The 72,089-nt window shown below is 37.7% G+C and overlaps 1 protein-coding gene and 3 non-coding genes across 4 annotated transcripts; 1 reads left to right on the top strand and 3 right to left on the bottom strand.

Moving 5' to 3' along the window:
- Nucleotides 1–21,742: 21,742 nt before the first annotated feature.
- On the bottom strand, nucleotides 21,743–21,849 carry LOC148576564 (small nucleolar RNA R71). Its single transcript, XR_015902852.1, has one exon. It is a non-coding gene; the product is annotated as a small nucleolar RNA R71 (small nucleolar RNA).
- A 4,276-nt stretch (nucleotides 21,850–26,125) lies between these two features.
- On the top strand, nucleotides 26,126–65,168 carry LOC148576561 (uncharacterized). The gene is made up of 5 exons (XM_088502754.1): nucleotides 26,126–26,432; nucleotides 35,153–36,840; nucleotides 64,484–64,582; nucleotides 64,683–64,775; nucleotides 65,061–65,168. The coding sequence occupies exons 1-5, from the start codon at nucleotides 26,126–26,128 to the stop codon at nucleotides 65,166–65,168; spliced, it is 2,295 nt and encodes a 764-aa protein (XP_088358880.1).
- LOC148576563 (small nucleolar RNA R71) lies at nucleotides 35,305–35,412 on the bottom strand. Its single transcript, XR_015904049.1, has one exon. It is a non-coding gene; the product is annotated as a small nucleolar RNA R71 (small nucleolar RNA).
- On the bottom strand, nucleotides 44,511–44,614 carry LOC148576562 (small nucleolar RNA R71). Its single transcript, XR_015902800.1, has one exon. It is a non-coding gene; the product is annotated as a small nucleolar RNA R71 (small nucleolar RNA).
- Nucleotides 65,169–72,089: the final 6,921 nt, after the last annotated feature.

The raw sequence follows: 72,089 nt of genomic DNA, 5'->3' as shown, positions 1-72,089 counted from the left end.
CTCAAGCACACTAGAATGAGTGAAGTGTATGCTTTCTTTTGTGTAAATGTGACATAGCTTTTTATACTAGCGTGTGTGTGTGTGTTCTAAACCGCGTGCAATTTTAGAACCCACACACCTATTTTTCATCGATGTCACACTAATTCACTCGCTCAATTCGAGTGATTCACCTCATTCCAACAATTCACGCTTCCTAGATTTTGTATGTTTTCATCTTACGGTGTCTATTTTGTTTTTCATGATTGATGCACCATAAGCAAAAATGGAAGCGGAAGGAAGAACACGCAGCACCGGTTGACCTACCAGCTGAAGGTAGCAACTCGGAAAGTCGCCGTATCCCCTTGCTCATCTTTGGATGCACCGAGGACGGTGCAAACTTTTAAGTGTGGGGAGGTCATCCGACCGCTCGGCATTTTTGGGTGACAAGTTTCTAATCCCAACACTTTTGCATTTCATTTTTAGGTCTTTTAGGACTTTTGGTTGTATTGCATATGTATATATTAAGCTTAGTCAAAATCATGATATTTTCCAACGATTTTATCTATAGGGCACCCCAATTGAAAAAAAAAATTTAGAACTTGCTTGAATTATATACTTTGTGGATCATGTTTTGAGCTAAGAATATAAGCATGTGAGATTTGAGCCTAATTGTGTGGTTACATCATATATAACCACTTATTTTCATTCTTGTGTGCATTATTCTCTTCCTATGATTGTAATCTTTGATTTGTTTGATTCTTTATATCCATTATTTTGTGTATGCATGTATTTATATGATTGAGGCCATTATTCAAATAGCTCACTTACCCAAATAAGCCTACCTTTTATCTTCCATTGATAACCAATTTGAGCCTATGCTTAATCCATTTGTTCTTAATTGTAGCACATTACAAGCCTAAGTGAAAAACAATAAATATCCCTTAATTTGGATCTTTTATTAGCTTAGGCTAGTGAGAGTGTTCATCATTTGATTTTGGGAGAGTTGAGAACATTGGGTAGAGATAAAAGTGTGTTTTTTGTATTTGTGTTGAGAATCTTGAGAATTGGGTAGATACTCATGTATTAATCATGTGTAAACCATATGCATTGATGTTCTTGTATATATATTTTAGTTTGAAAAAAAATTAATGAAAAAAAAAGAAAAAAATAATAATAATAATAAAATGAAATGAAAAAATAATAGAAATAGAAAAAAGAAAGACAAAGAATTGCAATAAAAAGGGGACAAAATGCCCCAAAGCAAGGTTCAATAAAAGTCAATGCATATGGGTGGTGATCAAAAAGAGAATGCATGAGTGTGTGAAAAAGTGAAGAATGGGTAGTTAGGCTTGTTTAGAATTGTATAGGTTGTCATAGGTTAGGTGGGAAGTTTAAGTTAATCAAAGATTCAAATCTCAAGCCCACTTGACCATATGCATCCTACCTTGACCCTAACCCCATTACAACCTATGGGAAGTCCTCATGATATTTGTATGCATGAATGAAATAATTGTTGATTGTTAGATGAAAAACAAATCTTGGAAAACATGATTAGGGGAGAATTGAGTGAATCAACCCCATACACTTGAGCGACTAGAGCGGATACACAACCGGTGAGGGTTCGATTGCTCAATTACATGTTTCCACCCATGATCATCTCTTTTCTTGCAAGTTTGTAAAATCTTTTTAATAATTCAATTCAATTGCGGGTTGAGTGATTGCTATTGCCTTAGCCCTTGTGTTTGTATATGTATTCTTGGAAATTGATTTATTTTGACTAAGTGGATGCATTCATGTAGATAGATTGCATATAGATAGGTTGCATGTAGTTAGTTTGCATTGAATAAATGTTGATGTCCCTTTGCTTCTTTCTTGGTTTTAGCATGAGGACATGCTTAGTTTAAGTGTGGGGAGATTTGATAAACCCCAATTTTGTGATTTATCTTGTGCTTATTTTGGGAGATTTTACCACCTTTTTCCACATTTATTCAATAAAATAGCATGGTTTTGTAATTCTCCCTTGAATTTTGCTTAAGTGTAAAAACATACTTTTTAGGCCCTAATTTGGTGATTTTAATTCACTTTAATTCCATTTGATGCCTTGATGTGTGCATTGAGTGATTTTAGGTTTATAAGGCAAGTATTAGATGGAAGAAATGAGTAGAAAAGCATACAAAGGGGAGAATGCATGAAGAAATAAAGATTGGGAATGCATCAAAGGACGCGCACGCGCACAAGGCGCGCACGCACAAATGGTCTCGCTAATAGACGCGCACGGTCACATGGCGCGCACGCGCCAATACTCTTACATGGCCTACTTAAAGGCAAAATGCTGGGGGCAATTTCTGAGCTGCCCAGGCCCAAATCCAACTTGTTTCTGAGTGTATTTCATGCAGAATTGAAGTCCAAGCAAGAGGGAGCAATTGTTTGAAGTGTTAGCATCATGTAGTTTAGTTTCTAGAGAGAGAAGCTCCCTCTTCTCTCTAGAATTAGGATTAGAATTTCTTAGATCTAGGTTTAATTCATGTTTTGATTTACTTTTTCTTTACAATTTCTTGTTCCTCTACTCTTCCTCTCTCTAATTTTGTATTTCATTCTTGTAATTGCTTACTTTGTTGTTGATGCATTTTTGTTCTTCTAGTTTCAATTCAATGCAATTTATGATTTATGTTCCTTTATTGTTGATTTGGTTTTGTTGTTGTTTAATTCCTTGCAATTGAGTAGTGTAGATTTACATTCCTTGCAATTTACTATGTCTTCTTTTTATGCCTTCCAAGTGTTTGATAAAATGCTTGGTTGGATTTTAGTGTAGATTTTAGTGTTCTTGGCTTTGGTAGAGTAATTAGTGACGCTTGAGTTATCTAATTCCCGTGTTGATTGATAATTAGATGTTGCTAATTGATTTGGATATCACTAAAGCTAGTCTTTCCCTTGGGAGTTGGCTAGGACTTGTGGAATCAAATTAATTCATCCACTTGACTTTCCTCCATGGTTAGAGGTTAACTAAGTGGTAGCAATGGATAATTGTGGTCACAATTGAGAAGGATAACTAGGATAGGATTTCTAATTCTCATTCCTTCTCAAGAGCTTTCTAGTTGTTAGTTTATTTTCATTGCCATTTACCTTTCATACCTCTTATCAAAAACCCCAAAACATACTCCATAACCAATAACAAGGCACTTTATTGCAATTCCTAAGGAGAACGACCCGAGGTTTAAATACTTTGGTTTATAAAATTTAGGGGTTTGTACTTGTGACAAACAAATTTTTGTATGAAAGGACTATTGTTTGGTTTAGAAACTATACTTTACAACCAGAATTCATTAGTAGAATTCTAGACCACACAAAAGTTCATTCATCACTACCTGAAATCAACCAAATTGTACACGACTCAAAGTAGCATTCATAGTGGCTCAAAATTACTTAAATCTTTATTAAACTTAACAAATTAAAAATGCAAATGACTAGAAAAAGATAGGAAAGATGCTCACGCATCATTAACACCCTGACTTGTAGAGGAACAACTAATCCTACTAAAGCAGACAACTAGTTTCAAGCCATGGAGCGTTCCTTGTAAGCTCACCATATTTTGAACAATCAGTTTGTAGTGTTTGCGACTTATCAACTAATGGGCGAAGCTTAGCACTAGTGGCAAGGAGAGTGCCGATTGCGGCAACTATAGAATGTGGACATTCTGTGGGAGCTATTTCGAAATTCCTTCTACAAGAAGTATTTTCCTAAGTCAGTGAGGGAGGCTAGGGATTTAGAACTCATGTAGCTAAAGCAAGGGTTCATGTTAGTGGCTGAGTACAATAGCAAGTTCGAGGAGCTCTGTAGTTTCTTGAGGGTTTGTCAGGGTGTCCCTAAGTCCTATAAGAGCTGAAAATGCATTAAGTACCAAGGAGCACTCAAAGAGAACATCATGAGTGCCATGGCTCCGTTGGAGATCGGAGGTTTTCTGAACTGGTGAACAAGTCTAAAATTATTGAAGATTGTGCCTAGAAGACGGCTTTGGCGAGGGATACTCGTGGAAGTAACAACACTTGAGGTCATGGAAAGTATTTTCACCTAGATGCCAGAACTTCAAATGGGACTGGCATGCTCCTCATCATCCCAAGGTCAAGAAAACTTCAGAAAGATCAACTATGACCAGTATCACCAGGCGAAAGAAAGAGGTAAACAGAGTAAGACTTCTCCAGATTTAACTTGAGACTATTGCGGACATTTTCATCGTTATGATTCATGCAAGCTGGGTATAGGTGGATGCTTTACTTGTGGATTACTTGGACACATTGTCAAGAATTGTCCTCGTGGGAGAAATTAGAATGCAGGTCAAAATTAGCATCAAGGCAGTGTGTTTGTTGTGAATGCTAATGATGTGACTAGGTCGGATCCTCTGATGAGAGGTAAGTGTAAAATTAGTGACAAACATTAATTGCATTGTATGACACGTGCACTTCACATTCATTTATTGCATTTGATATAGCTGCCGAGCTGGGGTTGAAAATCTCAGACTTAACCTTCGATTTGTCGTTGGTTGGGTTGGAGATGATTCTGGGATTTGATTGGTTGTCAAAGAACCAAGTGTTATTGGATTGCTTTGAACTCTGTAGTAGTGAATTGTAGTGGAGAAGAATGTCAAGGTTATATAATTTTAGCTGCGAATGCTTCGGCGATGAGCAGAGGTTAGACCAAATTCCCGTAGTCAAGGAGTTTCTCAAAGTGTTTCCTGAAGATATTCCTGAATTTCGGCCTCAAAGGGAGATTGAATTTGCGATAGACTTAGTGTCGGGAGTAGGTCCAGTTTTAATTGCGCCGTATAGAATGACTCTGATAGAGCTGGCTGAACTTAATACTCAGTCGGAAGAGCTTCTGAATAAGAGGTTCATTTGACTGAGTGTGTCTCCATGGAGAGCGCCAAATTTATTGATGAAAAAGAAAGATGGAGGGATTGCGACTTTATGTGGACTACCGACAGCTGAATAAGGTGACGGTGAAGAATAAGAACCCATTGCCGAGAATCGATGACTTAATGGATCAGTTGCAAGGAGCTAGAGTGTTCTCGAAGATTGATTTGAGGTCAGGTTATCACCAAATAAGGGTGAAAGAGGAGGATATTCCAAAGACTACTTTCAGAGCACGTTATGGCCACTATGAATACGCGGTTATGTCTTTTGGGTTGACGAATGCACCTGCTGTGTTCATGGATTACCTGAATAAAGTATTTTGTCCCTTTTTGGATAAATTTGTGGTGGTGTTCATAGATAACATCTTGGTCTATTTAAAGACGAGAAAGGAGCATGAGGAGCATTTTAGGATAGTGTTGCAAATTCTGAACGAGAGAAAACTTTATGCAAAGTTGTCGAAGTGTGAATTTTGGAAGGAAGAGTTAAATTTTTTAGGTCATGTTGTGAGCAAAGGAGGAATAGCAATGGATCCTTCGAAGATTGAAGCGGTGATGGAATGGGGAAGACCGACGTCAGTGACTAAGATTAGGAGTTTCTTGGGATTAGCTGGATACTACCGAAGGTTCATTCAAGGATTTTCACAAATGACATTGCCAATAACAAATCTAACTTGGAAAGATGCACCATTTGTGTGGATGTCCGAATGTGAGGAAAGTTTTTCAGACTTTGAAGGAGAAGTTAACTTCAGCGCCAGTTTTAATCTTACCCAAACCACATAAACCGTTTGAAGTATATTGCGATGCCTCGTTGAAAGGCTTGGGTTGTGTGTTATTGCAACACAAAAATGTGGTGGCTTATGCCTTGCGTCAACTAAGGCCACATGAAGTGAATTATCCAACTCATGACTTAGAATTGGCGGCAGTTGTGTTTATGTTGAAGATTTGGAGGCATTATTTATACAGAGTGAAGTTCAGAGTCTTTTTTTATTACAAGAGTCTCAAGTACATCTTTGATCAGAAAGAGCTTAATATGCACCAAAGGAGTTGGATGGAGTTACTAAAGGATTACGACTTTGAACTGAGTTATCACTCCGGGAAGGCTAATGTTGTAGCAGATGCCTTAAGTTGGAAGTCATTGACAGTGGCGTAGATGAGGATCAAAGAGTAAGAGTTGGTAAATGAATTTTCAGAACTTAAGTTACGTATTAGGGAAGTAGACAGGAAGGTGATGCCAGGGCATTTTGGCCAGTTTCACTGACCTTTTTCTTTACTCTTTTAGGATAGTTTCATGCAATTTCTTAGTAAATAAGCAAGTTTTGGATAAATATACACTGACATCTTGATTCAAGTAAACATTGTGAACTTTATATGATTTCATGAGAATTATGCATGAATTGAATGATAATATGGATGATGCATGATCTCATGACTTGAAACAAAGCTTTGATGCACCTTGTTTGTTTGATTTCAGGACAAAGAGAGCAAAGAAGAGCCACGTTAGGAGCCACGTTAGTCTCACTAACGTGACCACTAACGAGGAAAGGGAGCAAGCTGGCAACGTTAGTGGAAAAAGTTACCACCAATAACATCCTAGAATGCCATCATAGCCAACAATAGTTGCCACATTAGTTACACTAACGTGGGAACTAACGTGGAAGGAAGGGAAGCTCCAATGTTAGTGGTGAAAGTGATCACCACTAACGCCACACTAAACCACATTAAGAGCCACGTTAATCCAATTAACGTGGACTCTAACGTGGAGTAAAGAGGGATCGCAAGCGTTAGTGACACTCACCTTTGTCACTAACGCTAGGCCAAGGTTAGATTACCTACGTTAGTGGTCACGTTAAGACCACTAACGTGAAGGGTAACGTGGAGTAATGAATGATAGGCCAATGTTAGTGACACTCACATTTGTCACTAACATTGGAGATGGCAAGTATACCCACGTTAGTTACACTAACGTGGAGAACTAACGTGGGAAAGAGGGGCACTTTGAAATGTTAGTGACAAAGGTGATTGTCACTAACGTTCTCGAAGCTTGGGCATGCCCACGTTAAGGGCCACGTTAGTTACACTAACGTGGACCATTAACGTGGAAGAAATGGATAAGAAGCAACGTTATTGGTAAAGGTGAGTGCCAATAACGTTTGCGAAGGGCTAAGAGGCCACGTTAGTGGTCACGTTATTGCCACTAACGTTGAAGTTAACGTGGATCATTTAGTTTGGAACGTTAGTGACAAAGTTATCATCACTAACGCTCTCGAACCCAAATTTACACTTAACGTTAACGCCACTAACGTCCTAACTAACTTCCCATCATGCCTAACTCACGCTTTCTTTACAAGCAAAACTGAGCCCACTAGAGACTGTAACTGCTACAACTGAAGAACAAAGGCCCATATCCAAGACTTGAAGAGCTAACTAGAAGATCTGAAGAGTAGTATATATAGGGTTAGTTTTGAATTGAAAAGGGGATCTGAAACTTGAGAACTATACTCTACATATTTTACTTTCTCTGCAACTTCTAGTTATTTTTCAGAATGTACTTTTCATTTTTACTTTCAATTTCCAGAGCTATGAACAACTAAACCCTTTTTTATTGGGTTAGGGAGCTCTATTGTAATTTGATGGATCAATAATAGTTTTCATTCTTCTTTCTCTTTCTTTTCTCTTGATTTTACTAGAAAGCTTTCGTTCTTCATCCAATTGGTTACCTATCTTGGAAGAGAAGCTCTCCATAATTGGATCTCCTCAGAACCTTGGAAGAGGAATGAGGAGATCATACTAGAATTGCTTTCTCATGCTGGACCAAATTGGGGTTGGATGGATATAGTGACATATAATCCTACCAATACTTTGGTTTGGGAATGCATGTGGTATAATAAGTGACCATACTTTATCTCTTCCTATGAGCAATTAAATCAAGAAATTGGGCAATTGTTCAAGCTTAGAGAGATTGGGTTGCCAAGGAATTGGAATCCAATCACTTAAGATTGCCAAGGAGATCAATGAATGCATTGATTGAGGAAGAGATGAGAATAAACTTGATCCGGAGAATGCAACATCTCCTAAGCCCAATGAATCCCCCATTTCTGATCTTACCTATTCTCTTTATTTTCTGTCATTTACTTTTCTGCTCATCTTCCCAAATCTCCATTTAAGATTCTGCAATTTACTTTATGCCATTTACATTCTGCCATTTACTTCCAGCATTTATATTTTCTGTTATTTACTTTCCCGCCATTTAATTTTCTGCAATTCCTCAATTCAATTTCTGCTTAGCTCAACTAGAACATTCCTCTAATTAAAGTTGCTTGACCAATCAATCGCTGTGGGATTCGACCTCACTCTATTGTGAGTTTTTACTTGACGACAATTCGGTATACTTGCCGAGGGAAATTTGTTGAGAGACAAGTTTCCGTGCATCAAGTTTATGGCGCCGTTGCCGCGGATTGATTTTGTATCAACAATGATTAAGTTGGAGGATAACTAGATTGAGCATTTTTCTTTTGTTTTATTTAATTCCATTTGAGTGATTTTGGTGCACGAATTGTGAATCACACTTTCCACAACTCGTACCACTAACCAGCAAGTGCACTGGGTCATCCAAGTAATACCTTACGTGAGTAAGGGTCGAATCCCACGGAGATTGTTGGTTTGAAGCAATCTATGGTTACCTTGTAACTCTTAGCCAGGATATCAATTATATTTATCAGTTTAAATTGCGAAAAATAAAAGAGCATGAAATAAATACTTGTTCTGCAGTAATGGAGAATATGTTGGAGTTTTGGAGATGCTTTGTCTTCTGAATCTCTGCTTTCCCCCTGTCTTCTTCTTCACGCACGCAAGGTTCCTCCTATGGCAAGCTATGTGTTGGTGGATCACCGTTGTCAATGGCTACCATCCGTCCTCTCAGTGAAAATGGTCCAGGTGCGCTGTTACCGCACGGCTAATCATCTGTTGGTTCTCACTCATGCTGGAATAGGATCCATTGATCCTTTTGCGTCTGTCACTACGCCCAACCCTTGTGAGTTTGAAGCTCATCACAGTCATTCAATCCCTGAATCCTACTTGGAATACCACAGACAAGGTTTTGACTTTCCGGATTCTCAAGAATGCCGCCAATAGATTCTAGCTTATACCACGAAGATTCTGATTAAGGAATCCAAGAGATATTCATTCAATCGAAGGTAGAACGGAGGTGGTTGTCAGGCATGCGTTCATAGGTTGAGGATGATGATGAGTGTCACGAATCATCACATCCATCATATTGAAGTGCGAATGAACATCTTAGGTAGAAATAAGCGTGTTTGAATAGAAAACAGAAATAATTGCATTAATTCATCGATACACAGCAGAGCTCCTCACCCCCAACAATGGAGTCTAGAGACTCATGCCATCAAAGAGTACAAAGTTTAGATCAAAAAATGTCATGAGGTACAAAGTAAACCTCTAAAAGTTGTTTAAATACTAAACTAGTAACCTAGGTTTACAGAAAATGAATAAACTAAGATAGATGGTGCAGAAATCCACTTCTGGGGCCCACTTGGTGTGTGTTGGGGCTGAGACTTAAGCTTTACACGTGCCTAGGCTATTTTTGGAGTTAAACGCCAGGTTGTAACCTGTTTCTGGCGTTTAACTCCAATTTGTAACCTGTTTCTGGTGTTTAACGCCAGACTGCAACATGGAACTGGCGTTAAACGCCAGTTTACATTGTCTATCCTTGAGCAAATTATAAACTATTATATATTTCTGGAAAGCCCTAGATGTCTACTTTCCAACGCAATTGAGAGCGCACCAATTGGACTTCTGTAGCTCCAGAAAATCCATTTCGAGTGTAGAGAGGTCAGAATCCAACAACATCAGCAGTCCTTTTTCAGCCTGAATCAGATTTTTGCTCAGCTCCCTCAATTTCAGCCAGAAAATACCTGAAATTACAGAAAAATACACAAACTCATAGTAAAGTCCAGAAATATGAATTTTTCCTAGAAACTAATGAAAATATACTAAAAACTAACTAAAGCATACTAAAAACTACATCAAATTAACCCCAAAAAGCGTATAAAATATTCGCTCATCACAACACCAAACCTAAACTGTTGCTTGTCCCCAAGTAACTAGACAAATAAAATAGAATACAAATAAGTCAAGAAGCAATAATATCTCAGAGTTTTTTGAGTGAAGCTCAGATTCTAATTAGATGAGCGGGACTAGTAGCTTTTTGCTTCCGAACAGTTTTGGCATCTCACTTTATTCATTGAAGCTCAGAAGGATTGGCATCTATAGGAACTTAGAATTTAGATGGTGTTATTGATTCTCCTAGTTCAGTATGTTGATTCTTGAACACAGCTACTTTATGAGTCTTGGCCGTGGCCCTAAGTACTTTGTTTTCCAGTATTACCACCGGATACATAAATGCCACAGACACATAATTGGATGAACCTTTTCAGATTGTGACTCAGCTTTGCTAAAGTCCCCAATTAGAGGTATCCAGGGTTCTTAATCACACTCTTCTTTTTGCTTTGGACCTTGACTTTAACCGCTCAGTCTCAAGTTTTCACTTGACACCTTCACGCCACAAGCACATGGTTAGGGACAGCTTGGTTTAGCCGCTTAGGCCAGGATTTGATTCCTTTGGGCCCTCCTATCCACTGATGCTCAAAGTCTTGGATCCTTTTTATTATCCTTGCCTTTTGGTTTTAAGGGCTATTGGCTTTTTCTGCTTGCTTTTTCTTTTTTTTTTTTTTTTGCCATTTTTTTTTTGCAAGCTTTTGTATTCATTGCTTTTTCTTGCTTCAAGAATCATTTTTTTATGATTTTTCAGATTATCAAATAACATTTCTCCTTTTTTATCATTCTTTCAAGAGCCAACATATTTAACATTCATAAACATCAAATTCAAAAGATATATGCACTGTTCAAGCATTCATTCAAAAACAAAAAACATTGCCACCACATGTAAATAATTAGAATTTTTCTTATTAAAAACTCGAGAAATATTGCCTCTTTATTCTAAAGAAAATCTACTATTTTATTCATGTTTAATGATGATGAGAAAAATAAATTATAGCTTAATTGGAGATAAAATCAAAATATAGATACTAATTACTACTACTCATATATAACTTCTAAGGTAAAACTCAAATAAGAACAATTATCACAGAGTTAAGGCTAAGATTAGAACTCAACAACCTTGAATTTGGGAGGTGGATGCCTCTTTAGTCTGTGGAGTGCTTGGCCCTTCAAGAGATAGTTTCTGACGCTTTAATTCCTTCAGTTCACGCCCTTGCTCTTCTTGTTCTCTAAGCAATTTGCAGAGCATGCTGTTTTGATTTTGCTGTTCTTCCTTCAGTTGATCTACAGCTTCTTGCAACTTGGTGACAGATGCTTCTAGGCGCTCCCAGTATTCAATTTGAGGGATTTCCGGGAGGAACTCCTTTGCTTTTCTCTTGATGGGGTCGTCCTGCACTTGTTGTCCTTCCATAGATTTTTTGGTGATTGGTTGCTCAATTGAGATATACTTATCTACTCCCATCTTTATCCCAGCATCTTTACATAACAGAGAAACTAAGATTGGATAGGCCAATTTGGCATCTTTGGAGTTCTTGTTTGCAATTTTGTAAAGCTCACAAGCAATCAGCTGATGAACTTCCACTTCTTTTTCCAGCATAATGCAATGAATCATCACTGCTCTTCTGATGGTGACTTCAGAGCGGTTGCTAGTGGGCAGTATAGAGCGCCCAATAAAGTCCAACCAGCCTCTGGCGACTGGTTTGAGATCTCCTCTCTTGAGTTGGTTCGGGGCACCCTTTGTGTTAGTTGTCCACTTGGCTCCAGAGAGGCATATGTCCTCTAGGATTTTATCCAAGCCCAGGTTTGATCTCATCATTCTCCTATTAAAGGAGTCTGGGTCATCTTGCAGTTGAGGCAGCTTGAAGATCTCCCTTATTTTATTAGGGTGGGTGTGAACAACCTTCCCTCTGACCAAAGTTCTATAGTCATAGAATGCGGTTCCAGCTATCCTCTGCCTGTCCGTCTGCCATAGATTAGCATAGAATTCCTGAACCATGTTTCTTCCCACCTTTGTTTCAGGATTAGCTAGGACTTTCCAGCTCCTGTTTCGAATTTGCTCTTGGATCTCCGGATATTCATCTTCTTTCAGATCAAATTTAACTTCCGGGATCACTAACCTTAGACTCATCATTTTGTAAAAATGGTCTGAATGTTCTTTGGTTATGAACTTCCCTTGATTCCAAAGTGGTTTTGGAATGTTCTCTTTCTTGCCTCTTGAGTCGGTTTGTTTTCCCTTAGGAACCATGATCTTAGTGGGTATTGGTTTAGTGATCATGGATAAACACACCAAATTTAGAGGTTTGCTTATCCTCAAGCAAAAGAAAGGAAAGGAGAGGGAAAGAAGGAGAGCCAAGCGCAACTTGTGGAGGAGAGTGGGAGAGGCCGAACCAATATTTAAGGGGAAGGGGGGTGGGTTTCGAAAATTATTTAACAAAAGATATGACAGAAAAAGTGATTTGGAAAAGATAAGTATGATAGGAAAAGATGTGATCTAAAATTGAAAAGATATGAAAGATATTTGAAAAAGATGAATTTGGATTTTGAAAAAGATAATGTGAAGATTTGAAAAAGATATTGATGAGTTGAAAAGATTTTAGAAGGAAAAAAGATAGATTTGTTTTGAAAAGGATTTGAAAATAATTTGAAGAGGATTAAGAAAAAGGGTTTATGAATTAAGATACATTTGATATCTTTTGAAAAAGGATTTGAAAAATTAGGATTTGTAACATGTTTGTGCAAGAAATCATGAATTGAAACATAAAAAATGGAAAAAAATTTGAATTGAAAACGAAATTGCCTACTCCCCACAATCTTGGCGTTAAATGCCCAACTGCTGCATGTTTTGGGCGTTTAACGCCTAGTTGGTGCTTGTTTTGGGCGTTTAACGCCCAGCTGTTGCTTCTAGCTGGCGTTAACCGCCAGAAACCCCTTTGTTACTGGGTGTTTTTTCTGAACGCCTAGGATGCTGTAAATCTGGCGTTTAACACCCAGATGGCTATCTTTACTGGCTTTAAACGCCCAGTAGATGCTCCTTTTGAGCGTTTAACGCCCAGTTGTGCCTCTTACTGGTGTTTTCTTGCCAGTGAGCTCCTTTTTCCTGTTTTGTGCTCTGAATTCTTCTGTAACCCTGTGGACTTATGCAATTGATTCTTTACCTTGTTAATATTAAGCTCATATATTTTAAAAATAAACAAAATGAAAAATAACATAAAAAGTTTTGCTAATGGCTGGGTTGCCTCCCAGCAAGCGCTTCTTTATTGTCTTTAGCTGGACTTTGCTGAGCTTTTAATCTAGCCTCAGCCTTGAGCACTCTTGCTCAACATTGCCTTCAAGATAGTGCTTGATTCTCTGTCCATTAACAATGAACTTCTTATCAGAATCAATGTCTTGAAGCTCCACAAAACCATATGGTGATACACTTGTAATCACATATGGTCCCCTCCACCGGGATTTTAGTTTCCCGGGGAATAGCCTGAGCCTAGAGTTAAACAACAGAACCTTTTTTCTTGGTTCAAAGACTCTAGATGACAGCTTTCTATCATGCCACCTCTTTGATTTCTCTTTATAAAGCTTGGCATTTTCGAAAGCAGTAAGTCTGAATTCCTCTAGCTCATTCAGCTGGAGCAATCTTTTTTCTCCAGCTAATTTGGCATCAAAGTTTAGGAATCTGGTTGCCCAGTAGGCCTTATGTTCCAGTTCCACAGGCAGATGACAGGCCTTACCATACACAAGTTGGTATGGAGAGGTCCCTATAGGAGTCTTGAATGCTGTTCTGTAAGCCCACAGAGCATCATCCAAGCTTCTTGCCCAGTCCTTTCTACGGGTACTTACAGTCCGTTCCAGGATTTTTTTTAGTTCTCTGTTAGAAACTTCAGCTTGCCCATTTGTCTGTGGATGATATGGAGTCGCCACCTTGTGGCAAATCCCATACCGGACCATGGCAGAGTAAAGTTGTTTGTTGCAGAAGTGAGTGCCCCCATCACTGATTAGTACTCTAGGGACCCCAAACCTGCTGAAGATATGTTTCTGGAGGAACTTCAGCACTATTTTAGTATCATTGGTGGGTGTGGCAACGGCCTCTACCCATTTTGATACATAGTCGACTGCCACCAGAATATAAGTGTTTGAGTATGATGGTGGGAAAGGTCCCATGAAGTCAATTCCCCATACATCAAATAACTCAATCTCCAAGATTCTCTGTTGAGGCATGGCGTAATCATGAGGCAGATTACCAGCTCTTTGGCAACTGTCACAGTTACGTACAAACTCTCGGGAATCCTTATAGAGTGTAGGCCAGTAAAAGCCATATTGGAGGACCTTGGTGGCTGTTCGCTCACCTCTGAAATGGCCTCCATATTGTGATCCATGGCAATACCATAAGATCCTCTGTGCTTCTTCTCTAGGCACACACCTACGGATTATTCCGTCTGCACATCTCTTAAAGAAATAGGGTTCATCCGACAAGTAGCACTTTGCATCAGTAATTAATTTTTTCTTTTGTTGCCTGCTGTACTCCTTGGGTATGAACCTTGCAGCTTTATAGTTTGCAATATCTGCAAACCATGGTGTTTCCTGAATGGCAAACAAATGCTCATCCGGAAAGGTCTCAGAGATCTCAATAGAGGGGGGAAACTCTCCTTCTACTGGTTCTATCCGGGACAGATGATCAGCCACTCGGTTCTCTGTCCCTTTTCTATCTCTTATTTCTATATCAAACTCTTGCAGAAGCAACACCCATCTTATGAGCCTGGGTTTTGAATCCTGCTTTGTGAGTAGATATTTAAGAGCAGCATGGTCAGTATACACAATCACTTTTGATCCTACTAAGTATGATCTAAACTTGTCAATGGCATAAACCACTGCAAGCAATTCTTTTTCTGTGGTTGTGTAATTTTTCTGGGCATCATTTAAAACACGGCTAGCATAATAAATGACATGCAGAAGCTTGTCATGCCTCTGCCCCAGTACTGCACCAATGGCATGGTCACTGGCATCACACATTAGTTCAAACGATAATGTCCAGTCTGGTGCGAAAATAACTGGTGCTGTGACCAGCTTAGCTTTCAGTGTCTCAAACGCCTGCAGACACTCTGTGTCAAACACAAATGGCGTGTCAGCAGCTAGCAGATTACTCAGGGATTTTGCAATTTTTGAAAAATCCATTATAAACCTCCTGTAGAATCCTGCATGCCCCAGGAAGCTTCTGATTGCCTTAACATTAGCAGGTGGTGGTAATTTTTCAATTACTTCCACTTTAGCTTGATCCACCTCTATCCCCTTGTTTGAAATTTTATGCCCAAGGACAATTCCTTCAGTCACCATAAAGTGACATTTTTCCCAGTTTAAAACTAGGTTGGTCTCTTGGCATCTTTTCAGAACAAGTGCTAAATGGTCAAGGCAGGAGCTGAATGAGTCTCCAAATACTGAAAAGTCATCCATGAAGACTTCCAGAAATTTCTATACCATATCAGAGAAGATAGAGAGCATGCACCTCTGAAAGGTTGCAGGTGCATTACACAGACCAAAAGGCATTCTTTTGTAAGCAAACACTCCAGAAGGACATGTGAATGCTGTTTTCTCTTGGTCCTGAGGATCTACTGCAATTTGGTTGTAACCTGAATAGCCATCCAAAAAGCAGTAATATTCATGACCTGCTAGTCTCTCTAGCATCTGGTCTATGAATGGTAAAGAAAAATGATCCTTTCTGGTGGTTGTGTTGAGCCTTTTGCATTCAATACACATGCGCCACCCTGTAACTGTTCTTGTAGGAACCAGTTCATTTTTTTCATTATGAACCACTGTCAGGCCTCCCTTCTTGGGTACAACTTGAACAGGGCTCACCCAGGGGCTATCAGAAATAGGATAAATAATCCCAGCCTCCAGTAATTTTGTGACCTCTTTCTGCACTACTTCCTTCATGGCTAGATTTAGCCGCCTCTGTGGTTGAACCACTGGCTTAGCATCATCCTCCAATAGGATTTTGTGCATGCATCTAGCTAGGCTTATGCCCTTAAGGTCACTTATGGACCACCCAAGAGCTGTCTTGTGTGTCCTTAGCACTTGAATTAGTGCTTCCTCTTCCAGTGGATTTAAAGCAGAGCTTATGATCACTGGAAAGGTGTCACCTTCTCCCAGAAATGCATATTTCAGGGATGGTGGTAATGGCTTGAGCTCGGGTTTAGGTGGTTTCTCCTCTTCCTGAGGAAGTCTCAGAGGCTCTTTCAATTCCTCTGAACCCTCCAAATCAGGCTGAACATCTTTAAAGATGTCTTCCAGCTCTGATTTGAGACTCTCAGCCTTGTTGACCTCCTCTACCAAAGAGTCAATGAGATCAACTTTTATGCAGTCTTTTGATGTGTCTGGATGCTGCATGGCTTTGACAGCATTCAACTTAAACTCATCCTCATTGACTCTCAGGGTTACTTCCCCCTTTTGGACATCAATGAGAGTTCGTCCAGTTGCTAGGAAAGGTCCTCCTAGAATGAGAGTAGCACTTTTGTGCTCCTCCATTTCCAGCACTACAAAGTCAGTGGGAAAGGCGAACGGCCCAACCCTGACAATCATGTCCTCAATCACGCCTGATGGGTATTTAATGGAGCCATCAGTAAGTTGGAGACATATCCGGGTTGGTTTAACTTCTTCAGTTAAACCAAGCTTTCTGATAGTGGATGCAAGTATTAGGTTGATGCTTGCCCCAAGATCACATAAAGCTGTCTTGGTGCAATTACCCTCTAATATGCATGGTATCAGAAAGCTCCTGGGATCTTTAAGCTTTTCTGGAAAGCTTTTCAGAATGACTGCACTGCATTCTTCAGTGAGGAGAACTCTTTCAGTTTCTCTCCAATCCTTCTTATGACTCAAGATCTCTTTCATGAACTTGGCATAAGAAGGTATTTGCTCAAGTGCCTCTGCAAATGGAATCTTTATTTCAAGAGTCCTGAGATAATCTACAAAACGAGCAAATTGCTTATCCTGCTCCTTTTGGCGGAGTTTTTGAGGATAAGGTATCTTGGCTTTATATTCCTCAACCTTAGTTGCTGCAGGTTTATTTTCTACAGAGGTGGTTTGAGAAGCCTTTTTAGAGGGGTTGTTATCAGCACTTGTGTATGTCTAATCCCTCATTGGCATTTGAATGCCAGGGTTAGAAGCTAGATTGGCGTTGGACGCCAACTCCTTACTTGTTCCTGGCGTTTGAACGCCAGAACTGAGCTTCCATTGGGCGTTTGATGCCAACTCCTTGCTTGTTTCTGGCGTTTGAACGCCAGAGTTATTCCTCTCTGGGCTCTTACTATCCTCAGAGAGATTTTGAACAGCAGTTTGTTCATTTCTTGGCTTCCTGCTACCTTGAAGTGAGGTATTTAATGTTTTCCCACTTCTTAATTGAACTGTTTGGCACTCTTCTTTTATTTGTTTTGATAACTGTTGTTCTGTTTGCTTCAACTGTACCTCCATATTTATATTAGCCATTCTTGTGTCTTGTAGTATCTCCTTGAATTCGGCCAGCTGTTTTGTTAGAAAGTCTAATTGCTGATTGAATTCAGTAATTTGTTCTGCAGAACTAAGTTCAGCAGTTACTGTTTTAGCCTCTTCTTTCATAGAAGATTCACTATTTAAGTACAGATGCTAATTTCTGGCAACTGTATCAATAAGCTCTTGAGCCTCTTCAATTGTCTTTCTCATGTGTATAGATCCACTAGCTGAGTGATCTAGAGAAATTTGAGCTTTCTCTGTAAGCCCATAATAGAAGATGTCTAACTGCACCCATTCTGAAAACATTTCAGAGGGGCATTTTCTTAGCATCTCTCTGTATCTCTCCCAGGCATCATAAAGAGATTCATTATCTCCTTGTTTAAAGCCTTGGATGTCCAGCCTTAGCTGTGTCATCCGTTTTGGAGGGAAGTATTGATTCAGGAATTTTTCTGACAACTGTTTTCATGTCCTTATGCTAGCCTTAGGTTGGTTATTTAACCACCTCTTAGCTTGGTCTTTTACAGCAAATGGAAACAGTAATAATCTGTAGACAACTCTTATCATATACTGTGTCAGCAATTTGTAAAAACTATGCCAGAAACTCTGTAGGTTCTTCCTGTGGAAGACCGGAATACTGGCAACTTTGCTGCACCATGATAATGAGCTGAGGATTCAACTCAAAGCTACTGACTCCAATGGAGGGTATACAGATACTGCTCCCATATGAAGCAGTAGTGGGGTTAGCATATGACCCCATAGTCCTCTTGGACTGTTCATTTCCACTTAGGTCCATGATGGAGAAAAGGGAATTGATGTGATTTGCAATTAAAATATATTTTTATTTTTATTTTATAAAAAGAGAACGAATAAAATAAAGAAAATGAAATAAAATAACTAGAAATTAAATATAGATTTCGAAAATTAAGAATAAAAAATTTAAAACTAAAATAATTACTTAATTAAGGAGATTTGAAAAACTTTGGATATGATTTTGGAAAAAGATTTTAAATTTTGAAATAGAAATCTGAATTTTAAAAGCAATTTTCGAAAATTCACTTTAAAATAGAGAGAAAAGATATTTTTTTATTTTTGAATCTTAATGAGGAAAGAGAAAAACAATGAAATAGCACAAGATTTAAAATTTTTAGATCTAATGCTACTTGTTTTCGAAAATTTTGGATGGAAAACACCAAGGAACACCAAACTTAAAAATTTTAAGATCAAGACACAAGGAAAACTCAAGAACACCTTGAAGACTCACAAGAACAACAAGAACATGAAGAAAGAACACCAAACTTAAAATTTTTAGAAAATCACAATAAAATTTTTGAAAACTAAAGAAAAGCTAACAAGAAAACACCAAACTTAAAACTTGGCACAAGATTTGCTCAAAGAAAAATTATTTTTGAAAAAGTTTTTAAAGGAAGATTCTCAATTACCAAGAACATAAACACAACGCTCTAGCCAATTGAGTTATAAATTTAAAGTGTTTTAATATTGTATTTAATAAATAAAATTTTCTTTGGAAACTGATATCTTGAAAAAGCACAAGAAAAACAAGAAAAGACACAGAACACGAAAAACTAAAGATCAAACAAGGAAAATAAACAAGAACAACTTGAAGATCAAGAAAGAACAATGAACACTAATTCGAAAATTTTAAATGAAGATAAAAGAAAATGCAATTGACACCAAACTTAAAACATAAAACTAAACTTAAACAGAAAAACTCAATTATTAATAAAAAATAAAATTTTGAAAAAAAAATTTTGAAAAAGAAAATAAAGATTCTAAAATTTTAACAAGAACAATAATAAAAGAATCAAAGACAAAACACAGATTAATAAAGAAAAATAAAAAGATTTTTGAAAGATTTTTGAAAAGAAAGTAAAAGACTCTGACCCAAAAGACAAAATCTTCCTAATCTAAGCAACAAAATGAACCGTCAGTTGTTCAAACTCGAACAATCCCCGGCAACGGTACCAAAGACTTGGTGCACGAATTGTGAATCACACTTTCCACAACTCATACCACTAACCAGCAAGTGCACTGGGTCATCCAAGTAATACCTTACATGAGTAAGGGTCGAACCCCACGGAGATTGTTGGTTTGAAGCAATCTATGGTTACCTTGTAACTCTAAGTCAGGATATCAATTATATTTATCAGTTTGAATTGCGAAAAATAAAAGAGCATGAAATAAATACTTGTTCTGCAGTAATGGAGAATATGTTGGAGTTTTGGAGATGCTTTGTCTTCTGAATCTCTGCTTTCCCCCTGTCTTCTTCTTCACGCACGCAAGGTTCCTCCTATGGCAAGCTGTGTGTTGGTGGATCACCGTTGTCAATGGCTACCATCCGTCCTCTCAGTGAAAATGGTCCAAGTGCGCTGTCACCGCACGGCTAATCATCTGTCGGTTCTCACTCATGCTGGAATAGGATCCATTGATCCTTTTGCGTCTGTCACTACGCCAAACCCTTATGAGTTTGAAGCTCGTCACAGTCATTCAATCCCTGAATCCTACTCAGAATACCACAGACAAGGTTTAGACTTTCCGGATTCTCAAGAATGCCGCCAATAGATTCTAGCTTATACCACGAAGATTCTGATTAAGGAATCCAAGAGATATTCACTCAATCGAAGGTAGAACGGAGGTGGTTGTCAAGCACACGTTCATAGGTTGAGGATGATGATGAGTGTCACGAATCATCACATCCATCATATTGAAGTGCGAATGAACATCTTAGATAGAAACAAACGTGTTTGAATAGAAAACAGAAATAATTGCATTAATTCATCGATACACAACAGAGCTCCTCACCCCCACCAATGGAGTTTAGAGACTTATGCCATCAAAGAATACAAAGTTCAGATCTAAAAATGTCATGAGGTACAAAGTAAACCTCTAAAAGTTGTTTAAATACTAAACTAGTAACCTAGGTTTACAGAAAATGAATAAACTAAGATAGATGGTGCAGAAATCCACTTCTGGGAGCCACTTGGTGTGTGCTGGGGCTGAGACTTAAGCTTTACACGTGCCTAGGCTGTTTCTGGAGTTAAACGCCAGGTTGTACGCTGTTTTTGGCGTTTAACTCCAATTTGTAACCTGTTTCTGGCATTTAACGCCAGACCGTAACATGGAACTGGCGTTGAATGCCAGTTTACATTGTCTATCCTTGAGCAAAGTATGGACTATTATATATTTCTGGAAAGCCCTGGATGTCTACTTTCCAACGCAATTGAGAGCGCACCAATTGGACTCCTCTAGCTCTAGAAAATCCATTCCGAGTGCAGAGAGGTCAGAATCCAACAGCATCAGCAGTCCTTTTTCAGCCTGAATCAGATTTTTGCTCAGCTCCCTCAATTTCAGCCAGAAAATACCTGAAATTATAGAAAAACACACAACCTCATAGTAAAGTCCAGAAATATGAATTTTTCCTAGAAACTAATGAAAATATACTAAAAACTAACTAAAGCATACTAAAAACTACATGAAATTAACCCCAAAAAGCATATAAAATATCCGCTCATCAGATTTACTTTCAGTTTTAGTTATTTTCTTTCCTTTATCCCTTACCCATATTTTGTGTTTTCATCATTGTTTACAATCCAGTTCACTAACCCACTAACTGTTTGATATATTGCATCACTCAAACTAACAACCATTCTAACAAGAGTAATTTTTTCATTCATTTCCTTTCTTGCTTTTTTCTTTGTTGGTTGTATGACAGGTAGAAGAAGCGGGGCTTCAACTTCCTGTGATTCTGAACCTGAGAGGACCTTCCTTAGACTAAGGAGGGAAGCAAGAGTGAAGAGAGTCGTTGGTACTGAGGAAGAGGAAGAGTATTTTGAACCAGATATGGAGGAGAATATGGAGAACCACCATGAAAAAGAGGCTCACAACCATGCCAGAGAAGGTCCAGTGAATCAAGCTGGGCAAGAGAGAAGAGTTCTTGGCTCTTATATCAATCCAAACCCAGAAAACTGTGGAAGTAGCATCCAAAAGCCAACCATACATGCCAATAATTTTGAACTAAAACCCCAGCTCATCACCCTAGTCTAGAACAACTGTGCATTCAGAGGAAGTGCCCAAGAAGACCACAATCAACATCTTACCACCTTCCAAAGGATATGTGATACTATGAAGTCTAATGGTGTTCATCCTGACACTTATAGGCTGCTTCTGTTTCCCTTTTCACTCAAGGATAAGGCATCCAAATGGCTGGAGTCTTTTCCGAAGGAGAGTTTAACAACCTGGGAAGATGTGGTAAACAAATTCTTGACGAGATTCTATCCTCCTCAAAGAATCAACAGCTTGAGAGCTGAGGTGTAAACCTTCAGGCAACAAGATGGTGAAACTCTCTATGAAGCATGGAAGAGGTTTAAAGACTTAACAAGAAGGTGCCCGCCAGATATGTTCAATGAATGGATGCAGTTACACATTTTCTATGAGGGTCTTTCTTATGAATCAAAGAAGGCAATAGACCACTCATCCAGGGGATCTCTGAACAAGAAGAAGACTATTGAAGAAGCCATAGATGTCATCGAGACTGTAGCTGAGAATGACTACTTCTATACTTCTGAAAAGGGCAACAGTCGAGGAGTAATGGAGCTGAATAACATGGATGCGCTGCTGGCTCAAAACAAGATGATCACCAAGCAGCTGGCTAACCTTACCAAGAAGATGGAAAGTAACCAAGTGGCAGCAGTCAACACATCATCAGCAGCTCAAGAGGGAGCAAACACAGAGGAAGAAGGTGACCGGGAACAAGCCAACTATATTGGAAACTCACCTAGGCAGACCCATGATCCATACTCCAAAACTTATAATCCTGGTTGGAAGAATCACCCAAACTTTGGGTAGGAAAATCTACAGGATCAAGGCCAAGATCAGAAACGTCACAATCCCAACCACAATGTAACTCACCAACATTTCACACAGAGATCATATCAGCACCCATCCAACAATACCTCCCAACATCCATATCAAAACCAAAATGGCCCTTCTCATCCCTCCAATCTCAACCCACCATCACCATCCGAAGATAGACTCTCAAAGATTGAGACTCTACTTGAAGGCATATGCAAGGAAATCCAAGACAACAAGGTATTCAAGGAGGAGGTGCGAGCCAATATCAAAAACCAGGGAGACACCATCAAGAGGCTGGAATTTTAAGTGGGATACCTCTCTGAGAAGATTCCCAAACCTACTGACAGCTTCCCAAGTGACACAGAGAAAAATCCGAGAGGTGAAGCAAAGAAAGTAAAATGGGAAGAATGCAAAATGGTCACTATAAGTGATAAGGGGACTGAGGAAAAGCTAAACAAACCCTTAGAACACTCTAGAGATATTTCAATAGAGAAGCAAGAAGAGGGTAACCAAGAAATCAAAACCACACAGAAGGAGATTCTGAACCCCTATTCACCGTTTCCCCAAAGACTCAAGGATGGTGTAGAAAAGAGAGTGTACTCAAAGTTCCTCGACATGTTTGCATCTCTCCATGTAAACATACCATTCATCAAAGTTCTCCAACAAATACCCTCATACATTAAGTGTATGAAAGAGCTGCTAACCAAGAAAAGTTCACTCAAGGAGGGCAAACAATAGTGATGAATAAGGAGTGCAGTACTCTCATTCAAACAGAGTTGCCTATAAAAAGGAAGGACCCAGGGAGTTTTCACATCCCTTGTGCTATAGGAGAAACAAGGATTGATAAAGGACTCTGTGACCTGGAAGCAAGCATCAACCTAATGCCTCTATCCCTCATGAAGAAGCTTCAGATCAATGAGCTAATACCCACAGACGTAGTCATCAAGCTAACTGACAAAACTCAAAAACAAGCAGTAGGAGTGGTTGAAAACGTGTTGGTAAAGGTTGGGAACTACTTTCTGCCCATAGACTTTGTCATCTTGGAGATGGAAGAGAGTTACCTTCATTCAATCATATTGGGAAAACCATTCCTGGCCACAGCCAGGGCACTTATAGATGTGGAGTGAGGAGAGCTAATATTGAGGATACATGATGAACAACTTACCTTCAATGTCTTCAAACCCTCACAAGAAGCAGATCAAGAAAACAAGGAATCAAGGGGAGATCACAATAAGGCACTGGTGGAAGAAACAAGCACTGAAGCACAAACAATAACCCTGGGAATCCCTTTGGTTGACGAACAACACAAGCAGAAGGCACAACAGCTAAAGGAAACCCAAGAGGAGCTAAACCCACCAGAGTCATATGAGACCAGCAACAAAATCTCCCTTGGAAAAGAAGCCACAAGGAGCAGGAGAGCATTGAAAGAAGCAAGGAAGAAGGCACCAAGGGGATGGAGGAACAAGAAAATCCCTACAGAGGACTTCTCTCCAGGGGATAAAGTAATCTCTGCTCATTTCCCAGCTATTCCACCTCATCTACCCACCATTCCATCTCAGCTGCCTAAAGTTTTCACCATTAGTAGAATTCTCTCCTTGGAACATGTGGAGGTTTTTAATGAAGTCAACGGAGATAGATTCACTGCGATAGGGGAAGATTTGAAGCATTACCAACCACCCTGACAAAAGCAAAACGTCAAGCTAATGACATTAAAGAAGTGCTTCATGGGAGACAACCCGTGTTTTATATGTTTTATATCCTTTCAGTTTCTTTTTAGGATGTTTAAAGTAGTTAATAAAGCAAGGTTCATGAATTCCAAATCAACTTCGACAGACACTTAAATGAATCCTTATATGCAACATATAGTGAACAACAAGTTTGGTTTTCAAGGCACACTAAGAGGACATAAATGCAATTCATATTGTGTTACTCTTAGAGTCTTGAACAACTCTTTTTACACCACATGGCCACAAACTAAGTTTGGTGTCACCAATGTTGCATACATGGACAATTAATCAGTCAGTTGGGTTGTATTCATGAATAGCACTTAGTTAGTTAAAAACAAAAAAAAATTAAAAAGTAGTTATTCCACTTTGTAATTCTTGCCGCCACTATCCACAACTCATTAATTATATTCCTTTTATCCTGTAGGAGAAATGAAGGGAAGATTGGATGGAATTGATGGGACAAATGAAGAAGAGGGTTCGGCCACTTCACAAGGGGGTTTATACACATGACTTCAAAGGGAATGCATTGGGAAATGTTGCCATGCAACATTGGAAGAATGAACCCCTTGAAAACCGAACCAACTCCATCATAAAAGTAGTGATCCTGGTGCTCATTTCATGCCAAACCCCAACTGTCCACCATTGGTTCTTACCATCAATCCACACCTTTCAATCACCCATCATCTTCCTATATAAATAACCCCCACTATATACCCCTCTATATTCAAATGCCCTTTCATTTCATTCTTTTATCTTTCGAACACACACACCCAACACTTCTTCCTTCATCCAAACACAATCCCATAACTACACCCTATCTTAACCAGCCGAATTCCATCATCAATCCATAATTCTTAACACCTTCACGTTCTAACTTCTACTCATGGCATCATCAAGCTCCAAGAGGCGAAAGGGAAAGGAATCGGTGGAGAGCATCCCTTTTGATGAAGGGAGGTTCAAGACCGCCTTCCATGAGCTTCAATTTGAACGGATAAAGCACAAGAAAATACTGCCAGAATTGATATTCCAGTTCAACGATGATGAATGCCCATAAATTAAAGAGAATATTGAACAAAGGGGTTGGCAAGAGCTCACGAACCCAGACACAAAGATAAATGTAAATCTCATCAAGGAGTTCTATGCCAATGTGGCCAGAGAAGATACCACCAAGGCCCCTACCTTCAGTAGCTATGTGAGAGGAATAGAGGTGGACTTCAGTCCCAATGCCATAATGAGGACTCTTCATCTGAGATCAAAACCCTCTGACAAGCCCAGTTATCAAGCAAGAATAAGTAATGGCCCCGACAATGATGAGCTTGAAGAAATTGTGAACGATATGTGTGTTATAGGATCAGATTGGGAAAGGTATTCGGATAAGAGGACATGGTTCATTAGAAGAGGAGATCTCATCCCAGAAGCCAAGGGATGGTTTGAGCTCGTGAGAAGATCTATCCTTCCAGCCTCAAACAATTCTGAGGTCAACATTGCTCGAGCTACTATGGTACATTGCATCATGAGGGGTGGAGACATCAATGTACATGAAATTATAGCTGAGGGGATCCAAGAAGCAACCGAAAAGATTGATCCAAGTGCTCGGCTTTGGTACCCCAGTACCATCCTAAAACTATGTATGAAAGACAAGGTAGTCTTCGAAGATAGCAATCCAAATTGGATAAACCCTGGAAGGTTAGTTACGCTTCAGCGCATAACATATGTAGCACCTGCTCAACAACAGAGAAGGCCTCAGATAAGGAAAAGAATATCACAAGAAGAACCTCAACAAATAGAATACCAGCAAGAAGAGCAATACGATCCAACCAACATAAATTTGGTTCACATTCAAGGAGCCATTGAGGATTTGGCAAGGAGATATATGGAAGGACAAGAGCAAAAACTATACTTTCAATCCCAAAGGATGGATCATCAGGAAGAACTACTTGTTAATTGGATGAATCAACAAGGAGAGTGGCAGAAACAACAAATGGAACAGCAACAGGAACACTACTCCCAACTCACTCAAGCCATCAATCAAGTGACTGAAAGGCAAGAGCATCAAGATAAACGCCTCCAAGAACTCAACCAACTTCAGCTAGCTTAGATGAAAGCCTTCAACGAGTTCAGCGTGCTTAATGAAGGACGGCAACTACACAGGGAAGAATTCAACATAAACACTCAGGCCAAGTTGACCTATAGGGCTGGACATATGCATAACTTGCACTCGGTGATCCCAAGATATGATACAGTCCAAAAAGACCTAACAGAGCAAGAAGAAGGGAAGGTGAAACAACAGAAGGAAACATTGAAGAAGAAGATGGAAGATGCTGGCTTCTGGAAAAAGTTTATCGGAAAGCGCAAAGGAAATGGGGGCTCAAGCACTCAAGAAGGACATAAAGAGGACTTTCACTGTGAACGGACAAAAGCTCAAGCACTACATGGGCAACATGGGGGAGAGCCCCAAAATGAAGTATCATCTCAACTAAGGGAGAAATAATCGTCAAGCTAGCGACGCTAAAAGAGCGCTTCGTTGGGAGGCAACCCAACCCAAGGTAGTTTTCTTTTCATGAGTATTTCAATAAAGATTACAAGTAGTTTTCCCTGTATTGTGAAGAGCTGAGTTTGGTGTTCCACACCAAAATAATCCAATGGTGAATACGTAATTCTAAGTTTGGTGTCCCACCAAAAACTTCAGTTAGAATCACACTACACCCCTTTCAATGACAAGCTACTAGCTCCAACCAATCAGGGAAACTACTTAACAATAGTTTAGTGTCTAGTTCATAGTCGTTTTCTTAATAAAAGCACATGAGGTTCTCAGCATGTATCTGAGCTGTTGCATTAGGCAAGGAACTAAGTTTGTTGTTCACACACCAAATTAAGTTCAGAAATTCACGAGCATACATGCATGCTAACTATTTCTCAAGTGCTTTGGGAACAAGAAACTTCCAATAACTTTGTAGGAATTCAATCAATCTTCAAAAAAAAAAATGGTGCACCATCATCCAAGGAAACGAAGAAGGATGCAAAAGCTATGGATGATGACAATAAAGGGAGAGCTAGAAGTCACCACCAAAAGGTTGTGTTGTTACTTAATTCAATCTGCTTTAAGTTACTAGAATTTAGTGTTTATTTTCTTTGCCTAAGCATATGTGTGCTAGTCTAAGTTCCCTCTTGTCATTTTCATCTTGCTTAAATGTATGCTTGTCCTTTAAGTTAAATAAAAGAAAATGTTATGAAAAACCAGAGTGGGGTTCATCTTGTGGAGTAAGTTCTTAATGTTGGTGGTGTAGTCATTGATTAGCTAAGTTGGTTCACCAACAAGGTACACAGGCAACTACATGTTCTGAATCCTATGCTTGAAGCATATTCTATGAGACTAGTTCAATAACAAGATCCTAATAAGAAAAAGAAAAAGAACAGTGAGAATGGGAAAAAGAAAGAAAAAGAATAAGAAATAAGGCTAGGCACCAAGGGTTTAAATCTTGAGGGATGTGTTTGTGGTATTCTTGTACCAAGGATCTGCTTGGATGAATAAGTTCTTAGGAGAGCTTCATCACTTGGTAACTTAGGTTAACTAATCCGGGATTATCAACTGAAAATCCACTATCAAGAGCAACCTTGCTACAGAACACTTAGTAATCCAAAGAGGTGCTGGACACCAAGGCCTCAAGGAAAGAAAATAACAAACCATATGCTTGTGGTGTGCATGTATGGGGGAGAGAGACTTGAGGAAGTAAGTCCTTAGGGGTGTTTCAACACCTAGCACCTTGAACCAACTGGTTCGGGAGTGTTGGCTGAAAGCTTATTTTAAAGAGTCACCCCCTCACAGAGCACTTAGCCTAAGAAATGCAATAAACCCTGAAAAGAAGGGGGATATCAAGGAATAAGGATCTCATAGGATGCAATCAAGCAAGTATTCAAGAGCATGATAGGAACCTGAAAACCAGTAAAGGAATGAACCTAAGTTGCTATGCATGAAACCCCATAACCAAAGAACTTTACTTCTGTAATAAGAACTTGCTTCTCTTGTTTTCATTCATCATTCTTATGTTTCAGTACTTGCTTAGGGACAAGCAAGCTTTAAGTTTGGTGTTGTGATGCCAGGGCATTTTGGCCAGTTTCACTGACCTTTTTCTTTACTCTTTTAGGATAGTTTCATGCAATTTTTTAGTAAATAAGCAAGTTTTGGGTAAATATACACTTACATCTTGATTCAAGCAAACATTGTGAACTTTACATGATTTCATGAGAATTATTCATGAATTGAATGATAATATGGATGATGCATGATCTCATGACTTGAAACAAAGCTTTGATGCACCTTGTTTGTTTGATTTCAGGACAAAGGGAGCAAAGAAGAGCCACGTTAGGAGCCACGTTAGTCTCACTAACGTGACCACTAACGTGGAAATGGAGCAAGCTTGCAACGTTAGTGGAAAAAGTTACCACTAATAACGCCCTCGAATGCCATCATAGCCCACGTTAGTTGCCACGTTAGTTACACTAACATGGGAACTAACGTGGAAGGAAGGGAAGCTCCAACGTTAGTGGTGAAAGTGATCACCACTAACGCCACACTAAGCCACGTTAAGAGCCACGTTAATCCAATTAACGTGGAGTAAAGAGGGATCGCAAGCGTTAGCGATACTCACCTTTGTCACTAACGCTAGGCCAAGGTTAGATTACCTACGTTAGTGGTCACGTTAAGACCACTAACGTGAAGGGTAACATGGAGCAATGAATGATAGGCCAATGTTAGTGACACTCACCTTTGTCACTAATGTTGGAGATGGCAAGCATACCCACGTTAGTTACACTAACGTGGGAAAGAGTGGCACTTTGAAACTTTAGTGACAAAGGTGATTGTCACTAACGTTCTCGAAGCTTGGGCATGCCCACGTTAAGGGCCACGTTAGTTACACTAATGTGGACTATTAACGTGGAAGAAATGGATAAGAAGCAACGTTATTGGTAAAGGTGAGTGCCAATAACGTTTGCGAAGTGCTAAGAGGCCACGTTAGTGGTCACGTTAGTGCCACTAACGTTGAAGTTAACGTGGATCATTTAGTTTGGAACGTTAGTGACAAAGTTATCGTCACTAACGCTCTCGAACCCAAATTTACACTTAACGTTAACGCCACTAACGTCCTAACTAACTTCCTATCATGCCTAACTCACACTTTCTTTGCAAGCAAAGCTAAGCCCACTAGAGACTGTAACTGCTTCAACTGAAGATCAAAGGCCCATATCCAAGACTTGAAGAGCTAACTAGAAGATCTGAAGAGGAGTATATATAGGGTTAGTTTTGAATTGAAAAGGGGATCTGAAACTTGAGAACTATACTCTGTATATTTTACTTTCTCTGCAACTTCTAGTTATTTTTCAGAATGTACTTTTCATTTTTACTTTCCATTTCCAGAGCTATGAACAACTAAACCCCTTTTCATTGGGTTAGGGAGCTCTGTTGTAATTTGATGGATCAATAATAGTTTTCATTCTTCTTTATCTTTCTTTTCTCTTGATTTTACTAGAAAGCTTTCGTTCTTCATCCAATTGGTTAGCTATCTTGGAAGAGAAGCTCTCCATAATTGGATCTCCTCGAAACCTTGGAAGAGGAATAAGGACATCATGCTAGAATTGCTTTCTCATGCTGGACCAAATTGGGGTTTGGATGAATATAGTGACATATAATCCTACCAATACTTTGGTTTGGGAATGCATGTGGTATAACCAGTGACCATACTTCATCTCTTCCCATGAGCAATTAAATCAAGGAATTGGGCAATTGTTCAAGCTTAAAGAGATTGGGTTGCCAAGGAGATCAATGAATGCATTGATTGAGGAAGAGATGAGAATAAACTTGATCCGGAGAATGCAACATCTCCTAAGCCCAATGAATCCCCCATTTCTGATCTTACCTATTCTCTTTATTTTCTGCCATTTACTTTTCTGCTCATCTTCCCAAATCCCCATTTAAGATTCTGCAATTTACTTTATGCCATTTACATTCTGCCATTTACTTCCAGCATTTATATTTTCTGTTATTTACTTTCTCGCCATTTAATTTTCTGCAATTCCTCAATTCAATTTTTGCTTAGCTCAACTAGAACATTCCTCTAATTAAAGTTGCTTGACCAATCAATCCTTGTGGGATTCGACCTCACTCTATTGTGAGTTTTTACTTGACGACAATTCGGTATACTTGCCGAGGGAAATTTGTTGAGAGACAAGTTTCCGTGCATCAGAAGGCTTATTTGAATCAGTTGCACATCTCAAGTACATTCAGGATTGAAATTCAGAGGGTCCAACAGAATGAGCAAGAGCTTCAGAGAATGTTACAGCTGATTCGAAAAAAAAGGCAAGGAGAGGTCACCAAGGATGAAGAAGGTGTATGGAGATATAAGGGGAGGATTTGTGTGCCGGACGTTGGGAGTTTGAGACAAGAGTTGTTGACAGAGGCTCATACGAGCAGATTCTCTATTCATCCTGGAACCACAAAGATGTTGGTGCACGAATCCCCACACTTCATACAAATGAACCAGCAAGTGCACTGGGTCGTCCAAGTAATACCTGAGCGAGGCAGGATCGATCCCACGAGGATTGTGGTTTGAAGTAAGCTATGGTTATCTTGCAGATCTTAGTCAAGTGAGTAAGAGATATTGGTAAGTTGTTTAATTGCATAAATGGAATAATGAGATCTGAACTAGGTTGACTTGTTTACAATGATAAGAAGATGGTTAAGGCTTGGAAATGCTTTGTCCTTCTGGATTAACTCTGGTATTACTGTCTTCTTCAATTGTGAATGATTTCTTCTATGGCAGGTTGTATGTGATTGTCGCCGGTTGAGAGGTCGCCAATGCTCCTCCAGATCAGAACCCCAGGGTTAGTGTGGATCCATTCTGATTGAGGGTGAAGCTCCTGCAGTCCATTCTCCTTAATGATCCTACTCAAAACGCCACAGACAAGGTCGGATCTTCCGGATCAGAGAATGATGCGCCTTTGGGTTCTAGCCTCTACCACAGAGACCCTAATCTCCCCATACCTCGGTTTAATTGGTGTCTCGAGGAGTCCCCAACGAAGTCGTGGATTAGCCGTCTGATGAGCGCATAATTTATACGCTTTTTGGCATTGTTTTTAGTAGGATCTAGTTACTTTTAGGGATGTTTTTATTAGTTTTTATGTTAAATTCACATTTCTGGACTTTACTATGAGTTTGTGTGTTTTTCTGTGATTTCAAGTATTTTCTGGCTGAAATTGAGGGACTTGAGCAAAAATCAGATTCAGAGGTTGAAGAAGGACAGCTGATGCTGTTGGATTCTGACCTTCCTGCACTCAAAGTGGATTTTCTGGAGCTACATAACTCCACATGGTGTGCTCGCAACGGCGTTGGAAAGTAGACATCCAGGGCTTTCCAGAAATATATAATAGTACATACTTTGCTCAAGTTTAGATGACACAAAAGGGCGTTGAACGCCAGTTCTACGCTGCAGTCTGGAGTTAAACGCCAGAAACACGTCACGAACCAGAGTTGAACGCCAAAAACACGTTACAACTTGGTGTTCAACTCCAAGAATGACCTCTCCGCGTGTAAACTTCAAGCTCAGCCCAAGCACACACCAAATGGGCCCCGGAAGTGGATTTCTGCATCAATTACTTACTTCTGTAAACCCTAGTAGCTAGTCTAGTATAAATAGGACCTTTTACTATTGTATTTTAATCTTTTGATTACCTTTTGATCTTCGGATCATCTTGGGATGTCTAGTTCTTAGATCATGGGGGCTGGCCATTCGGCCATGCCTGAACCTTTCACTTATGTATTTTTCAAGGGTAGAGTTTCTGCACTCCATAGATTAAGGTGTGGAGCTCTGCTGTTCCTCATGATTTAATGCAAAGTACTACTGTTTTATATTCAATTCAACTTATTCCGATTCTAAGATATCCATTCGCACCCAAGAACATGATGAATGTGATGATTATGTGACGCTCATCATCATTCTCACTTATGAATGCGTGCCTGACAAACACTTCCGTTCTACATGCAAACAAGCTAGAATGAGTATCTCTTAGATATCTAATACAGGGGACCGAGTTCGAGATATTAGAATCTTCGTGGTATAAGTTAGAACCCATGGATGGCCATTCTTGAGATCCGAAAAGTCTAAACCTTGTCTGTGGTATTCCGAGTAGGATCTGGGAAGGGATGGTTGTGACGAACTTCAAACTCGCGAGCGATCGGTGTAGTGACAGACTCAAAAGGAGGGTGAACCCTATTCCAGTATGATCGAGAACCTCCAGATGATTAGTCGTGCCATGACAGAGCATTTGGACCTTTTTCACAGAGAGGATGGGATGTAGCCATTGACAACGGTGATGCCCTATATAAAGCTTGCCATGGAAAGGAGTAGGATTGGTTGGATGAAGACAGCAGGAAAGCAGAGGTTCAGAGGAACGAAAGCATCTCTATACGCTTATCTGAAATTCTCACCAATAATTTACATAAGTATTTCTATCTTTATTTTCTGTTTATTTATTATTATTATTCGAAAACTCCATAACCATTTGATATCCGCCTAACTGAGATTTACAAGGTGACCATAGCTTGCTTCAAGCCGACAATCTCCGTGGGATCGACCCTTACTCACATAAGGTTTTATTACTTGGACGACCCAGTGCACTTGCTGGTTAGTTGTATCGAAGTTGTGACAAATCATGAATTAAGATTAGAGCACCAAGTTTTTGGAGCCATCACCAGGGATCACAATTTCGTGCACCAAGTTTTTGGCGCCGTTGCCAGAGGCTGTTCGAGTTTTCGGCAAGTTTTTGGTCCGGTAACATCAGTGCCAAGTTTGATCCAGCAACAACACCAAGTTTTTTGCGCCGTTGCCAGAGATTGTTCGAGTTTGGACAACTGACGGTTCATCTTGTTGCTCAGATTAGGTAATTTTCTTTTTGTTTTATTTTCAAAAATTTTTCAAAAATCTTTCAAAAAAAATTTCTCATCTGTTTTCGAAAATTATTCTAAATTTTTAAGAATGAATTCTAGTGTTTCATGAAGCATGTTGAAGCCTGGCTGGCTGTAAAGCCATGTCTAATTCTTTTGGACTGTGGCTTCCAACCATCAGCATAGAGGCAAGTTAATTGGAATATCAGCTGTTGCATGCCTGATTTATATCCTAAAGCTGGCTGGCTATTAAGCCATGCCCAACCCTTGGATTGGAGCTTTAGGCCAACATTGAAAGATTCCTGGGATTCTTATTAAAAATTTTAAATTTCTTATTTTCTTTTTCCTATATGTTTTCGAAAAAAATTTAAAAGAAAATACAAAAAAAAATCATAAAATCATAAAAAAAAATATTTTGTGTTTTTTGTTTGAGTCTTGAGTCAATTTTTAAGTTTGGTGTCAATTGCATTTTTTCTAAAAATTTATGCATTTTTCGAAAATTCATGCATTCATAGTGTTCTTCATGATCTTCAAGTTGTTCTTGGTAAGTCTTCTTGTTTGATCTTAATGTTTTCTTATTTTGTGTCTTTTCTTGTTTTGCATACGCATTTTTCGTTTGTTAGAGTCCAAGCATTAAAGATTTCTAAGTTTGGTTTCTTGCATGTTTTCTTTGCATAAAAAATTTTTCAAAAATATGTTCTTGATGTTCATCATGATCTTCAAAGTGTTCTTGGTGTTCATCTTGACATTCATAGTGTTCTTGCATGCATCATGTGTTTTGATTCATAATTTTCATGTTGTGAGTCATTTTTTTTGTTTTTCTCTTTCATCATTAAAAATTCAAAAATAAAAAAAATATCTTTCCTTTTTTCTCTCATAAATTTCGAAAATTTGGATTGACTTTTTCAAACATTTTTAAAATTTAGTTGTTTCTTATGAGTCAAATCAAATCTTCAATCTTATCTTTTTCAAAATCTTTTTCAAAAATCATATCTTTTTCATTTTTCTTATTTATTTTCGAAAATTTTAAAAAATATTTTTCAAAAATCTTTTTCTTAATTTTATATCATATTTTCGAAAATATCATCAACAATTAATGTTTTGATTCAAAAATTTCAAGTTTGTTACTTACTTGTTAAGAAAGATTCAAACTTTAAGTTCTAGAATCATATCTTGTGATTTCTTGTGAATCAAGTCATTAATTGTGATTTTAAAAATCAAATCTTTTTCAAAACTAATTTCAATCATATCTTTTCAAAAATATCTTTTTATCTTATCTTTTTCAAAATCATATCTTTTTAATCATAACTTTTCATATCATATCTTTTTCAAATATCTTTTCTAACTTTTTATCTTCTTATCTTTTAAAAAAAAATTGATTTTCAAAATTGTTTCTTATCTCTTTCAAAACTACCTAACTAACTATCCCTCTCTAATTTTTGAAAATACCTCCCTCTTTTTCAAAATTTCTTTTTAATTAACTAATTATTTTAATTTTTTATTCTAATTTTATTTCTTTCCTAATTTTCAAAAATTACTAACCTTTTTCAAAAACTATTTCCGAAATTTAACTTTAAATTTTAATTTTTAATTTTCGAAAATCCTCTCACCTCTCATCTCCTTCTATTTATTCATTCGTCTACTAACATTTCTCCTTACCCAAAATTCGAACCCCTTCTTCTCTTCTGAGTTCGAATTTTTCTCTTCTTCACTCTCTTTCTTCTTTTCTTCTACTCACACAAGGGAACCTCTATACTGTGGTAAAAAGGATCCCTATTATTATTTTCTGTTCCCCTCTTTTTCATATGAGTAGGAGCAAGGACAAGAACATTCTTGTTGAAGCAGACCCTGAACCTGAAAGGACTCTGAAGAAGAAACTAAGAGAAGCTAAAATACAACAATCCAGAGACAACCTTACAGGAATTTTCGAATAGGAAGAGGAGATGGCAGCCGAAAATAATAATAATGCAAGGAGGATGCTTGGTGACTTTACTGCACCTAATTCTAATTTACATGGAAGAAGCATCTCCATTCCTGCCATTGGAGCAAACAATTTTGAGCTGAAACCTCAATTAGTTTCTCTGATGCAGCAGAACTGCAAGTTTCATGGACTTCCATCTGAAGATCCTTTTCAGTTCTTAACTGAATTCTTGCAAATACGTGATACTGTTAAGACTAATGGAGTAGATCCTGAAGTCTACAGGCTCATACTTTTCCCATTTTCTGTAAGAGACAGAGCTAGAGTGTGGTTGGACTCTCAACCCAAAGATAGCCTGAACTCTTGGGATAAGCTGGTCACAGCTTTCTTAACCAAGTTCTTTCCTCCTCAAAAGCTGAGTAAGCTTAGAGTGGATGTTCAAACCTTCAGACAGAAAGAAGGTGAATCCCTCTATGAAGCTTGGGAGAGATACAAGCAACTGACCAAAAAGTATCCTTCTGACATGCTTTCAGAGTGGACCATCCTGGATATATTCTATGATGGTCTGTCTGAATTAGCTAAGATGTCATTGGATACTTCTGTAGGTGGATCCATTCACCTAAAGAAAACGCCTACAGAAGCTCAAGAACTCATTGACATGGTTGCTAATAACCAGTTCATGTACACTTCTGGGAGGAATCCTGTGAGTAATGGGACGCCTCAGAAGAAGGGAGTTCTTGAAATTGATACTCTGAATGCCATATTGGCTCAGAATAAAATATTAACTCAGCAAGTCAATATGATTTCTCAGAGTCTGAATGGAATGCAAGCCGCATCCAACAGTACTCAAGAGGCATCTTCTGAAGAAGAAGCCTATGATCTTGAGAACCCTACAATAGCAGAGGTAAATTATATGGGTGAACCTTATGGGAACACCTATAACCCCTCATGGAGAAATCATCCAAATCTCTCATGGAAGGATCAACAAAAGCCTCAACAAGGCTTTAATAATGGTGGAAGAAATAGGTTTAGCAATAGCAAGCCTTTTCCATCATCCACTCAGCAACAGACAGAGAACTCTGAACAAAATACCTCTAATTTAGCAAACTTAGTCTCTGATCTATCTAAGGCCACTATGAGTTTCATGAATGAAACAAGGTCCTCCATTAGAAATTTGGAGGCACAAGTGGGCCAGCTGAGTAAGAAGATCATTGAAACCCCTCATAGTGCTCTCCCAAGCAATACAGAAGAAAATCCAAAAGGAGAGTGCAAGGCCATTGAATTGACCATCATAGCCGAACCCACAAGAGAGGAAGAGGACGTGAATCCCAGTAACGAAGACCTACTGGGACGTCCAGTGATCAATAAGGAGTTTCTCTCTGAGGAACCAAAGGAATCTGAGACTCATTTAGAGACCATAGAGATTCCATTGAACCCCCTTATGCCATTCATGAGCTCTGAAGAGTATTCCTCTTCTGAAGAGAATGAGGATGTTACTGAAGAGCAAGTTGCCAAGTTCCTTGGTGCAATCATGAAGCTGAATGCCAATTTATTTGGTAATCAGACTTGGGGAAATGAACCTCCCCTATTCACCAATGAACAAAATGCATTGGATCAACTGAGATTGCCTCAGAAGAAACAGGATCCTGGGAAGTTCCTAATACCTTGTACCATAGGCACCATGACCTTTGAGAAGGCTCTATGTGACCTTGGGTCAGGAATAAACCTCATGCCACTCTCTGTAATGGAGAAACTGGGAATCTTTGAGGTACAAGCTGCTAGAATCTCATTAGAGATGGCAGACAATTCCAGAAAACAGGCTTATGGACACGTTGAAGACATGCTAGTAAAGGTTGAAGGCCTTTACATCCCTGCTGATTTCATAATCCTAGATACTGGGAAGGATGAGGATGAATCCATCATCCTTGGAAGACCCTTCCTAGCCACAGCAAGAGCTGTGATTGATGTGGACAAGGGAGAATTGATCCTTCAACTAAATAAGGATAACCTTGTGTTTAAAACTCAAGAATCTCTCTCTGTAACCATGAAGAGGAAGCATGAAAAGCTTCTCTCACTGCAAAGTCAACCAGATCCCCCACAGTCAAACTCTAAGTTTGGTGTTGGGAGTCTATAAAATTGACCTGATCACCTGTGTGGCTCCATGAGAGCCCACTGTCAAGCTATTGACATTAAAGAAGCGCTTGTTGGGAGGCAACCCAATTTTTATTTATCTAATTTTATTTTTATTTTATTGTTCTTTCATGTTTTATTAGGTTCATGATCATGTGGAGTCACAAAATAAATACAAAAATTAAAAACAGAATCAAAAACAGCAGAAGAAAAATTACACCCTGGAAGAAGGGCTTACTGGCATTTAAATGCCAGTAAGGAGCATCTGGCTGGCGTTCAACGCCAGAACAGAGCATGGATCTGGCGTTGAACACCCAAAACAAGCAGAATCCTGGCGTTCAGACGCCAGGAGTGCACACTGAGGAAAGCTGGTGCTGAACGCCAGAAACAAGCATAGATCTGGCGTTCAACGCCAGAAACATACTGCATCTGGGCGTTGAACGCCCAGAACAAGCACCAATTCGGCGTTTAAACGCCAGAATTGCATGCAAAGGCATTTTACATGCCTAATTGGTGCAGGGATGCAATTCCTTGACACCTCAAGATCTGTGGACCCCACAGGATCATCTCAACATCTGTGGACCCCACAAGATCCCCACCTACCTCCACTCATACTCTTCCCTCTTCTCATTCATCCTCTCTTCCCAATAAATACCCTTCCCCAAAACCCTTCACCAATCACCTCAAGCTCTCTTCCCAATTACCCCTTCACCTATCACCTCAAGCTCTCTTCCCAACTACCCCTTCACCACTCACATCCATCCACTCTTCTCCATAAACCTACCTCATAAACCCCACCTACCTTTAAAATTCAAAATCACTTTCCCACCCAAACCCACCCTAAATGGCCGAAACACAAACCTCTCTCCCTCTCCTCTATTTCTTCTTCTTCATCTTTTCTTTCTTCTCTTGCTCGAGGGCGAGCAATATTCTAAGTTTGGTGTGGTAAAAGCATAAAGCTTTTTGTTTTTCTATTACCATTGATGGCACCTAAGACCGGAGAATCCTCTAGAAAAGGGAAAGGGAAGACAAAAGCTTCCACATCTGAGTCATGGGAGATGGAAAGATTCATCTCCAAAGCCCATCAAGACCACTTCTATGATGTTGTGGCCAAGAAGAAGGTGATCCCCGAAGTCCCTTTCAAACTCAAGAAAAATGAGTATCCGGAGATCCGACATGAGATCCAAAGAAGAGGGTGGGAAGTTCTAACAAACCCCATCCAACAAGTCGGAATTCTAATGGTTCAAGAGTTCTATGCTAATGCATGGATCACTAGGAACCATGATCAAAGTAAGAACCCGAACCCAAAGAATTATTTCACTATGGTTCGGGGGAAATACTTAGATTTTAGTCCGGAAAATGTAAGGTTGACGTTCAACTTGCCAATGATGGAAGAAAACGCAAGCCCCTACACAAGGAGAGTCAACTTTGATCAAAGGTTGGACCAAGTCCTCATGGACATATGTGTGGAAGGAGCCCAATGGAAGATTGACTCAAAAGGCAAACCGGTTCAACTGAGAAGACTGGACCTTAAGCCTGTAGCTAGAGGATGGTTAGAGTTCATTCAACGCTCAATCATTCCTACTAGCAACCGGTCTGAAGTTACTATAGACCGGGCCATCATGATCCATAGCATCATGATTGGAGAAGAGGTGGAGGTACATGAGATTATACCTCAAGAACTCTACAAGGTGGCTGACAAGTCCTCCACTATGGCAAGGTTAGCTTTTCCTCACCTCATTTGCCATCTATGCAATTCGGCTGGGATTGACATAGAGGGAGATATCCTCATTGATGAGGACAAGCCCATCACTAAAAAAAGGATGGAGCAAACAAGAGAGCCTATTCATGGATCTCAAGAGACACATGAAGAAGCTCATCACTAAGAAATCCCTGAGATGCCTCAAGGGATGCACTTTCCTCCACAGAACTTTTGGGAGCAAATCAACACCTCCCTAGGAGAACTGAGTTCCAGCATGGGACAACTAAGGGTGGAACATCAAGAGCACTCAATCATCCTCCATGAAATTAGAGAAGATCAAAGAGCAATGAGGGAGGAGCAACAAAGACAAGGAAGAGACACAGAAGAGCTCAAGGACATTATTGGTTCCTCAAGAAGGAAACGCCACCATCACTAAGGTGGACTCATTCCTTGTTCTCAAATTTTCTTTTTTTTGTTTTCTTTATGTTAAGTGCTTATCTATGTTAGTGTCTTATTACATGATCATTAGTATTTAGTAACCTTGTCTTAAAGTTATGAAAGTCCTATGAATCCATCACCTCTCTTAAATGAAAAATGTTTTTAATTCAAAAGAACAAGAAGTGCATGAGTTTCGAATTTATCCTTGAACTTAGTTTAATTATATTGATGTGGTGACAATACTTTTTGTTTTCTGAATGAATGCTTGAACAGTGCATATGTCTTTTGAAGTTGTTGTTTATGAATGTTAAATATGTTGGCTCTTGAAAGAATGATGACAAGGAGAAAAATTATTTGATAATCTGAAAAATCATAAAAATGATTCTTGAAGCAAGAAAAAGCAGTGAATAAAAAGCTTGCAGAAAAAAAATGGCAAAAAAAAAGATAAAAAATAGAAAAAGAAAAAGCAAGCAGAAAAAGCCAAAAGCTCTTAAAACTAAAAGGCAAGAGCAAAAAGCCAGTAACCCTTAAAACCAAAAGGCAAGGGTAATAAAAAGGATTCCAAGGCTTTGAGCATCAGTGGATAGGAGGGCCTAAAAGAATAAAATCCTGGCCTAAGCGGCTAAACCAAGCTATCCCTAACCATGTGCTTGTGACGTGAAGGTGTCAAGTGAAAACTTGAGACTGAGCGGTTAAAGTCAAGGTCCAAAGCAAAAACAGAGTGTGCTTAAGAACCCTGGACACCTCTAATTGGGGACTTTAGCAAAGCTGAGTCACAATCTGAAAAGGTTCACCCAGTTATGTGTCTATGGCATTTATGTATCCGGTGGTAATACTGGAAAACAAAGTGCTTAGGGCCACGGCCAAGACTCATAAAGTAGCTGTGTTTAAGAATCAACATACTGAACTAGGAGAATCAATAACACTATCTGAACTCTGAGTTCCTATAGATGCCAATCATTCTGAACCTCAATGGATAAAGTGAGATGCCAAAACTATTCAAGAGGCAAAAAGCTACAAGTTCTGCTCATCTGACTGGGGCTATGTTTCATTGATATTTTGGAATTTATAGTATATTCTCTTCTTTTTATCTTATTTGATTTTCAGTTGTTGGGGGATAAGCAACAATTTAAGTTTGGTATTGTGATGAGCGGATAATTTATACGCTTTTTGGCATTGTTTTAAGTATGTTTTTAGTGGGATCTAGTTACTTTTAGGGATCTTTTTATTAGTTTTTATGTTAAATTCATATTTCTGGACTTTACAATGAGTTTGTGTGCTTTTCTGTGATTTCAGGTATTTTCTAGCTGAAATTGAGGGACTTGAGCAAAAATCAGATTCAGAGGTTGAAGAAGGACTGCTGATGCTGTTGGATTCTAACCTCCCTGCACTCAAAGTGGATTTTCTGGAGCTACAGAACTCCAAATGGTGCGCTCTCAACGGCGTTGGAAAGTAGACATCCAGGGCTTTCCAGCAATATATAATAGTCCGTACTTTGCCCAAGTTTAGGCGATGCAAAAGGGCGTTGAACGCCAGTTCTACGCTGCAGTCTGGAGTTAAACGCCAGAAACACATCACGAACCAGAGTTGAACGCCAAAAACACGTTACAACTTGGCATTCAACTCCAAGAATGACCTCTCCACGTCTAAACTTCAAGCTCAGCCCAAGCACACACCAAGTGGGCCCCGAAAGTGGATTTCTGCATCAATTACTTACTTCTGTAAACCCTAGTAGCTAGTCTAGTATAAATAGGACTTTTTACTATTGTATTTTAATCTTTTGATTACCTTTTGATCTTCGGATCATCCTGGGACGTCTAGTTCTTAGATCATGGGGGCTGGCCATCCGGCCATGCCTGAACCTTTCACTTATGTATTTTTCAACGGTAGAGTTTCTGCACTCCATAGATTAAGGTGTGGAGCTCTGCTGTTCCTCATGATTTAATACAAAGTACTACTATTTTATATTCAATTCAACTTATTCCGCTTCTAAGATATCCATTCGCACCCAAGAACATGATGAATGTGATGATTATGTGACGCTCATTATCATTCTCACTTATGAACGCGTGCCTGAGAAACACTTCCGTTCTACATGCAAACAAGCTAGAATGAGTATCTCTTAGATATCTAATACAGGGGACCGAGTCCAAGATATTAGAATCTTCGTGGTATAAGTTAGAACCCATGGATGGCCATTCCTGAGATCCGGAAAGTCTAAACCTTGTCTGTGGTATTCCGAGTAGGATCTGGGAAGGGATGGCTGTGACGAACTTCAAACTCGCGAGCGCTGGGCGTAGTGACAGATGCAAAAGGAGGGTGAACCCTATTCCAGTATGATCGAGAACCTCTAGATGATTAGCCGTGCCGTGACAGAGCATTTGGACCTTTTTCACAGAGAGGATGGGATGTAGCCATTGACAACGGTGATGCCCTATATAAAGCTTGCCATAGAAAGGAGTAGGATTGGTTGGATGAAGACAGCAGGAAAGCAGAGGTTCAGAGGAACGAAAGCATCTCTATACACTTATCTGAAATTCTCACCAATAATTTACATAAGTATTTCTATCTTTATTTTCTGTTTATTTATTATTATTATTCGAAAACTCCATAACCATTTGATATCCGCCTAACTGAGATTTACAAGGTGACCATAGCTTGCTTCAAGCCGACAATCTCCGTGGGATTGACCCTTACTCACGTAAGGTTTTATTACTTGGACAACCCAGTGCACTTGCTGGTTAGTTGTATCGAAGTTGTGACAAATCATGAATTAAGATTAGAGCACCAAGTTTTTGGAGCCATCACCAGGGATCACAATTTCGTGCACCAAGTTTTTGGCGCCGTTGCCAGAGATTGTTCGAGTTTTCAGCAAGTTTTTGGTCCGGTAACATCAGTGCCAAGTTTGATCCAGCAACAACACCAAGTTTTTTGCGCCGTTGCCAGAGATTGTTCGAGTTTGGACAACCGACAATTCATCTTGTTGCTCAGATTAGGTAATTTTCTTTTTGTTTTATTTTCAAAAATTTTTCAAAAATCTTTCAAAAAAAATTTCTCATCTGTTTTCGAAAATTATTCTAAATTTTTAAGAATGAATTCTAGTGTTTCATGAAGCATGTTGAAGCCTGGCTGGCTGTAAAGCCATGTCTAATTCTTTTGGACTGTGGCTTCCAACCATCAGCATAGAGGCAAGTTAATTGGAATATCAGCTGTTGCACGCCTGATTTATATCCTAAAGCTGGCTGGCTATTAAGCCATGCCCAACCCTTGAATTGGAGCTTTAGGCCAACATTGAAAGATTCCTGGGATTCTTATTAAAAATTTTGAATTTCTTATTTTCTTTTTCCTATATGTTTTTCGAAAAAAATTTAAAAGAAAATACAAAAAAAATCATAAAATCATAAAAAAAATATTTTGTGTTTTTTGTTTGAGTCTTGAGTCAATTTTTAAGTTTGGTGTCAATTGCATTTTTTCTAAAAATTTATGCATTTTTCGAAAATTCATGCATTCATAGTGTTCTTCATGATCTTCAAGTTGTTCTTGGTAGTCTTCTTGTTTGATCTTAATGTTTTCTTATTTTGTGTCTTTTCTTGTTTTGCATATGCATTTTTCGTTTGTTAGAGTCCAAGTATTAAAGATTTCTAAGTTTGGTGTCTTGCATGTTTTCTTTGCATCAAAAATTTTTCAAAAATATGTTCTTGATGTTCATCATGATCTTCAAAGTGTTCTTGGTGTTCATCTTGACATTCATAGTGTTCTTGCATGCATCATGTGTTTTGATTCTTAATTTTCATGTTGTGAGTCATTTTTTTTGTTTTTCTCTTTCATTATTAAAAATTCAAAAATAAAAAATATATATCTTTCCTTTTTTCTCTCATAAATTTCGAAAATTTGGATTGACTTTTTCAAACATTTTTAAAATTTAGTTATTTCTTATGAGTCAAATCAAATCTTCAATCTTATCTTTTTCAAAATCTTTTTCAAAAATCATATCTTTTTCATTTTTCTTATTTATTTTCGAAAATTTTAAAAAAATATTTTCCAAAAATATTTTTCTTAATTTTATATCATATTTTCGAAAATATCATCAACAATTAATGTTTTGATTCAAAAATTTCAAGTTTGTTACTTACTTGTTAAGAAAGATTCAAACTTTAAGTTCTAGAATCATATCTTGTGATTTCTTGTGAATCAAGTCATTAATTGTGATTTTAAAAATCAAATCTTTTTCAAAACTAATTTCAATCATATCTTTTCAAAAATATCTTTTTATCTTATCTTTTTTAAAATCATATCTTTTTAATCATAACTTTTCATATCATATCTTTTTCAAATATCTTTTCTAACTTCTTATCTTCTTATCTTTTAAAAAAAATTGATTTTCAAAATTTATTTCAACTAACTAATTAACTTTTTGTTTGTTTCTTATCTCTTTCAAAACTACCTAACTAACTATCCCTCTCTAATTTTTGAAAATACCTCATTCTGTTTCAAAATTTCTTTTTAATTAACTAATTATTTTAATTTTTTATTTTAATTTTATTTCATTCCTAATTTTCAAAATTACTAACCTTTTTCAAAAACTATTTTCGAAATTTAACTTTAAATTTTAATTTTTAATTTTCAAAAATTCTCTCACCTCTCATCTCCTTCTATTTATTTATTCGTCTACTAACATTTCTCCTCACCCAAAATTCGAACCCCTTCTTCTCTTCTGAGTTCGAATTCTTCTCTTCTTCACTCTCTTTCTTCTTTTCTTCTACTCACAAAAGGGAACCTCTATACTGTGGTAAAAAGGATCCCTATTATTATTTTCTGTTTCCCTTTTTTTCATATGAGCAGGAGCAAGGACAAGAACATTCTTGTTGAAGCAGACCCTGAACCTGAAAGGACTCTGAAGAGGAAACTAAGAGAAGCTAAAATACAACAATCCAGAGACAACCTTACAGGAATTTTCGAACAGGAAGAGGAGATGGCAGCCGAAAATAATAATAATGCAAGGAGGATGCTTGGTGACTTTACTGCACCTAATTCCAATTTACATGGAAGAAGCATCTCCATTCCTGCCATTGGAGCAAACAATTTTGAGCTGAAACCTCAATTAGTTTCTCTGATGCAGCAGAACTGCAAGTTTCATGGACTTCCATCTGAAGATCCTTTTCAGTTCTTAACTGAATTCTTGCAGATATGTGATACTGTTAAGACTAATGGAGTTGATCCTGAAGTCTACAGGCTCATGCTTTTTCCATTTTCTGTAAGAGACAGAGCTAGAGTGTGGTTGGACTCTCAACCCAAAGATAGCCTGAAATCTTGGGATAAGGTGGTCACGGAAGTTCTTTCGTCCTCAAAAGTTGAGTAAGCTTAGAGTGGATGTTTAAACCTTCAGACAGAAAGAAGGTGAATCCCTCTATGAAGCTTGGGAGAGATACAAGCAACTGACCAAAAAGTGTCCTTCTGACATGCGTTCAGAGTGGACCATCCTGGATATATTCTATGATGGTCTGTCTGAATTAGCTAAGATGTCATTGGATACTTCTGCAGGTGGATCCATTCACCTAAAGAAAACGCCTGCAGAAGCTCAAGAACTCATTGACATGGTTGCTAATAACCAGTTCATGTACACTTCTGAGAGGAATCCTGTGAGTAATGGGACGCCTCAGAAGAAGGGAGTTCCTGAAATTCATACTCTGAATGCCATATTGGCTCAGAATAAAATATTGACTCAGCAAGTCAATATGATTTCTCAGAGTCTGAATGGAATGCAAGCCGCATCCAACAGTACTCAAGAGGCATCTTCTGAAGAAGAAGCCTATGATCCTGAGAACTTTGCAATAGCAGAGGTAAATTATATGGGTGAACCTTATGGGAACACCTATAACCCCTCATGGAGAAATCATCCAAATCTCTCATGGAAGGATCAACAAAAGCCTCAACAAGGCTTTAATAATGGTGGAAGAAATAGGTTTAGCAATAGCAAGCCTTTTCCATCATCCACTCAGCAATAGACAGAGAACTCTGAACAAAATACCTCTAATTTAGCAAACTTAGTCTCTGATCTATCTAAGGCCACTGTGAGTTTCATGAATGAAACAAGGTCCTCCATTAGAAATTTAGAGGCACAAGTGGGCCAGCTGAGTAAGAAGATCATTGAAACCCCTCCTAGTGCTCTCCCAAGCAATACAGAAGAAAATTCAAAAGGAGAGTGCAAGGCCATTGAATTGACCATCATGGCCAAACCCACAAGAGAGGAAGAGGACGTGAATCCCAGTGAAGAAGACCTCCTAGGACGTCTAGTGATCAAGAAGGAGTTTCTCTCTGAGAAACCAAAGGAATCTGAGACTCATTTAGAGACCATAGAGATTCCATTGAACCCCCTTATGCCATTCATGAGCTCTGAAGAGTATTCCTCTTCTGAAGAGAATGAGGATGTTACTGAAGAGCAAGTTGCCAAGTTCCTTGGTGCAATCATGAAGCTGAATGCCAATTTATTTGGTAATCAGACTTGGGGAGATGAACCTCCCCTATTCACCAATGAACTAAATGCATTGGATCAACTGAGATTGCCTCAGAAGAAACAGGATCCTGGGAAGTTCCTAATACCTTGTACCATAGGCACCATGACCTTTGAGAAGGCTTTATGTGACCTTGGGTCAGGAATAAACCTCATGCCACTCTCTGTAATGGAGAAACTGGAAATCTTTGAGGTACAAGCTGCTAGAATCTCATTAGAGATGGCAGACAATTCTAGAAAACAGGCTTATGGACACGTAGAAGACATGCTAGTAAAGGTTGAAGGCCTTTACATCCCTGCTGATTTCATAATCCTAGATACTGGGAAGGATGAGGATGAATCCATCATCCTTGGAAGACCCTTCCTAGCCACAGCAAGAGCTGTGATTGATGTGGACAGAGGAGAATTGATCCTTCAACTAAATGAGGATAACCTTGTGTTTAAAACTCAAGGATCTTTCTCTGTAACCACGGAGAGGAAGCATGAAAAGCTTCTCTCACTGCAGAGTCAACCAGAGCCCCCACAGTCAAACTCTAAGTTTGGTGTTGGGAGGCCTCAGCCAAACTCTAAGTTTGGTGTTGGGAGTCTATAAAATTGACCTGATCACCTGTGTGGCTCCATGAGAGCCCACTGTCAAGCTATTGACATTAAAGAAGCGCTTGTTGGGAGGCAACCCAATTTTTATTTATCTAATTTTATTTTTATTTTATTGTTCTTTCATGTTTTATTAAGTTCATGATCATGTGGAGTCACAAAATAAATACAAAAATTAAAAACAGAATCAAAAACAGCAGAAGAAAAATCACACCCGGGAGGAAGGGCTTACTGGCGTTTAAACGCCAGTAAGGAGCATCTGGCTGGCGTTCAACGCCAGAACAGAGCATGGATCTGGCGTTGAACGCCCAAAACAAGCAGAATCCTGGCGTTCAGACGCCAGGAATGCACACTGAGGAAAGCTGGCGCTGAACGCCAGAAACAAGCATAAAACTGGCGTTCAACGCCAGAAACATGCTGCATCTGGGCATTGAACGCCCAGAACAAGCACCGATTCGTCATTTAAATGCCAGAATTGCATGCAAAGGCATTTTACATGCCTAATTGGTGCAGGGATGCAATTCCTTGACACCTCAAGATCTGTGGACCCCACAGGATCATCTCAGCATCTGTGGATCCCACAGGATCCCCACCTACCTCCACTCATACTCTTCCCTCTTCTCATTCATCCTCTCTTCCCAATAAACACCCTTCCCCAAAACCCTTCACCAATCACCTCAAGCTCTCTTCCCAATTACCCCTTCACCTATCACCTCAAGCTCTCTTCCCAACTACCCCTTCACCACTCACATCCATCCACACTTCTCCATAAACCTACCTCATAAACTCCACCTACCTTTAAAATTCAAAATCACTTTCCCACCCAAACCCACCCTAAATGGCCGAAACACAAACCTCTATCCCTCTCCTCCATTTCTTCTTCTTCATCTTTTCTTTCTTCTCTTGCTCGAGGGCGAGCAATATTCTAAGTTTGGTGTGGTAAAAGTATAAAGCTTTTTGTTTTTCTATTACCATTGATGGCACCTAAGACCGGAGAATCCACTAGAAAAGGGAAAGGGAAGACAAAAGCTTCCACATCCGAGTCATGGGAGATGGAAAGATTCATCTCCAAAGCCCATCAAGACCACTTCTATGATGTTGTGGCCAAGAAGAAGGTGATCCCCGAGGTCCCTTTCAAACTCAAGAAAAATGAGTATCCGGAGATCCGACATGAGATCCAAAGAAGAGGGTGGGAAGTTCTAACAAACCCCATTCAACAAGTCGGAATTCTAATGGTTCAAGAGTTCTATGCTAATGCATGGATCACTAGGAACCATGATCAAAGTAAGGACCCGAACCCAAAGAATTATCTCACCATGGTTCGGGGGAAATACTTAGATTTTAGTCCGGAAAATGTGAGGTTGACGTTCAACCTGCCAATGATGGAAGAAAACGCACGCCCCTACACAAGGAGAGTCAACTTTGATCAAAGGTTGGACCAAGTTTTCATGGACATATGTGTGGAAGGAGCCCAATGGAAGATTAACTCAAAAGGCAAACCGGTTCAACTGAGAAGACTGGACCTTAAGCCTGTAGCTAGAGGATGGTTGGAGTTCATTCAACGCTCAATCATTCCCACTAGCAACCGGTCTGAAGTTACTATAGACCGGGCCATCATGATCCATAGCATCATGATTGGAGAAGAGGTGGAGGTTCATGAGATTGTACCTCAAGAACTCTACAAGGTGGCTGACTAGTCCTCCACTATGGCAAGGTTAGCTTTACCTCACCTCATTTGCCATCTATGCAATTCGGCTGGGATTGACATAGAGGGAGATATCCTCATTGATGAGGACAAGCCCATCACTAAGAAAAGGATGGAGCAAACAAGAGAGCCTATTCATGGATCTCAAGAGACACATGAAGAAGTTCATCACCAAGAAATCCCTGAGATGCCTCAAGGGATGCACTTTCCTCCACAGAACTTTTGGGAGCAAATCAACACCTCCCAAGGAGAACTGAGTTCCAACATGGGACAACTAAGGGTGGAACATCAAGAGCACTCAATCATCCTCCATGAAATTAGAGAAGATCAAAGAGCAATGCGGGAGAAGCAACAAAGACAAGGAAGAGACATAGAAGAGCTCAAGGACATCATTGGTTCCTCAAGAAGGAAACGCCACCATCACTAAGGTGGACTCATTCCTTGTTCTCAAATTTTCTGTTTTTTGTTTTCTTTATGTTAAGTGCTTATCTATGTTAGTGTCTTATTACATGATCATTAGTATTTAGTAACCTTGTCTTAAAGTTATGAATGTCCTATGAATCCATCACCTCTCTTAAATGAAAAATGTTTTTAATTCAAAAGAACAAGAAGTGCATGAGTTTCGAATTTATCCTTGAACTTAGTTTAATTATATTGATGTGGTGACAATACTTTTTGTTTTCTGAATGAATAATTGAACAGTGCATATGTCTTTTGAAGTTGTTGTTTATGAATGTTAAATATGTTGGCTCTTGAAAGAATGATGACAAGGAGAAATGTTATTTGATAATCTGAAAAATCATAAAAATGATTCTTGAAGCAAGAAAAAGCAGTGAATACAAAGCTTGCAGAAAAAAATGGCAAAAACAAAAGAAAAAAAAATAGAAAAAGAAAAAGCAAGTAGAAAAAGCCAAAAGCTCTTAAAACTAAAAGGCAAGAGCAAAAAGCCAGTAACCGTTAAAACCAAAAGGCAAGGGTAATAAAAAGGATCCCAAGGCTTTGAGCATCAGTGGATAGGGGGGCCTAAAGGAATAAAATCCTGGCCTAAGCGACTAAACCAAGCTATCCCTAACCATGTGCTTGTGACGTGAAGGTGTCAAGTGAAAACTTGAGACTGAGCGGTTAAAGTCAAGGTCCAAAGCAAAAACAGAGTGTGCTTAAGAACCCTGGACACCTCTAATTGGGGACTTTAGCAAAGCTGAGTCACAATCTGAAAAGGTTCACCCAGTTATGTGTCTATGGCATTTATGTATCCGGTGGTAATACTGGAAAACAAAGTGCTTAGGGCCACGGCCAAGACACATAAAGTAGCTGTGTTCAAGAATCAACATACTAAACTAGGAGAATCAATAACACTATCTGAACTCTAAGTTCCTATAGATACCAATCATTCTGAACCTCAATGGATAAAGTGAGATGCCAAAACTATTCAAGAGGCAAAAAGCTACAAGTCCCGCTCATCTGATTGGGGATATGTTTCATTGATATTTTGGAATTTATAGTATATTCTCTTCTTTTTATCTTATTTGATTTTCAGTTGCTTGGGGACAAGCAACAATTTAAGTTTGGTGTTGTGATGAGCGGATAATTTATACGCTTTTTGGCATTGTTTTTAGTATGTTTTTAGTAGGATCTAGTTACTTTTAGGGATGTTTTTATTAGTTTTTATGTTAAATTCACATTTTTGGACTTTACTATGAGTTTGTGTGTTTTTCTGGGATTTCAGGAATTTTCTAGATGAAATTGAGGGACTCGAGCAAAAATCAAATTCAGAGGTTGAAGAAGGACTGCTCATGCTGTTGGATTCTGACCTCCCTAAACTCAAAGTGGATTTTCATGAGCTACAGAACTCCAAATGGTGCTCTCTCAACGGCGTTGGAAAGTAGACATCCAGGGCTTTCCAGCAATATATAATAGTCCATACTTTGCCCAAGTTTAGATGACGCAAAAGGGCGTTGAACGCCAGTTCTACGCTGTAGTCTGGAGTTAAACGCTAGAAACACGTCACAAACCAGAGTTGAACGCCAAAAACACGTTACAACTTGGCGTTCAACTCCAAGAATGACCTCTCCACGTGTAAACTTCAAGCTCAGCCCAAGCACACACCAAGTGGGCCCCGGAAGTGGATTTCTGCATCAATTACTTACTTCTGTAAACCCTAGTAGCTAGTCTAGTATAAATAGGACTTTTTACTATTGTATTTTAATCTTTTGATTACCTTTTGATATTCGGATCATCTTGGGACGTCTAGTTCTTAGATCATGGGGACTGGCCATTCGGCCATGCCTGAACCTTTCACTTATGTATTTTTCAACGGTAGAGTTTCTGCACTCCATAGATTAAGGTGTGGAGCTCTGCTGTTCCTCATGATTTAATGCAAAGTACTACTGTTTTATATTCAATTCAACTTATTCCGCTTCTAAGATATCCATTCGCACCCAAGAACATGATGAATGTGATGATTATGTGACGCTCATCATCATTCTCACTTATGAACGCGTGCCTGACAAACACTTCCGTTCTACATGCAAACAAGCTAGAATGAGTATCCCTTAGATATCTAATATAGGGGACCGAGTCCAAGATATTAGAATCTTCGTGGTTTAAGTTAGAACCCATGGATGGCCATTCCTGAGATCCGGAAAGTCTAAACCTTGTCTGTGGTATTCCGAGTAGGATCTGGGAAGGGATGGCTGTGACGAACTTTAAACTCGTGAGTGCTAGGCGTAGTGACAGACGCAAAAGGAGGGTGAACCCTATTCCAGTATGATCGAGAACCTCCAGATGATTAGCCGTGCCGTGACAGAGCATTTGGACCTTTTTCACAGAGAGGATGGGATGTAGCCATTGACAACGGTGATGCCCTATATAAAGCTTGCCATGGAAAGGAGTAGGATTGGTTGGATGAAGACAGCAGGAAAGCAGAGGTTCAGAGGAACGAAAGCATCTCTATACGCTTATCTGAAATTCTCACCAATAATTTACATAAGTATTTCTATCTTTATTTTCTGTTTATTTATTATTATTATTCAAAAACTCCATAATCATTTGATATCCGCCTGACTGAGATTTACAAGGTGACCATAGCTTGCTTCAAGCCGAGAATCTCCGTGGGATCGACCCTTACTCACGTAAGGTTTTATTACTTGGACGACCCAGTGCACTTGCTGGTTAGTTGTATCGAAGTTGTGACAAATCATGAATTAAGATTAGAGCACCAAGTTTTTGGAGCCATCACCAGGGATCACAATTTTGTGCACCACCGTCTAAGAGATGTATAATCAAGCTGGTGGTTAGATGATTTCCAGTTACGTATTCACACAAACCCAAGAAGAACATGGGTCGTTGTCAGGCACACGATCTTAGTATGAAGAACAAAGATGATTGTCACGGGTCATTGGAGCACGAAATTGTGATCCCTGGTAATGGCTCCAAAAACTTGGTGCTCTAATCTTAATTCATAATTTGTCACAACTTCGATACAACTAACCAGCAAGTGCATTGGGTCGTCCAAGTAATAAAACCTTACGTGAGTAAGGGTCAATCCCACGGAGATTGTTGGTATGAAGCAAGCTATGGTCATCTTGTAAATCTCAGTCAGGAGGATATTAAATGGTTATGGAGTTTTCGAATAATAATAGTAAATAAAACATAAAACAGGATAGGGATACTTATGTAATTCATTGGTGAGAATTTCAGATAAGCGTATAGAGATGCTTTCATTCCTCTGAACCTCTGCTTTCCTGCTGTCTTCATCCAATCAGTCCTACTCCTTTCTATGGCAAGCTGTATGTTAAGCATCACCGTTGTCAATGGCTACATCCTGTCCTCTCAGTGAAAATGGTCCAATGCGCTGTCACTGCATGGCTAATCATCTGTCGGTTCTCGATCATACTGGAATAGGATCCATTGATCCTTTTGCGTCTGTCACTACGCCCAGCACTCGCGAGTTTGAAGCTCGTCACAGCCATCCCTTCCCAGATCCTACTCGAAATACCACAGACAAGGTTTAGACTTTTCGGATCTCAGGAATGGCCATCCATGGGTTCTAACTTATACCACAAAGATTCTGATTAAGGAATCCAAGAGATACTCATTCAATCTAAGGTAGAACGGAAGTGGTTGTCAGGCACGTGTTCATAGGGAATGATGATGACTTTCACGATCATCACATTCATGTTGAAGTGCAAACGGATATCTTAGAAGCGGAATAAGTTGAATTGAATAGAAAAACAATAGTACTTTGTATTAATTCATGAGGAACAGTAGAGCTCCACACCTTAATCTATGGTGTGTAGAAATTCTACCGTTGAAAATACATAAGTGATAAAGTTCAGGCATGGCCGAATGGCCAGCCCTCCATGATCTAAGAACTAGACGTCCCAAGACGATCCGAAGATGTAAATACAATAGTAAAAAGTCCTATTTATACTAAACTAGTTACTAGGGTTTACATAAGTAAGTAATTGATGCAGAAATTCACTTTCGGGGCCCACTTGGTGTGTGCTTGGGCTGAGCTTGAAGTTTACACGTGCAGAGGCTTCTTTTGGAGTTGAACGCCAAGTTGTAACGTATTTTTGGCGTTCAACTCTGGTTTGTGACGTGTTTCTGGTGTTTAACTCCAGACTGCAGCATAGAACTGGCGTTCAATGCCCTTTTTCATCATCTACACTTGAGCAAAGTATGGACTACTATATATTGGTGGAAAGCTCTGGATGTCTACTTTCCAACGCAATTGGAAGCGCGCCATTTGAAGTTCTGTAGCTCCAGAAAATCCACTTTGAGTGCAGGGAGGTCAGAATCCAACAGCATCAGCAGTCCTTCTTCAACCTCTGAATCTGATTTTTGCTCAAGTCCCTCAATTTCAGCCAGAAAATACCTGAAATCACAGAAAAATACACAAACTCATAGTAAAGTCCAGAAATGTGAATTTAACATAAAAACTAATAAAAACATCCTTAAAAGTAACTAGATCCTACTAAAAACATACTAAAAACAATGCCAAAAAGCGAATAAATTATCCGCTCATCAGTCATCCTATTCATCAAGTTGAAGAACGAAGATACATCTTAGAATTGAATCAAACACATGTTGAAACGAAACAGTAATACTTTTATTAATCCATAAAACTCAGTAGGGCTCCTCCCCTCAACCTAGGAGGTTTAGAAACTCATACTGATAGAAAATACAATGTGAAAAACGAAATATGGCAAATGTCCCCTTTGAAGATTGTGTAAAAGTTCTTTAAATACTAAGCTAATGACTAAGGATTACATAAGAAAGGGTAAAATAGTCTTTTAGTACTAAAATCTACTTTTGGGACCCACTTGGTAAGTGTTTAGGCTGAGTTTTGATGAGATCCACGTGCTAGAAGGCCTCTAGGGCATTGAACGCTGGCTAAGGGGTCCTCTTTGGGCATTTGGACACTGGTCTCCTCCTTGTGGGCGCTGGACGCCTGGACTGAGGCAGAAGGCTGGTATTGGATGCCAGTTTTGGGACTTCAATTCTGAAGTAACGTATAGACTATTATACATTGTTGGAAAGCTCCGGAAGTAAGCTTTTCATAGCCTTTAAGAATGCTCCATTTGAACTTCTGTAGCTCCAGAAAAGCTCTTTTGAAGGCAAGGAGGTCAGATCCAGACAGCATCTATAGTGCTTTCTCTGTCTCTGAATCAGACTTTTGCTCCAGCTCCTCAATTTCAGCCAAAAAATACCTAAAATTGCATAAAAATACAGAAACTCAAAGTAGAATCCAAAAATGTAAATTTTACACTAAAACCTATGAAAACTTAATAAAAATTAAACAAAACATGCTAAAAACTATATGAAAATGATGTCAAAAAACGTATAAAATATCCGCTCATCTGATGTACTATGATTTAAAGATGTTTTGGTGGCCTGGGAGGAAGGAGGATGTAGCAACACTTGTGTCCAAATTTTTTATTTCTCAGAAGGTGAAGGTAGAGTATCAAAGACCGTTGAAAATGCTACAACCTCTTGAAATTCCTCAATAGAGGTGGGAAGGTGTGGTATGGATTTTGTAACGGGTTTGCCAAGGAATCGAGCAGGATTTGATATAGTTTGGGTGATCGTGGATCGATTGACCAAGTCCGCTCACTTTTTGCCTATCAGCATGAACTTTTCACTGGAAGAATTGGCGAGACTATACATCAAGGAAATAGTAAGGTTGCACGGTGTATCAATAACTATAGTATCGGATCGAGATCCCCGATTCACATCAAGGTTTTGGGGAGCTTTTCAAAAATCTTTTGGTACGAGACTATCTCTCAGCATAGCGTATCATCTGCAAACGGATGGTCAGTCGAAGAGGACTATTCAGATATTGGAAGATATGCTAAGGGCTTGTGTGTTGGATCAGCCGAGAAGTTGGGATCGTAACCTGCCATTGGTAGAGTTTGCTTATAATAATAGCTTTCATGCGAGCGTTAGGATGGCTCCGTATGAGGTTTTGTATGGTAGGAAGTTCCGGTCTCTACTGTGTTGGTATAAAGTGGGTGAATCAAGTGTGTTGGGACTGGAATTAATAGCAGAGGCCACTGGGAAAGATCAAGCAAATTTGAGCTAGGATTTTAACTGCGCAAAGTCATTAGAAAAGTTATGCAGATTGACAAAGAAAATGTTTAGAGTTTGGAGAGGGTGAAAACGTTTTTCTGAATGTTACTCCAATAACAGGGATCGAAAGAACAATTAAGACGAAGAAGTTGAACCCGAGATACATTGAACCATTTGAAGTGTTGAGGCAAATTGGGCCGATGGCTTATCAAGTGACCTTACCACCATATCTATTTAACCTACATGACGTATTCCATGTATCCCAACGCCGTAAGTACACACCGGATGCGTCTCACGTGTTAGAGCCTGAATTGGTTTATTTGAAGGAAAACTTAATGTTTCGAGTCAAACCAGTAAGGATCGATGACACTAGTATGAAAATATTGCACGGAAAAGAAGTTTTGTTGGTAAAAGTAGCGTGGAGCAAAGCAGGAATAGAAGAGCACAATTGGGAGTTAGAGTCAAAGATGCGAAGGGACTGTGCCGAGTTATTCTCAGGTAAAACCTAAATTTTGGAGACAATTTCTAATTAGGTTTGGAGGATGTAAGAACCGAAAACCTATTAGCTGTTTAATTAAAATAAAATAATAATTTAATTTTCTAGAATAGGTTGGAAAATTAGAAATATTAATTTGAAAATTTAAATGTGATATTTGGATTCAGCAGATTTTTCTGAGTGGAAAAATATAATTTTCTGCGAAAAATGCGTAAAAACGCGTACCAGTAATTTAGTCGGCAGTATCGACTTAAGTCTGTCCAGTACTGCATATGAGAAAATAAAAACTACAGAAATACTTAAAGAAATATTTAGAATAGAAAACCGAACACTTATTTTAAAGATTTTAGCGCGAAGTTAGGCCAAATGAACTAAAAATGCAAACCGGTTAGACTGGGCCCAAGCCCAACATATATAAGTTCATTAATGAGTCCATTTCAGCCTCATTCACCACTAAGAGAGGGAGAGAGCATCTGATATAGTGAAGGAGAGAAGATAAGGGTTTACTATTCACCTTCATCTTCTTTTGATCATATCTTGTGATTTGTAGCTCCGATTGGCATGCCGTTTGCAACCACGTGAAGCTCTCGTCGAACTCTTCGATTTCATCTAAACAAGATGGTAGGAAACTTCCAATTTTTTGCCCAGTTCTGTCTACCATATAATGTCATATTTTAGTTACATGTTTTGAAGAAATTTTGTGTTTTTAGTTGCTTTGGTGCAAACTAGCATTGGATAATTGTTGGGTATTACTCCAATTCATAGTGGGTAAGATAAGAAAACTCTGTACTCTTGTGGTTTGTCATATTTGTCCTAGTGTTAATTTTTGGGTATATTGTATGAACTAGCTAGAATGTGAGTTGAATTGGTGAATTGGATTCCTTAGTGTTGGCTTTTGGTGGCTAAGTCTTGGAAGCTTGTTTGGTGGTGATTTTGTTCTTGGACAAAATCAACCAAGGTATAATTTCGGTTTTTTTTAGTTAATATGTAATGTTACGTGAGACTTAGGCTAGTTGCATTAAGATAGGTTGAATTTGTATGAATGGTTGAATTGTTGTTGAGAATTGTAAATGTTTGTGATATGAGAATTTTGAAATAGAAATTGAATGAATTTGCATGATGTTATAGATTGTTGACGAATATGGATGAAAATGTGAATGAAATTGGTGTATAATGAATATGATGATGATTATTGATGTTGATGAGAATTGATGGAAATTAATGAGTATTGGTGTGATTTAGGTTAGATTGGAAATTGTTGAATGAGTTGATGGGGTGAGAGTTGAATGATTTAGGTGTTTGAATACTTGAGAAATGATTGAGGAGTGTTTTGGGTATGGTTGGTTTGGCTTTGAGTTGAGTGTTTTGAAAACTAGAGGTTTTGTAAATTTTGGTAGAAACCTATTTTTGACAAACTTCAATGGGCCATAACTTGGTTTTCGGATGCCCAAATTTTGTGAAATTTATTCTAAATGGAAATTGGGTTCATGTAGTTTGTGCCGTTTGAAGAACAGATGAAAAATGATTTTTAACAAAGAAGTTATGCGCGTTTGAGTTTGGTGTAAAAAACTAAATTCTGCAGCACAACAACTTTTTTTAAAAATTTGAGATATGCGTATGAAAATAGTACATGCGTATGCGAGTTTGGGACTCTACTAGTACTCATGTGTATGCAACAAGGGAGAATTTTAAGTTTTCAAGCGTTCCTCTAGCTTTCTAAAACTCTGTAACTACTGTTTAGGATTCCCTAGCTAGTATTTAGGCTTTGGGACAAGGAAGAGTACTATGAAAGGACTTAAATAGATATTTTTGTGATGAGATTAGAGACGGTAACTTAGACTTGGAAAGTTCTGTGAATGGAATAACTAGAGCAAATTGTCGGAGTGTTACGTTGATAATGAATTGAGAAAAGTAAATGATTGAGGTTGTTGAAACTAATGAGAATGACTGTGATCACTGAGATTGGGTAACATATTACTGACATACTATGATTGGTAAGTCACTATGCGCTTGGCAAGGATAGTAGTTAATCCCACTTGTCGAGGTTGTGGTGCCAGAATAAGGACGGTGGTTAATCCCACTTACGTTGAGATGTGGGGTCTGAGGCAGTCTCCCACCCGCATCCTTTCTGGTCACAAGAGTATGCTCGGACATTATATCCTGTAAGAGTGTGCTAGGGTACTATATTCTAAGGCGCAATTTATATACGTGACAGAAAGGCGACATCCCGAGGGGATGTGTTAGGTTGGCAGTTGAACCGACAAGTGATATCACGGCCAACAGGACATGCATTCTTATGTGTTTGTTTGCTTTGTTTACTTGCATTGTGCCAACTAGCATAACATGTTTACTTGCTTATTGAATTACTTGCAGTATATGCTATTCACTTGTGTTTTAATTGCTTGCATCTATTTGTATTTTCTTCTGGGATTTAGGAGGTTTGGTAGGCAGTGGCGATAGATCCTATGGAGGATAGGTTGGCGAATGTTGTAGGATAGCGGTGTTCTGTAGAATAGAAAATCCTTAAGTTAGATGACCCTTTTTTGTTTAAGATTTTGTTATAAGTTGAATTTTATATCAGTTTGAAGTTCTAGGATTATCTTTGGCTTCCCGGAACTATATATCTTATTTATTGAGCACTGTTAGAGAATTCCTGGTTCTCATACCATATGTTGTTATTTTTCAGATACAGGTCGCAACCCACCTCGGTGAGTTTGCGGATGGTGACAGAGCAGAGGATGGTTCGGGTGTTATATTTTGTTTATTTTGTTATAGTACCTCTCACTTTTTTATTACTGTACTTTGATGCCTTAAAGGCTTAAACTTTGAGAGACAGGATGTATCTGTTTTTATCAAAAACTCTATTGTATCCAGTTTATCTAGTCGGCCTAAACTCCGCGGGCTGCGGCTAGTTACCTTTTGAATGTATATATATATATATATATATATATATATATATATATATATATATATATATATATATATATATATATATATATATATATATATCACTTGTTTTTCTTATATTAACTACTTTGTGTATCCTGGAGCTGTTTATAAGGTTTTATATATTACGTTCTGTTCCTTTCGTACCAACGCGGTTTAGTTATCGTGAGTGAACGTTTTGCACTTTGTATCTTTGTTTTATACATATCTGGTCTTCTTTTCCTTCATCGGGCTTCTAGTCTTAATATTTCTTGATTATATACTATTGTATGGATCTTTAGAACTGTCATGAAGCATTATCATCCTTTGCTTTACGGCTAGAGGTAAGGCTTATGGTGATAGGGTGTTATAAATAGAGAATGATTCTAATATTCTGTGATAGTCAGAGTGCCTTGCATATCGCAAGGAATTCAACTTCATTCAAGGATAAAGCACATAGGTGTTTAATATTATATTGTTCATGAAGCAGTGGAGGATGAAAAAGTGTATAGGTAGGAAATCCACACTGATAATAACCTTGCAGATATTATGAGAAAGTTGGTTAATGCAGATAAATTTAATTGGTGCAGATATTTTCTCGGTTTACTAAAAATACAAGTAGCATGAACATATCAAAATAATAATTCTGATTTAGAGATTGTAAATATGCAAAATTACTATTTAAAATGAGAGACAAAATTATTACATGATGTGTGAAGTGTCACCATGGAATGATTTAGACGAAAGATACATTTTTCATATAATAAAATAATGGGTAAACTACTACTTTGGTCCCCAATGTTTGGACCAAATTCTAATTTGGTCCCTAACGTTTGAAATGTCCTATTTCTATCCCAAAACATTTCAAATAGGTTCAATGTTTTCCTACTGTTAAATTTGACACTAATAGTTAACAAAATGAGTTATGTAGACGTTAATAACATTACTAGTTAAGTCATATCTCTTCTATGTGTTAAAAAAACATAACCAAACCTTCTTGTAACACTTCTTCTCCTCAATTTCTTTTGATAAAAAATTCCAAATTCTAACAATCAATCATCAACGCTTCAAAATCAAAGGAAATACTTTTTTATTAGTGATTGTTGATAGATCGATTTTACTTACATACTAAAATTAAATGTTATTGGCTCTTCAATATGTGAATTATTTGTGTCAAATTTATTGATGGGATAATATTGAACCCTCTTAAAACTTTTTTGGGATTAAAATAGGACGTTTAAAAGTTTTTGGGACTGAAATAGGACGTTTGAAACGTTAAGGACCAAATTAGAATTTTTTCCAAACGTTAAGGACCAAAATAATACTTTATCCTAAAATAATAAATGCATGGTGAATAAAATAATAATAATAATATGTTATGACTGAATTATAAAATAGAATAAAATAATAAAAACATGATATGCATGCAATCACAATGCACCGCCTTTGTTGGAATATATATGTAACACCCTACCATACAAAATCTTACGCTATAGTCGTAAATCAAAGGTGGCGAGCCATTACGATACCTAAAAGCAAAGTACATATATATATAGATGGAAGAAATATAATTTAACTAGGAGCCTATGAAGTAGGGTAACAAAACAATAATCGCATTGTACTCGAAATGTCAAAGATATAAAGCGTCGGTATACAGAAATGAAAGAAATATATATATATAAGAGTTCAAAGGAAATACATGGCAAATACTAGTCTCGACCTGCAAAGACAAGGCCAGCTAGAAAGTATAATACAAACTAGAAGTTAAACAAAATATAATCCTGTTTCTCCAAACATCAACTTTTGAGAGGGATATACATATACAAAAGTGGAGAAATAAACAACACTAAGCACAAAATACAAATGTAATGGAGTCTTCGCTTTCCATAGAGAGTATGGCATGCTCAACGAGATGTATCACGTCCTACATATAAAAATAACAAAAGTAGACAACGAGTGAGAATTCAAAGGTTCCCAGTAGGGTAATAGTTCCAAATAGAGACTATGTAAAACTACATGAACTCAGTAGGCAATCCTAGTCTCCAAACACACCAGGTTCAAGCCTAGGGTTCTACTAAATCTAAACTGGATCAACATTCTAAACCTCATCTATACATTTACCTCTAGTCTCATTCGATTCAAGTAAATCATCATTGTCTTAGTTTAGTCGTCAAACAATCATCATTAACAAAACCCAGTCTCAATAGTATTAGTTTATTCACAACATCACAATGTACCAGTATTCATCAATTCAGTTTAGTAGTAGCAACACAGGTAAGAAGTTTAAACACGATCAAGAGCAATTATAGCAAGTATGGAAATTAGTAGTTAAATATAAATATTCACATAGGCAAACCAAATACAATATACACATGCAAACAATGTCACATAGATGCACATGATGCATGCCTGTCCTACTGGCAAAGCATTTATTCGGGAATAATTCAATTTAATTTATTAGACTTATCCATACCCTATCCTGAGCTTAAAAACAAGTAATCAAACCTGATACGGGGTTTACAGGGGTTTACAAACTGGTTGGATAGGATAAACAATTCAAAAATAATATTTTCAAAAAATCAGCACAGTCATGTGTACGCACCAGACATGCGTACGCACGCTTTCAATTCGGGGTGCACATCATGCGTACGCATGTCTTATGCGTATGCACGATTTCAATTCTATTTTTAAATTCATGCGTATGCATGCTCTATGTGTACACATGCTCCAGCTTTTTGCAGAATTCAGTTTTTAACACTCATTTTCAAACATCCATAACTTTTGCTATAGAAATTGTTTTCTCTTCATTCTTAGACGGTTTTAAAGCTCTCATCACCTATTTTAAGTGAAGATAAGTTTCACTCAATTTTGCACTGCCAATGCCAAGTTATAACCCATTGAAGTTGGTCAAAAATCCAATTTTACCAAATTCTGCATAATACACATTTACCATTTCTCAATTCATTTCTTTCCCATACCACCCCAAAACCAATTCTAGGCATCACCTTTACTCAATGACAAATTCCAATTCATTTACTAGCCATTTGAGACCCACCCAACAACTAAATCCAATCCATCAAAAACCTAATCATTCATTTTCCAACACTATCCCACCAATAACCAAACCAGGAATCAATTCATACAACCAATTCTCATCATTGCAACAACAAATCACTCATGACAAATACACCACTTACCATGACTTACCAAATAAGGGATACCTCATCCTATCACGGTCTCTGGTCCAATTTCCAAATCAATCACCATTATAAGCAATCATACCACACCAATTCAATCATGCATACATCACAATTATCCAATCGCAACAACAACAAATAACACTTCTCAATTTCTCCAAAAATCATTAGTTCCATTCTCAATTTCATGCTAAACACATCAACCAATACAAAACTCATACTAATCATTATTCAAGCATATCAACAATCAATTGCATTCAATCCTGTCCTAGGGGCAAGTAACCTATATTTTAACATAATTTTACATAATTTCTATCCAAAACCAAAATTTGTACCTTAATGATGGTGGTTTCTAACCCTTGAATCCTTATCTTTTCGGCTAAATCAAGCTTGCTCAACACCAATTAAGCCTCAAGAATTGCTCCACAACAACACCAAACACCAAAATCAAGCAAGCAACTCTAATATCACCAAATTCACACATATATCAACCTAAGGCTCATAGGAAATAAAGGTTTGAAGGAGGAAAAAAGTCACCTTACCTTATCTCATTTGAAACTTGGGTGGAATCTAACTACAATCCATGCTAGAGCTCCCCTATTGCATCAAAATCACAAAAATCTCAACACTCCATACCCAAAATATGAAATGGAAGGAAAACTCAAAAATGGCACAAGGATTTCGAAATTCGTTACCATAATAGTTAGATAGAATCAAAGAGGGAGTCGAGACGAATGCGTAGCTACAAACGGGTCATCAATCAGAATTACGGTTTGAAAGTTATGTGGATTTGAAGGTGCATGGTGAATAGTGACTTAGGGCATTGCACTTTCCTCTCTTCTCTCTTTTCACCGAGGATCTTTCTTTATTTGGGGGGAAAGAATGCTGAAATGCCCTAAATGAAGGGTTTATATATTATGGGTGTGGGCCCAACAAGGGCCTGTTTTGTGGCTTTTGATCCGTTGGCCTTATCTTGGGCCAAAACCCTTAAGATAAGTGTCTGGTTTTCTATTCTACATATTTTTCTTGTCATCATTTGAGAAGTTGTAGAAAAACTAGAATTTCTGGTTTGGTTACCTACGTACCTTATCGTGCGCACCCACACCCTGAAATTTTATAAGTTGTGCGTATGCACAGAAATTATGCATACACATAGGCTGAAAATTCATTCTGGTGCATGCCTACGCATAGCAACGATGCGTACGCACAAACCCTGTTTTTCACACAAAACTCTATTTTTTAACTGTTTGACCTTTCTGGCAGGCTTGTAAACTTCTGTAACCCCTGTTTAAGGTCTGATAGCTAGATTTTAGGCTTCGGAATAAGAGCGAACATATTAAGTATGTTGAATTGATATTGAGGAAAGATGGGTTAAATAAAATGAGAGTTGTGATAGGGATGATTGTGATAATGAGAAATGAGAATGATTGATGATGACTAAGTATGAAGAGTATGGTTATGATATTGAAAGATGATGATGATGAATAAATTTGATTAAGATATGATGAGAATGATTATGATATTAATAGGTGATGAATGATTGATTATGATTGAAATATGAATGAATTAATATGGAAATGGAAGTAAGTCTGATTGAGATGTGCCTGCCGGGTAGTATGCAAGAATTGTGGTTCATCCCACTTGTTCCAGGTTAGTATTTGAAACACTTGGGCAGTAGCAAGGGTTGTGGTTCGTCCTACTTACTCCGGATTAGTATTTGAGACACCTCGGCTATAGCAAGGGTTATGATTTGTCCCACTTGCTCCGGGTTGAGTTCGTAAATACCTGCCTGGATAGTACGCAATAGTAGTGGTTTGTTCCACTTGCTTTGGATTAAGCGGATAGTATGCAAGGGTTGTGGCTTAGTCCCACTTGCTCCGCGAGGTAGTGTTTCTGTCCAGGGTTCGCTACTGGACATGTCGGATATGGCTGCATAACTGACAAATGATATCATCGACCATAGGGCAGACATGCATCATGTGTATTGTATGATTTGTTTGGGTATGCAATATGTGTTTTGGATTGGCTATTTGATTATCTATATTTATATGCTATGTGACTTAAATGCTATATCTGTTCCTTAATTGTGTATTACTTGCATGCTTTGTATGTGTTTGAAATTAAGATATCCCTCAAGTGACAGAGGAGAGTTGAGGGTTGTATCACCTAGAGATTGGGGGGTTTGGTTTGTAAAAAACTGAAACTGAACAAATAGATTAAAAACCTTAGGTAGAATTACCATTTTTCTAGTTAGTGAGAACTCTAGGCTTTGATCTGGGATATAGAAGTTTAGGATTGCCTTCGACTTCACAGAGCCTTATATCTTATCTATCGGGCATTGTTACCATACTGAGAACCCCGGATTTTTATTCCATACGTATTTGTTATTTTTCAGATGCAAAACGTGATGCGCCTCGCTAAGCATGCTAGATTTGCTTTCTTGGAAGTGAAGAATTATCTTTTGTGGCTTATATTCTGTTTTAGCTTTTATATTTTGTTCTCTACTTTTGTACTTTATGTTGTATATCCCTCTTAGATGATTTGGAAAAAATAGGACTTTACTGTTGTAGATATTTTGAGGATTGTATTGTATGTGTGCGTGTGTGCGTGTGTATGTGTATGTGTAGAATACATACATACATACATACATACATACATACATACATACATACATACATACATATATATATATATAAGCTTTCTGTCTTATCATTTTTCGTAAGCGATGCATCTTTGGTTTTGTTTTGATCGTACCCTTTACTTTGAAGGCTCCTAGCTACATTATCCTTGTCATATATGTATGTATTTCACTTTTAGAAGTCGTAGCGCCTCACCACCTCTGATTTACATCCTAGGCATAAAGCTCTGTGTGGTAGGGTGTTACAACAAACACCACAGTGCTGGATTCATCTTACGGATTCCAACCAGATGCCCCTCTACCACTGCCTGTCGTATGAATGACGATTTGGCTTGATGGTTTGACGGCTTGAGTACTATTTTAGTATCTTTTAAATGCAATGTAGTTTGTTTACTTTAATTAGATTCAATTATTTTGTTTTAGTGGATTTAGGTTGTTAAGATAGGTTTGATTTGGGTTAGTAGGTTTGAACTGCTAAAAATGTTTACGAATTCATGATTGTTGATAGAAATTGCTGCTGATTTTGTATTATATATTGCCATAATGGTTTGCGGTGCCTTCTAATTATAAACGAAACTTGGCCAAAATTTCTAAAATTTCAAAATATAATTGAAGTTCAAATTTGACTTAAACTACTAAACTTAAGTCTTCCATTGATAGGTTTGCACCAAATAACAATGGATGTACACAGGAGTGTACCAATGTCATTAAGTTAATGTACGACCACCCATGTCCAAGCTACAAGAAGATTCCTGCTGAGAATAGAGAGCGATGGTTTCAGAAATGGGCTGTGAGAACTCAACATATTCAAACCTTAGCTAGTTTATATCTTCTATTTTATTTAATACGGTATACTTCAATTAACTAGTGCTAAATACTTCTTTGAACAGGAGAAATTTATGTGGGACAAGACTCATGATGCCATGATCAAGAAGATCTTCAACCATCGGATGGCTAGGCGGCTTCAGCAGATGATTGAGGATGTACGTGAAAGGTGCGACCATCTCACTATTTGGCTCTGCCCGGTCATCAAGAAGTAATTGTACGTCCATTAGGAGACTAATAAAGGGTTCAAATGTTGTCATCTCACAAACAAAGCTAACAAGACATCAGCCAGGTCGTCGAAGTATATAGGTAGGTCAGCAACTTTCATGAAGATAAAAGCCAGGCTAGTATGCAACTTGTTTCATTTTATTATTAAGTTTGTTTTGTTTTTGAAATATAATGTCATTATTACTTGATTTAACATATTGTTTCAATATTTGTAGTCTAGGTCATTGGATCGTGATGCGACAATGGTGGAGACCTTTAAGTATACTCACACCTTAAAGGAAAACAATGAGAGATTTCCTTATCAGCGGTCTGCAGATTATTAATTGAGTAAACATCATATGATATAAAGTTTTCAATTAACTACAGTCTTAATCATAACATGTGCTACACAAGAGTCCTACATGCAGAGATTGGAGGCCGCAACCCAACAATCTCATCATACTGGAGATGACAGCAACAACTCCGTTACATCAATCGTCAATCCAAACACTGTTTGGCGTGAGACCACATCTGAGCCGTATAAGAATTGCGTATACGGTCTTAGATCGTTCTTTTCTGACAACCTTCGCACCTCTACATTGAGACCTTCATCCACCTCTACCACCAACAGGCCCATCAATCCCAAGGATGGCGTCGATTTTAGGGAGCAGGTGCTGGAGCTCAGTCGGAGCCTTCACTAACAAGGTCAGTAGCTGCAGCAGTTTACGGAGAGGTATTAGGAGATCCTCACATGTGTGTCAGACACAAATTCTCTTAGGTTGGAGTGGAGGCAGGAGCTGAGCAGTTTCAGCGGATGGAGCAACAAATGGTGATGTACCAAGATCAAATGCATGCCAGTGGCAGCGGGGATGTTGGAGGGCACCGACATCACCACCTAGTCTACCGCCTCAACAAGACCAGGGGGATGATGACGACGACTATCAGGATCTTTAGTGATTAGAGTTTTATTCTATATTGTTTCATTGTATTATTTATTTGACTTTTTATTTTATTTGTACATTTAATATTTAATTTACCATATTTGGTTTCTATTATTTAGAATTTGACTACTAATTGTGCAAAACATAAATTTAAATAAAAAATAAAAAAGAATTTAACCACTAATTGTGTTTTAAAAAAATCCAAAAAATTGAATTTACTGTCGGATTTACCGAAAAAAATCTGATGGTAATTAGGTGGGAAAGAAAATAGTGGAGCGCCAAAATTACCTTTCACCAGTAATTAAATACTTTTTGGGCAAAGAATCTTCCGGTAATTAAATAATTGGTTGTATCGTTGGATTGTTTCCAACGTAAAATCCGTCGATAAATTCGACAGTGCTCAACGTTTTTCTTGTAATGTAAAGACTCATGAAAGAGAAATTCCTTCAAGTGTGTAATCTACAAAATTTGTGGATAAAATAATCTGTAGATTTTTATAACTATTTCTCTAAAGTGTGTTTTATCTATGGCTAAGAGGAATACTAATGGTATTTGATATTTTTATTATATTTGTATGATTATGATCAAATATTATATTTTGAGTATTTACCCATTTTGGTCTTTAAAGAATTTCGGACCAAACATTTTAGTCTCCAACTAAAATTAATTACTCGATTAATCCTAACAATTAATTCCGTCAGTCACTTAGGTTCTTGGCTCCGTCAACTCTAACGGAAGACAAAATGGTCTTTGACAACTTTAACATGGGACAAAATGATTCCTAACAACTCTAATAGGGAACAAAATGATCCCTGACCTCTTTGTTCGAAAATGACACTGTTCTTTCCCAATTTTCATCATATCCCGCATAACCCTAACATTCATACTCTCCTTCTTCACCTTCGTAGTCTTCTTTTCCATCTTTTCCGTCCTCTTCTTCAGCTCCAAGATCAAACCATGGTGTAACTGCCACACGTGTCGCACCTACCTCAACATGTCATGAACCACACACTTCTTAAATTTCTGTGATTGGTATACCCATCTCCTCCACACTTCACCCACCAGAAGCATCCACTTCCATGTCCTCGATAATAGCATCACCTCCAACCCTGGCAACGTCCACCACATCCTCAAGACCAAGTTCCACAACTACCCCAAGGGCATACCTTTCTCCACTCTCCGATAAGCAATATAGATTGTTGGACATTAGACATCATGAGAAGATTCTCTTTCGACATCATATGCAAGTTCTCATTTGAAATGGACCCCGAGTGCTTCATTCTTTCTTTTCCAAAGTCCAAGTTGGCAGACAGCTTCGACCTCGCATCCAAGCTATCAGTACAATGAGCAATATTGCTATTTCCGTTCATATGAAAATTGAAGTGAATACTGAACATTGGTTCGGAGAAGAAGCTGAAGGAAACGATCGGAGTGGTGGAAAATGTGGTCATGGAGATGATAGGGCAGAAGAGGAGGGAGATGACAACGATGACGACGGGTCTTAACAAATCAGACTTGCTGTCTAGATTCGTGAGATCCATCGAAGACGACAAGTACTTGAGAGACATAATCATTAGTTTCCTGAGTATGAATTGGTTGAGAACAAGTTGAGAATTTTTCTTCTTGAGAACATTGAAGTTGCAGAGTGTGCATTGTGTAACTTGAAGTTACAGTGTTAGACTGTTAGTGTTGTGGGAGATATGATGAAAATTGGGAGAGAACAGTGTCGTTTCCGAACAGAGGAGGTTAGGGAACATTTTGTCCCCTGTTAGAATTGTCAGGAATTATTTTGTCCTCCATTAGAGTTGACGGAGCAAAGGATCTAAGCGACTGATGGAGTTAATTGTTAGGGACCAATCAAGTAATTAATTTTAGTTGGGGACTAAAATGTCTTATTCGAAATTCTTTGAGGACCAAAATAGATAAATACTCTTATATTTTATTATAAATTTATACAATAAATTTTGTTCTAAAAATGAATGTTATATAGGTACTAAGATACTAATAAATACACATAAAAAATTAAGATGTTAGGAAACTAACACTTTTTATTAACACTTTGTTACTAAAATTATGTTTATTTTTAATAGAGAGAATGTTACTGCTGATGAAAGTAACGAAAGTAGATAACAAAATTTTAAAATTTTAAAAAGATAAAATTGTAATAAAAATCTATATTATTTAAAAAATTGTGTTTCACTAAATAAATAATGATGAATATTTGTCACCATATTTATATTTCTGAAGGATATGTACAATAACTAACAATTTGAGAGTGAAGCACGCAGTTATTTTGGAATACACTAAAAAAAATTAGTGTTAGATGTATAAAAAAATAATTTATTTTAAAGTAGAGACGCTTATAGAATTCAAAATATCAAAAGAAAATTATTACTCTCTTACATATATAGTTGCACATAAGTTGATGTTAGCCTAAAAGTATAACTTTTTAATCAGGATATAAAAGTTAAATTAATATGCTTGTTCATAATTGCTTCTTTGTTTAATTAGATAAACTAAAAGTGTATAGATAAACTAAAAGTGTATAGTGCCTTGCTTGCACTATCACATCTAATTAAAATACGAGAAATTGTCATGTTTTTTTGTCTTCATCAATTTGAGTTTATAAATATTGGTGGCTACTACGATAAAGTTGTCATTTTCATCTTTTTATAAAGACGTTTTTCATTTTGTGATTGTTATTGATTTAAAAGCGTATCACTAAAAGTGTTGCTTAAAGAGAAAGTATTACCCTTAATTGTTAACTTGGCTCTGATACCAATTTTTCAATTTCGACTTTTCTTTTAATTTTTCTTTCAAAATTTCTACTAACTCTTCATATTTTGCTTCAAATAAATTTATAATTTGTATAGATTCAATTGGTGGTGCTTTATTCAAAGGATTTTAATAAAAATAATTTGCAACTTCATAATCTAAAGTATTAACCATTTCTACAATTTCTCTTGTATTTGTTATATGATTATTTATTACTAGTCCTTGATGTATATTTATAATTCTGATTTCATATTTATAGTTTTTTAATTCTGTTCTAATTTCTATCATAATTATAATATTCTTTTTTACATAGATTATTATATATAAAATCTTTTATCTGTTTGTCTTTTTCTTTAATATAATTTCTTAAATCCTCAAAAACTTCTTTTATTTCTATACTTTCTCTTGTTTCTAAATATCTTTCTAATTTTTCAATTCCATTCTCCTTCTTTTCTTTCCACAGCTTTAATTCTTTTAAATCGTAATATGGTTTTCCAGGCATTTATAAATTTCCTAAATTTAATTCCAACTTGTTTATATTTATTCTTATTTCTATCTTTTTTATTATAAGATCATCAATTTCGATCTGAAGATTATTTAATTCTCTTTTATACTCCTCTATTTTATTTTTTAATTTTTTCGCTCTTTTCCTTTTTATTTTATTTTCTGGTTTTTTAATATTTTTATGCTTCATAAATTAGGTAATCTAATTATAATTCCTAAAAATAGTTTTATTTAACATTATTTATTTTAGAATTTCTGCAAACTCTATCATCGATTCATCACTATTTTCTAGAGATTCTATTAATTTTTCTAACTCTTCAACTTCTATTTTCAATTTGTTATAGATTATTTTTAGAGCTTCAAATGCTCTTTGATTTATTTCAGAAAACTGCAAATAATTCAAACGATTTTCTCTTTCAAAGAGCTCTTGTTTCTTATCTTAATAAGTTACATATATTTCTTCCTTATCTATTGTCATAATTTAGTATTTAGGGTTTTATTTAATTTTTTTACCTTTTTTGTTAATTCTTTTATTTCAGAGTTTTCTTCTTTAATCTTTAATTTAGATAAACTTAAAGGACTATTAATTTTAGATTCTCTTATTTGAAAATTTGATGAAAATGATTTTCTTGATGGTTCTTTTAATAATAGAACTGGGTTTTCAATAGCTTTATATTTTGGTATTTCTGTTTTTACAATTTTCTGAAATAATTCATCGACATAAATTCTTTCTTTGTTTTTAAATATTATACTATGATGGCTATTTGTTAAAGCATAATTTATTGCATATGTAATTGAAAATGGTTCATCATCTTGTTCCATTAAACTTTTTCTATGAAATTTATAAGCTAAACTTATAGATCTTCCAAGATTTTCAGTTGATAAAGGTATAGCATATCCAAAATGGGCATTAAATTTAACATTTACATTTGCCAAATTTCCATGAACAATTCCAATTATTTGATCTATTGGGTCATCAGTAATTTTTTTGTCACAGATTGCTAAACTTATTGGTGAATTAATTCCTTTCATATATGTAGATTTAATTAAGACTTATATGGTACTAATATGAATCCATTCAATTTTAGATCTTTTTTGTTGATCCTTAATTTTCTCAATCTGTTTACTTAATTCTTCATCATTTATCAAAGCTATTTCAAGTTCTCCATTAGCAGATTTTATTTTTATAGGGGCTTCAAGTTGAATGTTTCCATAGTATATTATATTTTTTCTATTAAAAACTTCTTTTAAAAGACTTTATTTATTAAAATTTTCATTTGATTTGAGATTTAGTTCTATTTTTAGAACAGCCTGTTTTTCATTATCTAATAAAGCAGTTAATCTATAATAATCAGATTCTTCCATTAATTCTAAGCTTTCTAAATAATTCATAACTAAGAGACTAAGATAAAGATATACCTTTCTGGAGAAAAACTTCCTTTATTTAGTATATTTTACATAAGGTGTTTTTATCTCCAGAGGGGAGATTGTAGATATTAACTCCAGAGGGGAGTTTAGAACTATTTTTCCTAAGGGAATTCTTTGTCAGACTACAGAATTACCTTGGCAGCTTCCTCCTTACTCTCCTAGCATATGAGTACTCTTAGCCTTCTGCTTTCTGTTTTCTTATGCCTTCTACAATTGCTAAGCAATCTATTTATAATGGTTGGGTCTGATGGACAATTTCCATCCTTACCCTTCTTATGACGTCATTGCTTACGTCATTGTTTATTATCTTGCACCAGCTACATTATTGGTGCTTTATGACCTAAGCGCTTACGTCATTATGCAATAATATTGAGGGATGCTTCAGATGCACTGTCCTCTTCTTTTATCATGTGGGTGGATTCTATTTCATTATTGCTTTCTTTAGATATTTCCGAGGCGCATAGCTGGCACTTGTGGTCTTCTCTGTCTTTTATCAAATAGCAGAGATTCCTTCTTATCCCTTCAGGGAGCTTTTCTAAAAGTCCAGATAAATTGTAGAATGCTGATTCAAATTCCACCAAGAGTCTCGTCTCTCTTTCTTCAATTTCATTTCTTTTACTGGACACAAGCAGAGTATTTCTACTTTTATAGTTAATTCTTGTGTGAGATTCCTTCGTTATTTTTTGAGTTCTTTCAAAGACCCTTGCTAATGTGCTGGCTAGTCTTCCTTCATGACTGTAAATTGTTAAATCTTGAATTTGATCAATTGGTTGAAAATTTCCTGGAAAAACGGACATGAATATTACTTGGTGTGCTGGAACCAAGCATTCTTCTTCTTCATTAAAAATAGGTTGACTATTTGTAAATTTTAGGGATACATTCCTTGGATTTACATTGTCAATCATATTTTTAAATCTTTTTACTGCATCAACAAATCCTGCAGGAAACTCACTAATAATTTTTAGATCATTAAAAATTAAAATTATATCAATTAATCCATACTAGAAAATCTGATAAGTGTCAGATGGGGAAGCATCTGGAAAAATAACCAGCTTTATTAGCTGTTCTTTGGCAATAGGATAATATCCCAAAATTGCCCTTTTTTCTTCAGTCCAATTCAGGACTATGTTAAGGGTTTCTCTGAGATTTGATCTACAGACCCTTTTCTTTTCCTTGATTTCAGCCCTTGTAGGAATGTTTCTCATTATTTCTGTTCTCTGGGCTTGAATTGGAGCTTTATCTGCTCTTTTTAGGGTTTGCTCTGGATGAAAGACTTCATATTCCCTGAAGGATTCATTTGCCTCTTCTAGTGTTAAAAATCATCCTTTATGAATTATCTTTGATTGATGTGTGAATGGTGCTGCTTTTTCCCAGGCATCATATACTCCTTTCATTGGGTCATTATAAATTACATAATATTTTTTATCTTGGGTGGATTTTTTAATAATTTCAGCAATTGTTTTATTTTCTGAAATTTTTTCTTCTCCTGGTTTGTCCACCATGCTTATCTGGCTGAACTCTGATGGTTTTGCTTGTTGTGTTGATTTCATTGCTTCAATGGCCTTCTTGAGGGATTGGATCTGTGTCCTTATTTGCTGGCAATGCTTGCATTTTTCG

The sequence above is a fragment of the Arachis ipaensis genome, chromosome B1 (assembly GCF_059453495.1).
Source record: "Arachis ipaensis isolate K30076 ecotype BB chromosome B1, ASM5945349v1, whole genome shotgun sequence".
NCBI lineage: Eukaryota > Viridiplantae > Streptophyta > Magnoliopsida > Fabales > Fabaceae > Arachis > Arachis ipaensis.
The sequence above is the reverse complement of the archived record's forward strand: the minus strand, read 5'-3'. Positions and strand labels throughout refer to the sequence as shown.

Excerpts from the sequence above, each read along its gene's own strand:
- LOC148576561 (XM_088502754.1), top strand. The coding sequence starts at position 26,126 with ATGAAAGCCTTCAACGAGTTCAGCGTGCTTAATGAAGGACGGCAACTA. Across the intron at positions 26,433-35,152 it reads ACATAAAGAGGACTTTCACT|ATCCTGAAGTCTACAGGCTC; the intron begins GTGAACGGACAA and ends CTAATGGAGTAG. Across the intron at positions 64,776-65,060 it reads TTCAGCAGATGATTGAGGAT|TCTAGGTCATTGGATCGTGA; the intron begins GTACGTGAAAGG and ends CAATATTTGTAG.